The sequence below is a fragment of the Triticum aestivum genome, chromosome 4B (assembly GCF_018294505.1).
Source record: "Triticum aestivum cultivar Chinese Spring chromosome 4B, IWGSC CS RefSeq v2.1, whole genome shotgun sequence".
NCBI classification, from domain to species: domain Eukaryota; kingdom Viridiplantae; phylum Streptophyta; class Magnoliopsida; order Poales; family Poaceae; genus Triticum; species Triticum aestivum.
Window position 1 is genome coordinate 140,416,472 of NC_057804.1, and position 72,089 is coordinate 140,488,560.

The window sequence follows — 72,089 nt, forward strand, 5'->3', positions numbered from 1 at the left end:
CGGCGCAGATTCTCAAAGGTTTCCTGGAGATCTTCCAACAGCGTTCCACGCTTTTCCGTCTTCACTACCACATCATCTACGTAGACGTGGGCGTTTCTGCCGAGTTGCTTGAGGAGACACTTCTGCATGCAACGCTGAAAGGTGGCACCGGCATTCCTCAAGCCGAACGTCATAGTCAGGTAGCAGAAGGCTCAAAACGGTGTGATGAAGGCAGTCTTCAGTCTGTCTGCCGGGTTCAGCTTGATCTGGTGATATCCTGAATATGCATCTAAGAAGCTCAACAGCTCGCATCCGGCTGTGGAGTCTATCACCTGATCAATTCTTGGCAAAGCAAATGGGTCTTTGGGGCAAGCTTTGTTGAGGCTTGTGTAGTCGATACACATCCGCCACTGCTTGTTCTTCTTCAACACTAGGACCGGGTTTGCCAACCATTCTGGGAAGAACACCTCCATAATGAAGCCGGCCGCTAGGAGCCGGGCTATCTCTTCCCCAACAACTCTTCTCTTTTCTTCTGACAGGCGGCGCAAGGGCTGCCTGACGGGTTTCACATCAGATCGGACATGTAGCTTGTGCTCGGCGAATTCCGTCGGTACACCTGGCATGTCTTTAGGGGACCATGCGAAGATGTCTCGATTCTCACGGAGGAAATCGACGAGCTCGCCTTCCTATTTGCTGTCTAGGTTTGCACCTATGACAGCGTGCCTCTCCGGGTGCTCCGGGTCCAAAGGTATCCTCTTTGTTTCTTTAGCCGGCTTGACCGAACCCTCAGCTCCCGACTCCTTGGGGTCGGGCGGCATCTCTGGCTGCTTGCTGGCCATCGCCACAACCCGATCAAGGAGCCGCCTCTCAGCTGCGATCACCAGGGACTCGGCCAGCCGACTACTCTCGGCCGCGCAGGCGGACGACTTCCTGTAGTCACCGGCCACGGTCAGAATCCCCTTTGAACTCGGCATCTTCATCTTGAGGTAGGCGTAGTGGGGGACCGCCATGAACTTGGCCAAAGCAGGCCGGCCAAGCAATGCTTGGTATGGGCTTTCAAGGTCCACCACTTCAAACCAAACTGGCTCTCGGCCAAAATGATCTTTGTCTCCGAAGAGGACGTCTACCAGGATCTTGCTGATTGGTGAGCAAGAAAGGCCAGGTACGATGCCGTGGATTACAGTTCGGCTGCTCTGAAGCTGTCTTTGCTTGATTCCTAATTTCTCCATGGTATCCTTGTATAGGATGTTGATGCTACTGCCTCCGTCTATCAACACTCGCGAGAAGTGAGTGGCCCGCCTATCTGTGGCCAAGGTGGCGCTTAAAACCAAGGCGTAGGAGCCCGGATTCGGCATCACCTCTGGGTGATCATCTCTGCTCCAACTGATAGGCTTCTCGGACCAATGCATAAACTCCGGAGTATCTGATGCTACTGCATTAACTTCTTGCTGCTGCAGCCGTCTGCTGCGTCGATCATCGGCCACACTGGTGAACACTACATAGGCTCCGTGCTATTCCGGGTACTCATCTTGTACGGCGCCGACTGGCCTGGCAGCTGGCTGCTGGGGCGGTGGTGGAGGCGGCGGCCCAGCAGGCGGAGGAGGAAGGAGGCCGTCTCCTTGGTGATTCTGGTGAGCCAGTGGCATTTCCAGGTGGTATGGTTCGACGGCTTCGTGCCGCTGTGGAACTTGCAGGGACCATCCAGAGCCTGCTCGTAAGAGAAGGCTGCAACCAGTTGGACTTGCCGCCTTTCTGTCGCTTAGTCGGAGGCTGTCCCTCAGGCTGTTGGTCTTCGACTGTCGCGACCTGCCGACTGCTGGAAGTCGGCTGTGGGGCCTGGCTCTTGTGATCATTCTGCTGCTATCGCCGACTGGTGTCTCCAGCCAGAGTTCTGGGAGCTCGAGGGGCCACTTTGCCCGTCGCACTAACTTGAATATCTGTCTTCATGGAGGAGTCGGCCGTTGCATACTTGTCTGCTATGACCAGCAACTCGTCGAGGGTCTCTGGCTCGTCGCAGAGGAGCCTGTGCTTGAGGAGGGTGCCTTCTCTGCATCCGGCGGTGAAGTACTCGATAGCCTGCACCTCATGCACGCCCTCGCAGGAATTCCGAAGCTCACCCCATCGTGTGAGGTAGTCGCGAGTTGACTCGTCTTGGCCTTGCACGCACAAGGAAAGCTGGCGCGGCTTGGGTGGTCGCTTGTACGTGCTTGTGAAGTTGCGGATGAAGGCCTCGGTGAAGTCGACCCAACTGTTGATGCTGCGGGGCTTCAAACTGTTCAACCATGTCCGGGCCGTGCCCTGGAGCATGAGTGGAACGTACTTCACGGCAACACGCTTGTTGCCGTTTGCTATGTTGACGGTTGTGGAGTAGTCAACTAGCCAATCTTCCGGCTTCACGGAGATGGTGTACTTGGGCGTGTCTCAGGGGAGCGTGAATCCTTTGGGGAAGGGCTCGTCTCGGATGCGGGGTCCGAAACAGGGCGGGCCCAGCTCGTCTTCTTCTTCCAGCGCTAGGGAGCTGTGGAGTCGGTCGATCTGGTGGCGGGCATCGTTCTCTCCGACTCCCTCTCGACGGCCAAGGCGGTTGCCGAGAGTCGGATGCTCAACAGGTGGCGGGGAGACTCGTCTTTCTCTTCATGGTGGGGGAGGCAGGTAGTCGCCCTGCCGTTCTACTGCTCTCGGGCGGCCGTCTTGGTCGCGCTCGATGGGGACGCGAGTCCGACTGTGGCTGACAGCCGGATCCTTCTCTTTTCTTCCACGGACACCGCTAGTCGGTGTCTGAGACGTTGCGCCTTGATCTCGGCAGGGAGGTAAGTCGTCGTTTTGTCGATGCGGCGCCTCCGTGCGGCAGCCGGCTTCGTTCTGTGCGGCAGCTGCTTTGAGGAGTCGCTGGACTCGCTCGGTCATCAGGCGGCGCTCTTCGCCTTCGAAGTTGTCTAGTTCATCCGTCGCCGCCTGGGCGGCGCGGATGTTCTCCGTAGGTGTGGCATACACGGGGCGATCGGCCCCGAATAGGTTGGCGATGGCCGCGCTGCATTGTCGGACCGTGCCTAGGCGGCTAGGCCCAGTCGGGGCTGGCGAGCCACCCACAGCGTGATCCATCTCACGCCGGTAGGCTTCTGACAAGCGTCTCATGCTTGCCAGCTTCTTCGCGCCTTCGATGAGCTGAAGGCGGCGTGCCTCCAGCGTCTCGGCGTCAGTGTCCTCCAGAATGGGCGCTGTCAGGTCTCGCAGAGCCGCGTCGAGTGGGTCGTGAGCTCCCTCACCGGAGTGCTCGCCATGACTGATAACGAGCACCTCCGTGACGGCGCTTCCGCCGCTCGCCTCGTGAGGGAGCGGCTCGTCGTAGATCACCACATTGGTGGGGAACGTGTCGAGCGACACGCTGTTGGAGTCGACCAGCATCGGGTTGGTGGAGCCTACGGACTCCAAGTCCACGGCGGGCTCGCCGGTGACGTGGAGATGGTCGAGGAGGCCCGCGAGGAGGCTTTCGGGGCTGCCCGTGCCTGCATCGGATGTGGGATCGTCGGAGATGCTAACCTCGCCAAGAAGATCGGCGAGGTAGCTCGCTGCGTAGGCGTCGTCGATGCCTTGCAGCGCGACGGGGCAAGCGCCATCGGGCGTGTCGAGCTGGCTATGCTCGCTGGGGAGGAAGAGGGTTCCCGTCCAGAGCAGGTCTCCGGACAACGGTGCACCTCGCCCCATGGTGGGCGCCAAATGTCGGGGGTTGGGTGTGACATATGCCAAAGGATGGCTTATCATGGTGGGAGCAAGTAGAACGTCGCCGGTGCTAGGAAACGGGATGAGGCGAAGACATGCACGCCGGCGGATCTTACCCAGCTTCGGGGCTCTCCGGGGAGATAACACACCTGCTGCTGCTCTGCGGGGTCTCCGCATGATCACTAAGGCAAAGTGAGTACAAGGTTGCTCCTCGAGCTGTATTCTGGAGGTAGGAGAAGCCAAGGCTAGCTCTCTCCTCCCTATATGATCTGATGTAATGCTTATGGATTCGAACCCTTTGCATGGGTGTCCCGGGGGGTTTATATAGGCCTACCCCCGGGGGTACAATGGTAATCCGGCTGGGCGCGGGTCCCAGCCGTCTGCCTCTCAGGCCGTTGTCTTCTACGCCGACTGCTGGGGCCCGCCGACGAGTCCGGCACTGTAGCCGTGCTTCTAATGACGCAGGCTTGGTCATGGGGTCGTGGCAACAGTGCCACCGTCCATCGGACGATCACTATCGCCATTCCCTGTCTTGTCTTGTTAATGGCGTGTGGGGCCCGTGGGAGGGGCCGGCCGACTCCAGGGGGCCCGACTCCCACGGGTCCGTCTTCGGGGCGCATCCGCCGTCCTCTGTACTCTCGCTGACGGGTGGGTCCCGCCGTCTCTGAGTCGTACAGGTGGGCCGTCATGGCCATAGTGCGCCGCCCACTATGGCTGAGGTCAGGGAAGGCATGGCAACAGTGCCGCGCCACGCCGGAGATCTCCAGTGATACGGCACACTGTTGCCATGCCGGCCCCTCGTAAGCAGGAGGTGACGGCCACGCCGTGGTTGTACCCGCCTCGCCTATCATGACGAGAGTGGAGTCGCGGCCCGACTCTCTATAGTCGGCTTCTCCGGAAGTCGCCGGCCATGTCGGCTTATCTTGGAGGCGCCGTCCGGGACTCGGCTTATCTTGGAGTCGCGTCTGGGACTCGGCTTGAGGGGCGCGGCCTGCCCCGATGTCTTGAAAGGCTCTGGGCCTCGGTTTAGCCTACCCGTGGCCCATTAGTCCGACATTTATCGCTCTATGATTGGTTCATTGTTATATGTCTGTGCTTCACGTCCCGATATCATGCTAAGTGTGTGCATGTGTGCACGATATAAAGCTACTCCTAAAGAATGTCATCTTAAGGCCGTGAAAAGGATAGTGAGATACTTAATCCATACACCAAATTTTGGCATTTGGTATCCTAAGAGGGCCTCTTTCGATCTTGTTGGCTATTCTGACTCGGACTATGCCGGAGACAAGGTTGATAGAAAGTCCACTTCGGGTACTTGTCAATTTCTTGGTAGATCTCTTGTGTCTTGGTCCTCCAAGAAACAAAACTCGGTGTCCTTATCCACCGCCGAAGCGGAATATATTGCTGCTGGTTCATGTTGTGCTCAATTACTTTGGATGACCCAAACTCTTAAAGATTATGGGATATATGTGAGACATGTTCCATTTCTTTGTGACAATGAAAGTGCTATCAAAATTGGTCATAATCCTGTGCAACATTCTCGAACTAAGCATCTTGAAGTTCGTCATCATTTCATTCGAGATCATGTTGCTAAGGGTGACATTGATCTTAAGCATGTTCGCACCGAAAAGCAATTATCAGATATATTCACTAAACCTCTTGATGAGAAAGTGTTTTGCAGGTTAAGAGGAGAATTGAACATCATTGATGCTTCAAACTTGGAGTAGAAACCCCATTGGATACATGCAAGACATGAACTTATGACTACTCCTTGATATTTCTCTTATGATGAAAATCTTATGTCTTGGATATATTTGCATCTTGCATGTTATCTAACCCATGTAGGTACTTGGTTGAATCTAATTCCTTGAGATTGTAATATACTCACATCTTGAGCAATCTCTACATCACCAAGTCTCTACACTATGGTGGTTGAAGACAAGGAAGCATGGAACCACTCAAACATATCCTTTGACAAATACTATGTTGAGCTTCATGACTGTCATTTTTGGATACACAAGTGCTCTTCCTTGCAAAAACTAACTGATGTAGGTAGATGGACACAAATTCCAAGTTGTGCTCCAAATTCTTGATGAGCTACATCAACCTTGAGCAACCCACACAAGTTCAACTACATGGACAACACCACCAACCAATGTATGTTATTCCATCTTAGAGAAGCTTTACTCCAAGTCATGAGCTAAAGCAACTCGACAAGATGTGAATACATCAAGATGCTTAAACGAAAAATGGCAACCCCATTTTGAGCTTAAACGATGAGTATGTCCTATGATCAAGTGATCTCACTTGACTCCTAAGTCAATATACTCTAACATAGGTGACTTTGTCGCCGGCCATCTCTAGATGAAGTTCTCTTGTGTTCTTTTCTGTGTTTGTGCATTTGTCTCATGCACATCTAGATTTCTTTCTGTTTGCTCTGCATTTTCTGCATCAAATTCCTTGCATATCTTTCAGTAAATTCATTGCAAATCTTTGTGAGATCTTACTAGTCTAGTGAGCTGAGGTGACATGTGTTTTCTCTGCGATGAACTCAGTTTCACCGATTTGTTGTCTTCGGTCCAACCGAATACTTTTGGTACAACCGAAGCATACCACTCGGTGCCACCGATTTCACATCAGGAAAAACAGTTTGCCACATATTCTATGTTTCTTCTTTCCCAGCTCCACGCAATGAATCTTGTCCTTTACAAGCATCACATTTTTATCATTGCTTTATGTTGTGTCTCAAGGACCAAACCCATTTGACGGATTCCAGAAAGCCCTTCTTCGAAATTGATGTCAAAGGGGGATAGAGAGATCACATCAAAGATTATCACTTAGAGAGAGAGATCAGACCAAAGAAAGAGTATATCACCTTCTTAAGGGGGAGAGAGATCTTCAAGGGGAGAGAGAGATCTCTAGAGGGAGAGAATACTTAAGTAGAAAGTATTTCTCAAGGATCCCAGATGCTTGGTGTTCAATAGGAGAGATGCCCACATATCTTCTTGAGGGGAGAGACATGTTCATTTGATCTTTTGTGCTTATTTGCATTAGCTTGCATTAGCTCTGTTCATCATTTATATCTTTCAGCTCTGATTTTTCAGCTCTGATTTTCTATTCCCTATCTTCTCCCAGTATCCCTTGCTAGATTCAGGGGGAGCAAGACATCTAAGGGAAAGAAATCATTTAAATTCATTGCATATCTTTACTCTTGGGGACATGTCTAATCCAATGTGGTACTTAGTACTCACTCTCTACATGTCACCCCAGTCTTGGTATTCTTGTGGTTTCTCCGGTTTGCTCTAGCTAGTAGATGTATCTGTGTTATCTAACCTTGTTTGCGCAGGTTCATTCTATCCTAAGCCAACTCAAGACTACAAGGTAAGTATATGCATCACAATCATGTGTATGAGGAATTCTTGCTGATGTACATACTGTTTGCAAGAAGGACTCATGAGCATGAAGGTATTTTCTTTAATATTCTTTGCTCTGATGCATATGACCAAGATACATGTAACACATTGCCTACTCTATCATGGTTATGCTCTCACATGCTTTTATATCCTATATTCACATGATTGCATACATGTAGGGGGGGCCTATGCTTGTTACATGTCTTTCCAAAGTTTTACTTGCTATTCTTTATATCTTGATCTAAAGCTTTGATATATGTTGTCATCAATTACCAAAAAGGGGGAGATTGAAAGCACAAGTGCTCCCTAGGTGGTTTTGGTAATTAATGTCAACATATCTCTTGTTGGACTAACACTTTTATCTAGTATGTTTCAGATAAGTTCAACAATGGAGTGGCATGGACTAAAGGATGTGGGAACTCCTTCAAGATGCTAAGGACAAAGGATTGGCTCAAGCTTCAAGCTCAAGACTCTTCATTTTACATTTTAGTGATCCAAGATCACATTGAGTCTATAGGAAAAGCCAATACTATCAAGGAGGGATGAGGTGTTGCTTAATGAGCCTCTTGCTTAAAGTGCTTAGTGATATGCTCCAAAACCCTCAACTACTTTCCCACTTCCACAAATGACCTAAACCTAAAGCCAAAATCGGTCACACCGATTCTTTCTATCCGGCGCCACCAATTTCAGATGTCTTAGCCACTGCCACAAACCCTAAGCAAATCGGTCTCACCGATAGGGATCTCGGTCTCACCGAGATGGGATTGTAATCTCTCTGTGTATGTCCATTACCAAAATCAATCCCACCGAGTTTGAGTAATCGGTACTACCGAGATTACAAATCAAACTTCCTGGTTGACTCATTACCAAAATCGGTCTCACTGAGTTTGTGTAATCGGTCCAACCGAGTTTGCCTGACCAACTCTCTGGAAAGCTTATTACCAAAATCGGTCTCACCGAGTTTGTGTAATTGGTCTTACCGAGATTACGTTATGCCCTAACCCTAACCATATCGGTCTCACTGACTTGCATTTCGGTCCCACCGAAAATCCTAACGGTCACATTATTTGCTAAATCGGTTTGACCGAGTTTAACGATTCGGTCCCACCGAGTTTGGTAGATTGTGTGTAACAGTTAGATTTTGTGTGGAGGCTATATATACCCCTCCACCTCCTCTTCATTCATGGAGAGAGCCATCAGACTGAGCCTACACTTCCAACATACATTTTCTGAGAGAGAACTACCTACTCATGTGTTGAGGCCAAGATATTCCATTCCTACCATATGAATCTTGATCTCTAGCCTTCCCCAAGTTGATTTCCACTCAAATCTTCTTTGCACCAGATCCAAATCCTATGAGAGAGAGTTGAGTGTTGGGGAGACTATCATTTGAACCACAAGAGCAAGGAGTTCATCATCAACGCACCATTTGTTACTTCTTGGAGAGTGGTGTCTCCTAGATTGGCTAGGTGTCACTTGGGATCCTTCGACAAGATTGTGGAGTTGAACCAAGGAGTTTGTAAGGGCAAGGAGATCGCCTACTTCGTGAAGATCTACCGCTAGTGAGGCAAGTCCTTCGTGGGCGACGGCCATGGTGGGATAGACAAGGTTGCTTCTTCGAGGACCCTTCGTGGGTGGAGCCCTCCATGGACTCGCGCAACCATTACCCTTCGTGGGTTGAAGTCTCCATCAACGTGGATGTACAATAGCACCACCTATCGGAACCACGCCAAAAACATCCGTGTCTCCAATTGCGTTTGAATCCTCCAAACCCTTCCCTTTACATTCTTGCAAGTTGCATGCTTTACTTTCCGCTGCCCATATACTCTTGCATGCTTGCTTGATATGTATTGTGAATGTTAAACTTGTGCCTAAACTCCACTTAAACTTAAGGAAACTTAAAAACTGCAACTTTGGTACTTAGTGTCTAATCACCCCCCCTCTAGACACCTCTTCTCAAGGTCCTACATGGGCGGGGGCGATTTCAGCCACGCGCATGTGTGCTTAGGCGGCCATTGTGTATGAATGTTTTTCGGAGGCGGGTGCGCGGCGTCTAGATGAAGCTACAAACCTACCCCGGTTTAGACCTTTGGATGTCGGGCAGGTAGGTTTCACGGGTCGGAGTTATTAGAAAAGTAATTTCCTTGTACTACCAAACTTTGGTCTCACACGGTTTCGGGCGAGTAGAGGCTCTTTTGGCGCTTCATTCGAAATTTTGAAACACAAGCATTCATGTTTAGAGTACTCTTGAACTATGAGGATTGACCTAAATAGACAATGTTATATTTGACCTTGTATGTTTGAAAACCTCATTAAATTATCCACTTCTATTCGAAATTTTGACACTTGAAAATCCTATAACTACGATTATTTTGGAATGGAGGGGCTAAATTTGAATCTATTTTGTACACGACTACATATGCTATTATGTACAAAATCAGAGCAAAGATTGGTGCCCCCATAATTTAGGTATGATTTACAAATGCCATGATATCAAATTCAAATAATTGAATGGACTTCATGTTGAATTCGATTTTTTTAAACCACCTTAAGTTGAATTCAAATATATGCTAGTTCATAGGTAGCTATTTATAATGTTCATTGTGTAACTTCCGTATGTATAATGTGCTTTTACACACACAACATGAACTATACTCACGTTTATATTCGATTGCTAAAGCGATGAATTGTGTGGAGTTCAAAATACTAACTATGTGGATCAATTGTGTCGAATAATAACATAGACATGCTCAAATTCAATAGAATCTAGATGTCTGATGGATCAATGACCGTTCCTTACGTGAATTGCAAATATCATGATCCCATCCTAATATTTGGATACAATTTATATCTTTAATCAATGTGTACAACAGTCTTTTACGTGTAGTTTCACCCTCCATCGGTGGTCTCTCACACATGCTCACACGCTCTCTCCCAAGGTGTCTTTCTCGCACACATGCTCTAGATATAACCCTCCCTCCCTCTCGTAACCATTTACAACTGTTTTCACTAACCTTTATCACAAGCACTCTTCCTCTCGCAAGCATACACACGCGCAATCCCCATCGACCCTTTCTATATACATGGACCTGCCTACGTGTCTCATGTACGCACATTATCTTTAGGCCTGTCTCTCATGCATTGTCTCACACCTCTCTTCCTAATCGACGAGTATGATTCTAGCAGAGCATTCTGTAGGATGCCCCATAAAGTTAGGTTGGATGAATAGTAATATCAGAATTAAAGGGGTTACCTTAGTCCAAGAACCTAGGGTTACAAATCCTAGCCGGCTTTGTCAGTGGACACAGAGTCCTTCACAATTCTTCTATGTTTGTCTTGTACGACTAGTCATCCATGAGTCTTCCTAAATGCGTCACGGGCTGAGCAATGTGGCGCAGGACGGAACCGAACGAAGGGCCTCACCTAGACCCACCGGACCTCACGCGGTGACACACCCTCTGCCCCCACGTCTCGTTATCTTCTCACACCCACACATACCAACACAAACACCACACACACAAAAAATTCCCTTGGTGCCTCTATCACCTCCCCCCTTGCATATACACACTCAAGGGAAGGGAATCTCTCATCGTGACGTCATATTCATCTCTCTCTCTCTCTAGACCACTCTCATTTCTCGTGCTATCTCTCCCCCCCCCCCCCCCCCCCGCCGGCCCCTCTATCCATGCCTCTCTCGAATACGTAATACAGACACATACCTCTCTAGGCCCCGCCAAATGCATCAACTACATATTCACACATGTTACATCACGTACCCCATTGATCTAAAAAGCCCTCTCTTCACGTTTATTTCGCGTACAACATTCCTTTTGAATAAAGTGTGAACAAAAAAATTATTTTAGAATTTCTACATATATACAACATTACAAAGTTATATGGAGGAGTACGAACGCTAATTTGCATTTCATGGTGCCCACAATGATATTTATTCCGCACTGTGAATTTGTATATTTTTATACTATATACAAAGTTAGTCATAATAAAGAGAAACGAAGAGCATCTCTCTCTCCATCACATACCCCCCGTACGCCCCTTTCACGTATGCACACAAATTATCTCCAGGTCCTCTAAAAGTAAGCCCCCAGCACATTCACGCATGTTTCATCTTTCTCTCACGATATATACAATGACGATCATTGTATTTGAAGCAAAATCAGGATACGTACATTGGACTTCAGAATCCACTCATTACGGTCACCGTTTACGTTTAGTGGTTATTATACAGTCACGGGCTCACCGTACAACTCTGTATTTTCTCAAGACATGACTAGTTGACCAGTTAAACGCTCCACGTGGCACCTCTAGTGTTGCGTCACATTATCTCACTACCATCGTGCCCACCTGTCGGCTTGTATCTACTCTACATCTACACTCTTATAAAATACATACACATACACTCTTATAAAAAAACAGAGTTGGTGATGATGGTGTGCCTTCCATCCTGCAATATAGGCCGTCCGATTTATATCTGACGGATAGGAAATAAACTATGGCAATTTTTCAAAAAGGTACCCACATAGCTCTCCACATTTTAAAATAAGGCCTTCCCTCGTGCATCCTTTTCTCTCATAATATAAACTAGTCATACAAATGCATCTTGATATTACGTGCAACGCACGGGAATCTTGGTAGTAAGAATGAAAACAAATGACAAAAATATATTTGGACGGTGGTTCGAAGTCATGAACGTGGGCACATCGGATAAGGTGGCCTTGTATTGGTATGCTGAGCCATCTGTTTTAACACACAAGAGCTGGTGTGGTGATTATACACACACGCACGCATGCACACGAAATGCACGCACGCAACACTCACAGGGACACATGCAGCCACGCACGCACGCAACACTCACACGCACACACGCAACCACGCATGCACGCAACACTCACACGCACACACGCACGCATGCATGCACACACCAGTACACCACACGACTAACACACACTCTCACGCTCAAGTGCTCAACCTACACATGCATGCACACACACCAGGCCCTGACAGACACATACACAACCAAGTGATTCCCGTGCACGGGTTGGAGTCTTGTCGCGCCTGCATAAATTTGTGTTTATCTGACCTTTTCCCTATGTGAACTGACAGGTGGGACCAACAATGAACATGGTCGATTTAACTAGTCAACATGGCACCATGCAGACTATTTGGCCGGTCAACAGAGTGCAATCCGATGCTGAACCATGAGCAAGTGACCATATAATCACCGCAAAACGTATATAGTGACCGTAATCAGCTTATTCTGAAGTTCGGTGACCGTATTATGCTTTTGTCCCTATAGGCCCTCCAAAACTACATCTCTACACGTTCTCGCATGTTACATCTAACAACTATGCAACACAGCACTACTACTACACTCTAACACAATAAATCATATGTGTTTTTAGTTTTACTAGATCTCATATTGTTACTTAATTATTCAGTTTGCATACATTAAAATTGCCTATGAAATGTATGGCCAATATCATCTACCACGCGGGAAAAATCCCGCCCTTTCCTGTTTAATCGGGGTTGTATCGATGGATCGTGCGAAACAGCAAAACTATAGTACTATATAGTACAAGTGACAGTTCACTGGGCCGTCGTGTCGTGTACTCCTCCGTTGTAAGAGTGGAGTGCTCGCTTCCATAAATCTTCTAGTCCCTTTAACCGACATGTGGGACATAAAGCTACCGCGTCCACGTGCCATACCGGATTACAGTGCAGAGCAGCCGGGGTGAAGCACCCCGGTCATGGCGCCGGCGTAGTAATGAACAATGAGGCGTCAAATCACAAAGCTGCACCTTTCCCGCAGTTAAGTTGGAGGAACGAAGTAATAATGCTAAAAAAGCAGTTGGAAGGATGAAGCAACCATCATTTCACTCGTTGCTGAATCCGCTTCTCCCTCATCTTCTTCAACTTAACAATGTGTTGCTTCTACCGTTGTTCTGCCTCATGTGGGACGCGGATCGGCTTGGCAAAGCACTGACACGTGGGACTACATGTTAGCAAACCGCCAGGACAACGTCCTCTAAATAAGAAACCTCCCCCGCCATCCGCGCGGCAAAATCACCTCCTTTTTACTAATCTTGATTCTATAACTTTTTAGATCAATATAATTGAGATTTGTATAGATAGCACATAGGAGCAAAACCAACTGGTACGGTTAAGGCATCCACAATGTGTATCCAAATGTGAAAATAGCTTTTGGCATCATGGGAACCATTGTGGATGGTGTTGCCAAAGCCAAAAAGATGGAACCGAAGCTCCCTGATTGATTGAAGGAATAGAAAAATGCAACATCTCTCCTCTTTCTCCCATGCTTGGACACATGTAGTACAGTATAGAGCATAGAGTCTACTCCCCTATCCCTTCTATCACAAATCACAAAGCAGTGAGGCGTCAAATCACAAAAGAATGGACGAAGAAACCATCATTTCACTCTTCGCTGACTCCGCTTCTCTATCGTCTTCTTCGAGAAACCATCTCACCGCACTAAGCTGGACGGACGACGCTATTGTGTACTAGTAGTACTAGTACATTTACGCGTCCTTTGGTTCAATGGACTTCCTGGATGCAAATAAGGTGGTTGTCTCGGCTTGCAGGCGGCACTTCCGAACGACTTACCGTGGTCTTCCTCAAGGCCTCAATGGTGTTCTCCGTCGAACACAGTTCGCCAAACCACAACGTTTGAGATATCATCGACGTCACCGCAATGGGGAAGGAAGTCAAATATAGTTACTACCTCCATTTTTTTTTGTACACAAGGCCAGTATATCAAAATTACAATTTGCAAAAGGCCACTAACACTGATCGAGGCAAAATTGATGGGGTTTGCCTCGTACTAGCAACCAAGGACATTAATATCCCCTGCATGCATGCGAAAGTGAGAAGGTTGGTTTGCATGGCGCTGCATTAATAAAGCGATGAGGAGTGAGATGGTTAGCTCTTTGGTCTTTGGAGAAAAAAATACGCTTTAATTGACACGTGAAATGAGGATTTTATCGATTAAATCCCGCGAAGGAAAACCCCGCCTTTCTTTTTTAACACTAGTACTCCTAGTACGTACGTACTTATCATGTTTGGGTCTAGGCCTTGCATTGCCATACTTCACCACACATTTTTGCCAAGCTTGCCTAAAGTTTTCAAAATGAGAAGGAGGTACACTTGCGCACGGCTGTCGCGGTCGCACTGCACCCTCACACGGCCGCTTCTGCATGCCGCGGTCGCACCGCACCCTCACACAGTCGCTCCTGCACACCGCAAACCCAATCAAGGGAAAGAACCCTCACTGACACGTGCTGTCGCATGTGAACAAATCAAACTCAGCCATCCTGCCGCTGACACATAATTTTCGTTCATAGAGTATGTTTATCCAACCGCATGTTGGGGAGTATCCGTACGGCCCGTGCGGCGGTATGTTGGGGAAGAAGAAGAGGTGAGGAAGAAGGGTTAGGAGACGTAGGATATTCATCCAACTGCCTGAAATGGTAGACTGACCCAAGTCAGGTGACTTGCATAACAAATATATGTTTTTACACAGCGAAAGATCCATAAAAACAACAACATAAAGAAAAACTATCACTGCTCGTGGAACGAGACGGCCTTGTCGTCTTTGGCTGCTGGCGCGAACCAGCCGTAGCTGCTGATGTGTGTCTCCGCACCGTGGTTGTCCTCAGCCTCCAGCTACTCGTTCACGCGGAGTATGCGGGCGCTCTGCACGGACGAGAGCATAGCCCGGTTCAAGTCAAGGACGTCCGGTTCCGCCTGCAGGAGGGCCTCGATGGCAGTGGCATCCGCACTCTCCACATCGAGTCGAGCCTCCGCCGCCTGGTTCAAGTCCAGGACGTCCGATTCTGCCTGCAGGAGGGCATCGATGAGAGCGGCATCCGCGCGCTCTGCATCTAGTCGAGCCTCTGCCACCCGGTTCAAGTCCAGGACGTCCGGTTCCGCCTGCAGGAGGGCCTCGATGGCAGCGGCATCCACGCGCTCTGCCTCAAGTTGAGCCTCCACTGCCAGGTTCACATCCACAACATCCGGTTCCGCCTGCAGGAGAGCCTCAATGGCAGCGGCAAGCGCGCGCTCTGCGTCGAGTTGAGCCTCTGCCTCCCGGTCCTCCTTTAGTATCGCCATGTTGAACCGCTGGTCCGCCTACACCATGGGGGACTCGGACGCTGGCACAAAGTCAACGTCCATCGTCTCATACCCATCGGGGGCCTTCTGCGCTGCGACCTGTGCCATGAACATTGGATCGGCTTCCTCCTCGTCGTAGCTTGGCTCTAGAGAAGTCGGGGATTGGCCCGCCGCAAAGCAAGCTTGGGAACGGAGGTCTGTGGCACCGACCGCCGCTGTGATTTCTGCGCAGCGCTCCAGCGTTAGCATCTTGTAGTAAGTGATCTTGCGGCGCACCATGGCTTTCTAGCGAACTAGGGGGCGCTTGATGCGGGCTAGGGGATCGAAAGGTGGGGGAATGGGCTGGAGATTAGGTGTGGTTTTAGGGCAGTGGCTGGTGTAGGCCGAGCAGTGAAGGTTCTGGTGTGAATAATGGTTCCGGTGATGACCGGTCAAACAGTTTTGAGTGTATATCGCTCTTGTCGCGTTCGCGTTGCAGCCCCGCACACTGGACCCTCCACGTCGCTCACCGAATGCAACGCGCTTCGTCTTGCGTTTTCGCTTGCTTGTGGGACCGCAGTTGAGAGCAAACTAACGTCCCTCCACCTCCCCCGCCCACGTCATTTATTATACTACCACTCCCTCCATTTTATGCGGAGTAAATAAAAACAGAGGGAGTATACTACGGACGAGGATCCCCTGATGTGGTCGAACCCATTGAGGAACTAACATGCGGGGCCTAGCAAGCATGGGGTCCGCCAGTAAGTGACCAAAAGGGAGGGTAAGGCAGGGATACCTACGTCAGAGGATCCACTTCCACTACTACTCCCTCCTTCCAATTACTATACAGGACCTAATGCATTTTTCAAGGCTAACTTTGACCAAATGTTAGAGTAATAATATATGACATGCAACTTACACAAAGCATATAGTCAAATTCATATGTGAAGGAGTTTCCAATGATATGATTTTCACATTATACATCTCATGTACTAAAAATCTTGTCAATAGTCAAATGCGGTTTTGAAAACGCATTAGAGCATGGTTAATAATATAGCCAGTCGATGGCTATGAGGGACTGTCATGTCATCTATAGCCATCATCTATTATATGCACTCATACAGTAGTCTGGGCTATAAGGTTGGCTATTTCCCACAAAAAATATAAGGTTGGCCATTGTAGTAGTACTTTGTTCCATCTCCTCTCTATCTCTTTCTTCATATTTATTGTATTTAACTAGGAATGCGTATATAGCTAGGCTCTTGCATGAGAGCTCACTCCCCTTACTTTTTCACATCTCTCTCCTCCACATAGGCCCTATATAAATGGAAGGAGGGAGTACTACTATGAGCACTGCATACTCTAGTATAGATGTTGTTAGTACTCCACGTGTACTATTGGACAGGGAGCCTAAAAAAGTTACTATTGGACTGGCTATACGTGGTGAAATCCTAGTAGGAAGAGCATGCACGAGAACTAGCACATTCACGTGGTTGCAAACAAATTGGAAACCATCTCGAGTACAAATCTAGGAGTACGTACGAATCTAACAATATTGATTGGGCGTTGTTGAATGTTGATACTTTTTTTTTATCAAAGTAGAGATACTTTGACTACACATAAAACTTATATGTAAACTAGAAAGGATAGGAGGGAGTATATTGTACGTTCAAAAATGAAACAAACATTGAATACCCTTTATATATGATTTGCGGATGCTATGATCACCGGTTCAAAATTTTGAATCTGCCTTAGGTATCACGTGCCCCCACTCGTTCTCTCTCGATTTCATCTCGGGGTCCAGAGATCAATTGAAAGAGGACTAGGGTGGGTACATGCGAATGATACTTGGCGGAATGTTCAAATGAGGCATGCGGGAGGATGGACTCGACCGGAGGGCGACATGATCGATGGAGAAGAGGGTTGGAGAGGAATGAGAAATAAGCAAACGCCACATGATTATACTTGAACGGCTCAAATAAACAATAAGCTGTCTCGCTTGGCCTACATAGTGAAAGGCCTAATGCGCAAGGCGGAGCATTGGCGCTCAATATGGTCGGGAAAACAGGGAAATCGACATCTGGGGCACACCCGTCGGGATGGCGTAGCGCAGACTAGTCCAATGGAGGAGCTGGCCCACGACCTCCTCGCCACCAATAACCGTTCATGTGGGTCGTTGGGGCCAACAACGTGGCGCATCTCCAGCACCGCCTCTGGACACGGCGACCGCGGTGAGCGACAAGCTCATCGTTGCTAGACACGGCCGATTTCAGTGTGCCGAGGGTGGCGGTAGTGTTGTGGCACGACCAAGAGTATGTTTGGTTTGTGCCCAAGGTTGCCCCATCAAAGCATTGGGTAGCCAAAATTTTGGTTGAGGTACTGGTTGCCAATGATTTGGCCGACATTGGCAACAAAAATAAACTAGAGTTGGCTAGAGTTCATTGGCATGCCAAAAAAATGGCAACCATCCAAACAAAGACCAATCTTTGGGTCATGACCAAAATTTTGGTAATGTGCACTTTGGCCACAATCCAAACACACCCCAGCACCCGGCTCGTCGAGGATGCACGGGGCGCCGGGACGCGTCCGCGGAGTGGTGTAGAGCGGCCAACTGCATCCTCAGGACCTGAGACCATGCCGGGTCGTCTTGCTTTTTCAATGACATGCGGGGATCACATGTGAGCAAAGGGCATCTCCAACGTTGCCACGATCGCAGCTGACTACCCTGGCACACCAAAACCCTCGTCCCTCACGCCGTCGCGTGGTGCGTTCCTAGCCGGCGCCAGCTGCCCACATTCATGTCGTCCGTTCGTATGCCGTCGTTAAGAGGCTCAGTGCCCGAGGAACCAACTCCGGTGACTTAATGACGCACCCGGACGCTTGGCCTCACCGCAATGCGCTACTTAAAGCGGAAATGCGGGAGAGCTTGTCTTCGGGGATGAAGCTCTACGTCGCCACCCTCGCTCAAGTCGCCTCTCGTGACACAATAGCGGTGTAGCCGAACGCGGACGCGACCGCACAAGTGGTGGCCACGCTGGCAGCCGACGATGGGAGCACCGTCAGCCAAGCGTCCTACTTGCCGCCGTCCAACGTCCAGCACCGCCGAGGCCGGGGACTCCTCCGAGGATGAGTAGGGCATGGGAGGCGGCAGGGCATGGTGTGCCAACTGACCGGTCCGTATCCCGTGTTCTACTCTTCCTCGCCGGAGACCGCACCTTCACTTCACGGGTCTTGAACCCCGCCCCCGTACATAGAGATCGCAGATGGAGGACGTCAGTCGCCGCCGTAGAATAGGATTAGGGTCGGGTTTCTTTTATTTTTCTGTCCTATAGAAGTTTGAAATGTAATGAAAACCTGCCGTGTTTGCATTAATCTCGGCCGGTGTATATGAACTTTCACAATAATATAGTATATTGTAGGAGTACTAGCAAGATGCCAGTGCGTTGCATGGAAGATCAAGATCTTGTGGGAGAAAAGGATGAATGAGGGAAATCCTTATCTGCAAATGTGGAGAGGAGTGCGGGTAAATTGTCATAGTTTCCTTCCTATCCGTTAGATAGATCGGACGACCTATATTGCAGGATGACAGGCACACCATCATCACCAACTCTGCTTTCTATTGAACCGAGAAAAGTCTAACCTGCAAAGTAAAATAAACACATAGGGTCTATACATATACAATTTATCTTAGGCACTCCAATAGTACGTCCACTACACATTCACGCATTTCACATCTTTCTACATCTACGGGAACCTACAAAAGGGTTAACGTAAATTGCCTCTCTCTCTCTCCTCCCCTGATTTTCATGGTGGTGGGCCCCTCCCTCCCCCCAATATACAATCAACAGCTCACACGTTTCACATTATGTTAATTACGTAACTGGTATTATGTAGGTGTAGCATTACTCGTCCTAAAAAACCAACTAAGCCAACCTCCCAGCATATCGCGCGGGAAAAGACACGGCCGCGCCGTTTTAGTCGGGATTACCGGATTACTAGTAGTAGTATCAATGGATCGCGCGAAGCAACAAGTTTTTTTTAGGGGGCGAAGCACCTAGTTTAAAAGGAAAAAGGCGGTACACTCACATCACTCCTGTCGCGGTCGCATTGCACCCCACACACGTTCGGTCCTGCACACGGCTCATGCAAACGGAACGCGGTACGGTTTGCCTCTTCACTGACACGTGGGACTACACTTGAAGAAACTGACCATGCGCCAAACTCCCCCCGCCCACCGCGCGAAAATCCTCCCCCCCCCCACCCAAAAATTCCCCCCAAATCTGATTCAACCACCCTTCGGTCAACTAGCCAATAATATTCCCCAAACACCCCTCCCCCCCGTGCCCCTCCACTCCATTCGCTCCGCCAAAGCCGCCCTCCCCGCCGCGCCGATACGTCGGCGCCGCGGTTCATCTAGGGGATGCACGACGATCCTCTCGCTCCCATAGTACGCTCTCGTAGACTGTCGTCCTCTAGCCGCACCGCCACCGCTGGCTACGTTCTTGTGGAGGCGCACGGCGGTCAGCGCCGCCACCGCTGGCGACATTTGTGGAGACGCACGGCGGTCAGCTTCTCCCATAGTATGCGCATTCTAGACTGAGGCCCCGTTCATGTCGGTGTAGCGCTGAATGTTAGCTGATAGACATTGTTAATCTCACTATTTGCCGAAGTAGTTTACAGTCAATATGCTCTGCTTAAGAAGCTTCCTTGCCCTATTCTGCACTCAATCTGCTTAGCTGAGATGGCATGCCAAAGCCGATTATTTGCTAAAATAGCCTACAATATATTTATTGTGACGTAGATTGCCATGGTCTAGTAGCCAATCTGTTAGGTGAAATAGCTCTACACCGTTTTATACTCGATCTTTGTTGCTGTGATGGCCTTCAATAGTTCGATGGCTACGTGCTCGGCCTCACTTACTGCTGAAACAGGTTCCCATAATTTAGCACTCAAATCTGTTTGCTGAATTAGCTTTACATATATTTCGTTACTTAGATCTGCTCGTCCAAATATCTTGCCATAGCTTTAGGCATCGACCTAGGTATTTTTTTCTGGACTTCATAAAAAGCATATATGTTTTTCCTGTAATATCTAGTAGAAGAACTAATTTGTATGTCAAACAGATGGACAGGACTTGGATAACATCTGCTCGAAGATTCTCCGCTGCATATGTTGAGGGGATTGAAAACTTCATGAACTTTATCAGAGCTGAGTAAGGTGGTCCGAAATCAGATGTGCTCTGCCCGTGTAGCAGTTGTATGAATTCAGTTACAAGATCCTAGTCAACTGTGCAAAATCATCTACACTTGTATGGGATGTCGGCCACATATACTAGGTGGGTTCATCATGGTGAAACTATGAACGTCAATGTTATTAACTACGTGGAAGCAGCAGATCACCATCTTGATCTGCCTGATGCTCAGGTGGAAGAGGAGGAGGTGGTGGTGGCGGAGCCAGTGAGTTTGACCAATATTGAAACAATGCTACGAAATGCTCGTGCATTCCGTGAACTTTCACCTATAGAAGAAAAACGGTGGGCCCGCATGTTGGAACAGTGCAATGTGGCTGTCACCCCAGGAAATAAGCTGTCAGTATTCTCAGCTATGGTCACCTTTCTGCAGGTGAAGACATCTGAGCGGATGACCAACAAATCATTCGATGCGATGTTGGCTGCTTTCCGCAAATCTTTCCCAGATGCGTCTGAGCTTCCACACACCTATAGTAAAATGAGGAATTTCCTTCGTGCAGTTGGAATTGGATATGATATGATCCATGTTTGTAAGAATAATTGTGTTCTATTCCAGAAGGATTATGCCAACTTAAGTGAACGCCTGAAATGCAAATCATCAAGATGGAAAGATAGTGATGCTGTGAAGACGATTCCTCATAATGTTCTGAGACATTTTCCAATTATACTAAGAATGCAGAGGTTGTTTCATGATGCTGAAACAAGAGAGGATGTACTGTGGCATTCTAGGAACCAGGAGTACAGAGATCAGAATGTAATGAGCCATCCATCTCATGGTAGTGAGTGGAAAAGCTTCAATCATAAACACAAAAAGTTTGTTGCTGACCCGAGAAACATTAGACTTGGCTTAGCTTTATATGGATTTAACCCATTTGGCCACCAGAGCGCCACATACAGTATGTGGCCAGTGCTTGTTATCCCTTACAACATGCCTCCAAATGTCTGCAGCAAAGAATCAAACTACATGATGGCCTTGCTCATCCCAGGTCCAAAAAGTCCTGGAAAGGATTTTGATTTGTTCATGGAGCCTCTTGCGGAGGAATTTCAACATCTATGGAGGTGTTTTCTCACTCGAGACCTATATAGCAGCCCACCAGCTGATTTCTTTCTGCATGCTGTTATAATTTGGTGCATCCATGATTATCCAGCTTTGGGCACTATGTCAGGGCGAACGACACATGGTTACAACGCATGTGTTCGTTGTGACAGGAATCCATTGTCATACGCAATACTTAGCAAGATCTGTTACATTCTACACCGCCGTTTCCTTGCCAAGGACAAGCCGCATCCTAGAAAATACCGAAGACATGTGTTCAATGCAAAGCATGAAAAATGTGATGCGCCAAAGAGGATTACCGCCGATGAGTTGCAAGTGGAATTCGAGAAGGCCAGGCATATTACACCAGGAAACCATCCTGGTAATGGTAGCGGGAAAAGGAAGCGTGGCAGGGAAGAAGAGAGATTATTGTTCACCCGCGGGTCCACTTTGTGGGACTTGGAGTATTGGAAAGATTTGGATCTGTGGCATAATCTTGATGTGATGCACATCGAGAAAAATATATGTGACAACATTATCGTCAAACTTCTTAATATTGAAGGCAAGACGAAAGATACCTTAAAATCTAGGATTGATTTGACACACCTGGGTATCAGACAGGATTTGTAGGTGCAAGATGAAGGTAAACCACGGGATATGGCACCAGCTGTGTACGTCTTGGACAAGGTAAAAATAAAAGAATTCTGTGAGGTCCTGTCACGTGTGAGATTCCCACACGGATTTGCTTCCAACCCTGAAAGGAGAGTCAGTGCAGATGGAAACAAGGTACAAGGGTTGAAAACTCATGACTGCCACATCCTACTTCAAAGGGTTTTACCTGTTATCCTTAGAGGATTGGGCCGCCCTGACTTATACAGAGCAGTTGTAGAGTTGGGACAATTCTTCAGGGAACTCTGTAGTAGAAATATCAGGATAGATGCTTTGGAGCGTCTTAGAGACAAGATACCAACTATCCTATGCGACCTTGAGAAGATATATTCTCCAGCCTTCTTTGATGTGATGGTGCATTTGGCTGTTCATCTACCTGATGAGGCACTACTTAGAGGTCCAGTACAGTATGGCTGGATGTACCCTATTGAAAGGCGGCTAGGCACTTTCAAGGGCTATGTTAGGAACAGAGCTAGACCCAAGGGTTCCATTGCAGAGGCCTACATTGCTACAGAAACATTGACATTCTGCTCAAAATACATTGAAACAGCTTATTAGCTTAGCAAAGAGGTGGGTGAAGACAATCCCGGTCTCAATGTTTTTGATTATTCTATTCGAGTTACAGGGAAGAGTCGACAAGAGGACAAACCTAAAGATTTGGACAAAATGGTTTGGTATGTGTTGAATAACTGTCCTGAGATACTACCTTATATCAAGTAAGTGCTAAGTACTGCAGCTTATACATCGTAATCTACTAAACTTGCAACACATTCTTATATATTTAGATGTTTGACGCGATCACTATGTTGTGCAGCATCTACAAAAAGGAGTTACTGCCGCAAAATCCAAGAAACATTGACAAATTGGTTATGGCAGGATTTGCGAAATGGTTCAAGAGCCATGTAAGATTTTGAATTGCACTATCATTTTTTTTAATATATTGAGTACATAAGATGATCAACTTGTCTATTTTCTAACCATAGGTTAAGAAGATGTGGGAGGATGGGCAGGCAGTTGATGATGCCCTTTACTCACTAGCAATGGGTCCTGATACTCAGGTAAGACATTATGAATCTTGCGTTGTTGGAGATGTGTGCTACAACACCCTTGCACGAGACGAAGGCAGGAAGACACAAAACAGTGCCATCATGAGCACGGATACGTATGACAAAGAGACAACTGAAATGTATGCTAACATAACAGACATTGTTCAGTTGCAGTATATCTCCAGTTTCGAGGATCATCGATGTGTGGTTCTCTTGTGCTGTCGTTGGTATAACCTGTTTTCCAGGATCGCAAAACCCAGAGCTGATGATTATTTCAAATCCATCAATGTCAAGGCGGCATACCAGACCAACGAGCCTTTTATTTTGGAAATCAAGCAACACAGATATTTTTCTTGGAAGACACATGTGCATGTAGCGATGGCTGGAGAGTATTGCAAATGTTTGAGCAGAGGAATTCGTTCAATGAAGTTGCACAACAAGATGATGCTTACACTGCGCCTGATGTACAAGATAACACAGATGTTCCTAATATCTTTGAGAACCATCACGTCAATGACGCCGGTGAAAAGATTGCCCATTGTGCTATGGACATACAAGAGTTGATCAAGAAGAAGCCAACGTTCGAGGACGTTGAGGACGAAGAAGAAGATGACACCATGGGGAATTACGATTCAGACTGATACACATGGCGAAGATGTTGATGCTGCTGCTGCGGATGATGATTTCATTGCTTTTGTCGTATTTGCCTATCAGAAGACATTTTTTATCTACTATGTGAAATTGTGTTTGCTATGACAACTAAAACCTGATGAACATGTTGTTTAGTATTTTGCTGTGAGAACATCACTTGTTATGTATGCTGATTTGTGTTTGGTGATTGTATGACGACTAAAACATGATGACATTGTTGTTTAGTTGTACTCATATTTGGCTGTGAAACTTGAATTTGATGACATAGTTTGCTGTTGGAATGCAATTTGCTCGACGTCTTCGAATGAGAACAAAGTTGACCCGACAGGGCGTCTGCTATTTATGTATTTATGAGCAAAAGGGGATACCCCCTGATTTCCGTTAATAGAAATCATTAGATGTTCACAACTACGCCCAGCCTGCTACACGGGTTTCATTCATTACTAGTTTCAGCAAAGTGCTCATGTCATAGCCACTGAATACATCACCAGTGCTACATACACTGCAAATAAAGAGACAATCATCCTACAGAGAACATCGATTTTGCCCATTATCTTCACAAGCTCTTTCATCTCCTCATTGCTGTCAAGGCCGTTCAGCAGCTGTTTCTTGGCCATGATCAGAGGAACTGCATCTTTAACCTTCTGCTCTGCATCTTCCTCTTCTGTCGTTCCTTCAGTTACTTGGCCAACACCCAAATCTGCTGGTCCTGGGATTCCTCGGCTAACCAAATAATCAGCATAGTTGCATTCCCCCACATCAGTAACTTCCCAGAAATACAAATCACACGAATCTTCCCTTTTCTGCATGAATCAAATTGGAAGATCATCAACCAAACTGTTAAAAAAATCAGCAACTGAAAGCAGCAGAACAACACTTAAACATATTATTATCCCATGATTTGGGCATTTGTAGAAGACTCGGCCAGGGTTGAGGATTGTGGTTGAGACGCAACCGATGACTCTGCGTGATTTGCAGCAGTGGCACCACACCAACAGCAGCGGGTTGCGACGAGCAATCGGCTGCGGTGCGCGTGCCGGCGGGGGTGTGATGAGACCCACAGGCGATGGTACGGGTGGCGACTTGGCACATATCTGGTTGTTGCCTGCTGAAGAGCAGGTGGACGAGCAGCCAGCAGACATGGTTGCTGCGGCCAGAGCTTCTGATGCTAGGCAGAGTAAGTAGAGAAGAGGAGAAGCGAATGTTGGATATGTCAGTTTCATTACTTGCAGAGTAGCATAACACCATATATAGTCATAGTCTAGGTTTGGATTCGAACCAGCTACAAAAGCACGTCTCTCTTTTTTCTAAAAGTTGGCGACATCTCTTTACTGGTACACTAGCTTGTTCTGTATGCCTTCCCAAGTCTTTGATTTTCTTTCCCTTTTTTTTGCGAGGAAGGAAGGAGGACAAAATTGAGAGTTCTTAGGACTCGAACCCAAGACCTCTCGGTTTAAAACCAAGGGTGCTAGTCACTTATGTGGTGAACGTTCCCTAGGATGAGGACGGCAGACGAACGCATTTTCCTCACAGTTTTAGTTGCGACACAAGATAGAATGGTCGCAGTTTCAGGAATGTTATCAGGCCAACGAGCCCAGTTTTTCTTTTCTTCCTATATATAAAAAAGTATGCTACTTGGTGTCGGCTTAGTCAACAAACGATTGTGCCAACCTTGACCGTTGGATTGACATTCAATGTCTGTCGTGTTTCTTTAGTCTCTTCTTCCTCGAGCTGCCAAAGCCAAACCAGCGCCGGCGGGACCGCTTGCTCCCGCCTCCCACGGCTGGCTGTGCTGCCGCGCACGCATCATGGCCACATCGTACCCTAAAACTCTGCGCACCTTCCCCAGCTCCTGTTCGTTCCCGTCCGAGGCCTCACCATCGTCCTCTGCCTTGGTTCGCTCGCCACAGTGCCGCCCTCTGGTGTTGTCAACATGGTCAACAACCAAGAGGAATAAGGAGATGACTGTACATGGTGAAGATGACAGTAGGGACCCAGTAGTGCCTGCAGTAATTTTGTTTTTTCGGGACGAAGAAGGGTATCAACTGGGTTGTGCAGGACACGTGGACCGTCTAGCCCAGGCTTTTATTTCATATGTTTAGCACATGACCAGCCCAGTTTGTTTTTTTCCTTTCTGAAAATGGCTAGCCAGCTATTTTGTTTTTTTGCAGAATAACCAATGCAGGCCTACTTGCTTTTCTACGCCCTGCTGGGCCGGAAATCTTTCAAGACGAGGAGGGATGCATTTTGCCCAGAAAATGGGCTATAAGTAATAAGAAATGGGCTATAAGTAATAATAAATGGGCTGTAAAATGAAAAAATACAACAAATAGGCAATTAGTTCCAAAATACTGTTTTCTTTCAGATTTTGGTATTTTAAATTTCATTGTTTTTGTGCGGGTAAAATTTCATTGAATTTAAATTAAGGTATATTTAGATTTAAAATTAATTTGAATCTGGCTAGAAATTTCGGGCTGTATGCTGTTTGGGATAGATTTGGAGGCTGACTTGTGGGTCTACTAGGTTGACATGTACTTTGGGTTTGTCAACTTAGACCACAAATGATTCTAGCAGCAGTGACCGTTGGATGTTAATCCAACGGCCGTACTGCTTCTTCAATATCTGATCTTCTTGCTCTAGCCACCCAAACCAGCGCTGGTGGGACTGCCTGCTCCCGCCTCCCGTGGCCGGCTGTGCTGCCGCACATGCCACACTGCCCCACCCTACTTCATTGCTGCCAGGCCATTCCTGTACTCACCCACACCTCTTGTTATTTTCCGGTGATGGCAGCCGAACCAGTAAACCCTCGTACTCCCCACCGCGTGGGCAACCATTGTCGAGTCTTCCCTGGCTCCGTGTCGTTCCCTTCCTAGGCCTCGCCGTCATCCACCGCCATGGTGCTCTCGGTGCGGCCTGGTCAACATGGTCAACGAACGACATCCATCGGACGTGGACTGTACGTGGAGAGGCTGACAACTGGGTCCACGGCCGCACACAAGGAAATGGCTCCTTATTACACGCAAAATAATGATTCCTCCACCTGACAGCTGGGACCCACTGGAAGGGCCTCTGTATTTCGCGGAAAAAACGTTCCCCCGCTGACAGGTCGGACCCACCAACTATATCTTCGCACGCAAGGAAGTGCCTCCTTATTACGCAGAAAAAAATGAATACCCTTCCCCTCAAAAAAATGAATACCCCCGTGCTAGCTGGGACCCGCCATAGTGGGAGGATGACTTGTGGGTCAACTAAGTTGACGGGGGCGGAGGGCTTTGTCAACTTAGTCAATATGAACGATTCTAGCTCCAGTGACCGTATGATGTCCATCCAAGGGCCATAATGCTTCTTCAACCTCTGGTCTTCTTGCTCCAGCAGCCCAAACCAGCACCGGTTGTGCCGCGTGCTCCTGCCTCCCATGGCCGGCTGTGATGCCGCGAAGGCCTCACCGCCCCCTACTACTCCCACCGCTGGCCAGACCATCCCTCTACTCACCCACACCCCCTGTTATTCTGCGGCGATGACAGCCTCACACCGGAGCCGAACAAGTGAACCCTTGTACTCCTCTCCGCCCGGGCTTTCATTGCCGCGTCTTCCCCGGCTCCGCGTTGTCCCCTTCCTAGGCCTCGCCGTCGTCCACCGCCCTGGTGCTCTCGGTGCGGCATGGTAAACATTGTCAAGGAACGGCTTCCATCGGAAGAGTACTGTACGTGGTGAGACTGACAGCTGGGTCCATGGCGGCCGCAAGGAAGTGCGTCCTTATTACGCGCAAAATAATTATTCCTCCACCTGACAGCAGGGACCCATTGGACGGGCCACCGTATTTCACGAAAAAAACGTTTCCCCCTGACTGCTAGGACCCACCAGCTACATCTTCGCACGCCAAGCAGTGCGTCCAGGCAAAAATATGATTTGCCCCCCTGACTGCTGGGACCCACCAGCTACATCTTCGCACGCAAGGAAGTTCTTGATAGTCGGGACCCACCTGGTCGAAGTGTACGTAGCGTTGTCATTCTAGTCGCGAACGTGTATGTACATACTGGTCAATGTAGAGGCGCGAACGAGTCTTAGTAGAGGCGAGCACGTGTCGTAGTAGAGGCGTGCACGTAGCATGTACACGTATGTACAATGGCCAGGGTGCAAGAAAGTAAATACGGCCACGGACGTACATACAAGAGGGGTCTCGAACTCCTACTCGCGCATACGTATGGCCAGGGCTCGTGTACATGGCTGGGTCGGAGCGGAGAAACTGCGTCAACGTCGTGTTCATGTTGAGGCAACGGAATGCGCATGTTCATCGGGAGGCAACAGAATGCGTCGTGTTCATCGGGAGGCAACAAAACGTGTGGGAGCCAACCGGCTTGGACGGAACAGGCGATGGAAACGAGGCCTGGTGTACCGCAGAACGGAGGAAACAACCTTGTGTTCGACCGGCCACATTCGAAATGGGATCCTGTTCATCGGGAGGGGTCTGGCATACCGCAAAACAAAGGAGACAGGCTTGTGTTGGACCTCCTACGGTCGAAACGGGGTCCTTTTGATCGGGAGGGGTGTGGCGTATTGCAAAACAGAGGAAACGGACTTGTGTTGGAGCGCTACGATCGAAATGGGGGTCCTGTTCATCGGGAGGGGTGTGGCGTACTGCAAAACGGGACTCCACGGGATACTGTTCATCTCCACCGTCGACCTCCTCCAGCCTCCACGGGCTACTGTTCATCCACCGTCGACCTCCTCCAGCCTCCACCTGCGACTGTTCATCCACGAGCTCCTGTTCATCCAGCCTCCACCGCATGCTACTCCACCGGCTATTGTTCAACCACCCCTCTCCACGGGCTCATGTTCAACCACCCCTCCACGGGCTAATGTTCATCCACCCCTCCACCATCTACTGTTCATCCAGCCCTCCATGGGTTCGTCCTGGTCATCCAGCCCTCCACGGGGGCCTGTTCATCTAGCCCCAACCGGCTCGATCGATCGGGGTCATGTTCATCCAGAGGCAACGCCACGGGGTCCTGTTCATCTACCCCCACCGCTCACATTTCATCCACCCCCCCTGCAAGGCTCACTGCTCATCCAAACCCCCCCTGCAACGCTCACTGTTCATCCAGAGGCAGCATCAATCGGCTTCAGTTAGCAGCAGTAGCGAAGGAATCGCTCGATCGCTCGGGTTCAGTAACGTGTAGCCTACAGTGCAATCACTCGGGTTCAGTTAGGCGACGCCTCGCTCGGGTTTAGTTAGAGCCCAACATCTCGCACACACGTGCGTACGTGTACGAGATAAACGCGCATCGCTCGACCCCGACCACCCACCATAACCGGGAACTCCCCGAAATTTTTCCCCGCCCTCGCCTTTACCACGGTTTTTTCCGTCATGGATGGCCCAAAGAATGTCATCCAGCTGCATCTCTGGCCCGCCCAGGAAGAAAAGCCCATTTTCTATCATGATTTTTTGTCATAGAAGTAGGATCCCACCACATCTATGATGATACCAGGTTTTGTCACAATTATTGTCATAGAAGTGTCATAAGTATGACAGGAAAAAAATTCGTTCAGCCCAAAATGTCACAGATGTGTCTTTTTTTTGTAGTGAATGGACGTTCAGACTTATATCCTGATCTTATATAACTAGAAATGGATACTTGAGATATGTGATGGATATGTGGCTCCGAGATTGGTTTCTCGCAGAGAGTCGAGGAAGGATCTCTGGGCGTTGTTGTTACAACATGCTTGTTAATTAAAATGCTATTCTTTACTCTTCTACATGCTGCAAGATGCTTGGAGCTGCTTGAGGATGCTAGTCTTCATTAGGCTAGGCCTTGCCCTCTATTCTGGCATTCTGCAGTTCAGTCCACAGATACAACCCTTCCATTTGATACCAATGCATACTTATTATAGATCTGATGCTTGCGAGTACTTTGGATGAGTACTCACATTTTCTTTGCTACCTCTTTCCCCCCTTCTTTCTTCTTTTCGGTTGATGCAACCAGATGGTGGATCCTTGCCGCTAGATGCCACCGCCGATGGATACTACTACATGGAGACCACCAACGACCAGGAGTAGTTTAGGAGGTCCCAGGAAGGAGGCCTTGCCTCTTCGATCGTGTTGCTTTTGTGCTAGCCTTCTTAAGGCATCCTTGTTAACTTATGTCTTTACTCAGATATTGTTGCTTCCGCTGACTCTTGTGTATCGAGCTATGTATTCAAGCCCTCGAGGCCCCTGGCTCGTAATATAAAGCTTGTATCCTTTTATTTGTGTTTAGAGTTGTGTTGTGATATCTTCCCGTGAGTCCCCGATCTTTATCATACACATTTGCGTGTATGATTAGTATACGATTGAATCGGGGGTATCACACTTATTTTAGTTCGATCCATAGTTATCTTTTGCTATAGATGAATCTAAGTTTGGTTCGATCCTTTCTTTTCGGGAGTTTGCTTAGTGATCTATCTTTGTAATTGTGTGCGAGATATATAATAAAGTTTAGTTTGAGTTTTTGCTTTCTTTAGTTTCATGTTGTAATAAAAAGAAAGGAAATAAATCAAGAAGAGCATATGCTAATCTTATGGTAGGTGATGACACCACATAAGGAAAAGTATAAGTAGAAAATTTTACTAGAGATTGACAAACATAGCATTGGTCAATGATGTAACTCATGAAAGAATTAATAAGGGAAGAGAAGATTCACATATAAATACACTATCCTAGAAATCATTTGTGATTGTGAGCCCCCATCAAAATATTATATGCCAAAATTGTTGACGCTGGACAAGGAAGACAACTTAATGATTTATGTTTGTTCATATGCACATAGAATTCATATTGTCATAGATCCTTTAACATGTGGTGCTTTCCCCCTATCTTTGCTAGCCAAAAATTCCGCACTAAGTAGAGATACTACTTGTGCATCCAAAAACCCTTAAACCCAAATCTTATTTTCAAGAGTCCACCGTACCGACCTAGGGATTGAGCAAGATCCCTCAAGTAAGTTATCATTGGTGCAATAAGGCAATAAAAATTGCCTCTAAAAGTGTGAGATCATTTAGTGTAAGAGAAAACTGAGCATTGTACGAACTTATGATGGTGAAGAATAAAAGCGACAAACTGCATAATAAAGGTTGCCATCACAAGGGGCAATACAACATGACGTTCTTTTGCACTAAGGGGTTGAGAATACAAACAAATAAGCACATGGCAACCTCTGCCTCCCTCTGCGAAGGGCCTATCTTTTAATTTTATGTATTTACTATTATGTAAAAGGTCAAAGTTTTCTCTCTGTTCCTTTGTATTTTCCTCGCAAGCATCAAGTGGTGAGGAAAGATCTAGGCACATATGTGCAGTTGAATATGGGTAGCATGAGTTATTATTGTTGACATCACCCTTGAGGTGAATATGTTGGGAGGCGAAACTATAATCCCCTATCTTTCTATGTGTCCAGTTGAAACGCTTTTCTCATGTGTATGCGGTGAGTGTTAGCAATCATAGAAGACTATATGATGGTTGAGTATGCGCACTTGCCTAAAGGCTCCGATATGTGACCCTTCCTGAAAAGATGATGAATTTTAGTTGCAAAGTTGACTGAAAACATAGCTTGTTGGTTTCTAATAGAGTTTATGCTTTATACTTCAATTATGTGATGAATTGCTACTTATTCATGAGAAGTCTATGATAAAAATTCTATGATAAAAGTCTTATGTTTAAGTTTTTTGTTGTTATAATAATCTACATGATGCTTCTATGTCCGTATTTTGTTTTTATCGACACCACTCTCTCTAAGCATGTGGACATGTTTCTCGATTTTGGTTTTTGCTTGAGGACAAGCGAGGTGTAAGCTTGGGGGAGTTGATACGTCCATTTTGCATCATGTTTTCCTACTATTATTTATGATGTTTTTATGCATAATAATGCTTTATGATGTAATTCTAATGCCTTTTGTATCATAATATGCAAGGTACACACAAAGAGGGAGAATTCCGGTAGCTGGAAATATGGACCTGGAAAAGCTACGTCAGGCCACCTATTCTGCACAACTCCAAATAAGCTAAAACTTTACATGGAATTTTTATGTAATAAATGAGGAATATTGGAGCCAATAAGTACCAGAGGGGCCCACAAGGTGGGCACAACCCACCTGGGCACGCCAGGGAGCCCAAGCGTGCCCTGGTGGGTTGTGCTCACCCAGGCCCACCTCTGGTGCCCATCTTCTAGTATATAAGTCATTTTGACCTAGAAAAAATAAGGAGAAGACTTTCAGGACAGAGCGCCTATCGGATTTCGGGTTCCGGCAGACCCTTGAGGTTCGAACACTGGGGTGCATGCGGAGATCACACCTCCAGCCTACCCATGTTTCACCACCTCGCAAGGATCTAAACTACTCGAAGAACAACACAAGGGACACAAGATTTATACTGGTTCAGGCCACCATTGTGGTGTAATACCCTACTCCAGTTTGTGGTGTGTGGATTGCCTCTAGGGCCGAGGGACAGTACAAGGGAAGAACAGCCTCGCGAGGGTCTGTTCTTGGTTGGTGCGATGAACTGCTAGGGGAGTTCAGTCGCCTCTCTCTCTCCCTGTGTCTTGGGTGCGGATCTGATCAGATCCAGATGCCCTACCCTGTGGGTGGCTAGTCCTATTTATAGGCGAAGGCCCCGGGCCTCTTCCCAAATATTGAGCGGGAAGGGCGCCAACAATTGGCCATTTTGAAGGGGAACATCTAGTACACTTATCCTGACTAAAGTTGGTCCTCGCCTGCCAAAAGACCCTAACGATGACCCTGGCTTGGGCTCCATGATGACCCCCGTTCTGCCATCCTGCTGGTCTTGGTCTTGTTGCACTGAAATGGTTGCCTTTGCTTGATACCCTTGCCTGCGCTTGCCCCTTTGCACCAAAGGGGAAACAAGGACTCTGCGCAGGCCGGCGCCCGCCTGGCGCCCGCCTGGCATTGGTCGTCATGGCTTGCGTCACGGGCACCTCGTGAGGTACCCCGCCTTGATCTCTTCGCCTCCTCGCGAGCCAGCCTGACGAGGCTGCACCTGAGGAAGCCTCCTATCGTCCGCCCCGTGAGGCTTGGCCCCTCGCGAGGGTCTTGAGCATGTGTTTACGAAGATGGGCCATACTGGGCCACTCCTTGAGCCACGCTGCAGGCCGCAGGTAGGCAAGTCTAGGTACCCCCATTCCCAGAACACTGATAGTAGCCCCCGGGCCTAAGGCACGCTTGGACTTGGCTTAGCAGAGAAGCGAAGAGGCAAGTGCAAAGCACCGCAGGCCCCAATAGCCTGCGGCCTTGGGCGCCGCGTGGCGGTTGATTGGACGTGGGCATCCTGGCTCCCCCACGACGCCTCGGCAACTGCACAAGCTAATAAGGGAGTGGTACCTATCCAGGCTTACCTTCTTCGCCTTCTCCTTCACCGCCCAGATCTCCTTTCTTGCTCCTGTCCTTCTTGCTTCCGAAATCCCCAGATCGCCTCCAACTCTGCATCTTATCAAGGCATGGCGCCTCGCCAGACCCCAGCCGGAGCATGGTACTCGCCCGCCTTGGATCCTCTGAATGTGTCGGAGAAGAATCTTGCTCGGACTCGCCAGATGATGGCGACGCAAGGCCACGACAGGGCGGCCGTGCTCAAGGTCGACACCGCCCTTCCTGAGGGCAGAGGAAGCACCTTCTACCCGCTCTTCGTGAGCGCCATTGCCGCCGGTCTGGTGCCCCCTTTTTCCGAGTTCTTCCTTTCTGTTCTTCACCATTACAATCTACAAACCCTGCACCTCCATCCCAACTCCGTTCTTCTCCTGGCGATTTTCGCCTACTACTGCGAGGCTCATGTCGGGGTGAGGCCTTCGGTGGCCTTGTTGCGCCATTACTTCTAACTCCGGGTCTCCACGGCCCCATCACCGCATGCGCAAGCTTTATCGCGCACGGCAGCTCTAACGCCATCTCGAAGCCCGGGAAGAGAATTGAGGGCTTCAGGAGCAAGTGGGTCATGGTGGATGCTGGGCGCACCCACTCCCGGCTGATTCTGCCCACGGGGCAGCCCATGTCCGTTGATGCTTGGTCCCGTGGGGAGCTCACTGATCCCCGCGCGAGGCCGATGCTGGAGAAGATGGACGCGGACCTGTGGCCGGACAACATGGCGATGACGAAACTGACTGGGGTGTCGCTCCTGAGGGAGTTCCTGGAGCATCGGGTGGCTCCGCTCCGGGAACACTCGCTTCCGATGCGGAAGCTTGGGGGGTCGATGCCGCCCTTCGCTCGAACCCCGAAGTCATGGCCGACGAGGATCTGGCCGCGGTCCTTCAATTCTTGGTTGGGGGAAACGTGGCGAGGTTGGAGGATGCTCCCGTGCCCTTGTTCCTTCGGGATGATTGGGAGCAGGTGGTGAACTCCATGTCCGCTTTCGACGAGGGCGGGCCTGTGCCCGCGGAGGTTCCTGAGGCCTCGGCGGCCCTGGCGATGGTGAATGTATCCTCCAGTGACTCCAGCAGAGAGGAGGAAGAATAGGAGGAGGGGGACGAGGAGCCTGATTCGGAGGCGACCGACGGGGAGTCGAGAACGACCCTTCCTCGGCGTAGGTCCCGCACTCTTCGCCTCATGCCGGATGACGACGAGGACGGCGATGAGAGGGGTGGTGAGAGCTCGCCCATGATCCCGAAGAAGGACAGGACGTGGCTGGTTCCCCGCGGGTCCGCTCCGACTCCGAGGCGATCCGCAGACACGCCTCCTGCTCCCGGACCTCTTGAAGTTGACCCCAGCATCCGGCTTTTGGGCTTCAATTTTGGCCGGAGGTTGCTTGAGCCCGCGAGCGATGACGAGTAAGTGCTCGATTCTCGTTTTGCTTGCTGCTTTGTTGTTGGGGCTTGACGTCCATATTCCTTGGCTAGGCCGGTGCCTGCGGCGAAGAAGCTGAAGGGGGCTCATGAGGCTTCGTCCGAGGCAGCACCCCCATCCGTGGGAGAAGGGGGAGACAAGACGCGGGCCTCTCCTGCCCGGTCATCCTCGCGAGGCCTGGCGGGGCCAGCTGGAGCGAGCTCAGCCCCCATGGCCCAAGCGACTCCTGCAGTGTCTTTGCCTGACGCCGCCGCCGCAGTCGTCGGGCGCAGAAGGTCCTGACTGATGGCACTGTGATTACGCTGCCGTCTTCGCCTCCTACTCCGCCAACCACTGTCTCTCCAGCTCCTCCTACTGTTCTGGATCTTGCCGCTGCTGAGCTGGACCAGCTGCGGAAAGATCTTCTGGGCGCCGACCCCCGCTTGGTGGCCGGGCGCCTGGAGTTGGTCTCTGGCTGGCTCCGCTCTGATGCTTCAGTTCGAGCGGCGCTAGCCCAGGCCGCGATAGCCTGCAATGAGGAGAAGCAGGCCATCCTTGAGGCGAAGGCCGCTCGCGACGCAGCCTTGGGTGAGGTTGCTGATGTCCAGGGCTGCTACAAGGTGCTGGAGTGCGAACTGCAAGGCCTGCGCGACCAGCTTGTCAAGGAGGCCCGTGTCCGCCAGGAGAAGGAGGAAGACCTGAAGGCTCGCGAGGCTGCCACCAAGGACCAGGATGCCGAGCTTGACGAACGCCAAGGCCGCTTGGGTGCACTGGAGCAGGCGCTGGAGGCAAAGAAGATCGAGCTGGACGGCAAGGCGCGGGTCCTAGCCGAGGACCGCGTGGCCTTCGTGAAGATGGAGGTGAAGGCCCGCACCATGCTGAAGTCGCTGTATGACAGTGGTGTAGAAAGCCCGCTGGCCGGCGCCGAGGAGGGCCCCGCCAAGCTGCTTCCCTTCCTAGTCCACGCCCTGGAAGATGTCGCCCTCGGCCTTGGCCCCACGGCTGAGGCTGAGGTGCACGTCCTTTCTTCTACGGAGCTAACGCGCGTCTTCACCCACGTCTACCTCCGCGACCCTAGCATTGACCTCGACAGTCTTTTGGAGCCTGTGAGCGGCGAGCTTGCCGCCGTCGCTGCTGAGGCCGTGAAGGGTCACGCGGAGGCTCTGCTAGTGAAGTTCTGGGCCTACAGCACCAAGCCGAAGCGAGGCGCTGCTGGTCTTGAGGCTCCACGAGGCGAAGCTGCCCAGCGTAGCACCGTCACCAGCGATGGCGCCGCCAAAAAGTGACCCCTTTGCGGCTCCCGCCTTGCTTTTAAGCCCTGCAACATGCATTCTGCCTCGTGGAGGCGTTTAAACTTGTGTTTGGCGTTGTCAAAGTACTCTATGGACTGTAATATTTGCTTTTGAATTTCTTGAGATTTGCGTTTTTCCTTCCTACTTGCTTGTGTTCTACGTCGGCAGAGCCCGGCCCCGCGCATACCTCAGCCGCCGTTAGCCCCGACCGGAAACCAGGACGGGACCAAGGAGTGAGGGGCTACGTGACAAGTTAGGCTCCTGAGTCGCGATGCTCAGGAGTTCCCCTTGACGCACGAACAGCAAGTAGGGAGGTGAGATGCATGGCTGAATTTACCATTCTACATCGACAGAGCCCGGCCCCGTGCATACGTCAACCGCCGTTAGCCTTTCGGAACTAAGGGGTGAGGGGCTACGTGACCAGTTAGGCTCCTGAGTCGCGATGCTTAGGAGTCCCCCTTGACGTTCAAACGGCCTTCGTACCTTGGCTCCACTCGGGGAGAGGCATGCGACGAACCAGGCCCAAGGGTCCTGGCTGGGTGGCATGCGCCTGGGCGTGACCCGGGTGCAGCCCCCATGCCCAGCCCCCTCGCGCGGCACTCCCGAGGGGAGGCGTTACGATGAGGCCGGAAATTGAGCTCTGGGCTCCCTGAGGTTGATGCAGCCGGGGGCCACCCTCAGTTGTTTATCACCAGCGTGGAGCATAGTGCTTCCATATGTGTAAGAGCATAGCCGCTCCTCGGCAGTGTTGTCAGCCAGCGCGGAGCATGGTGCTTCCACTGGTGCGTGGGAGGGGGCTCCCCTCCGGGAGAAGCCCCCGGGGCGTATACAGCCCTGCCCTGACATGTGGCTGGCACGGTAGGGCCTGGCGAGGTGTATCTAGGCACCCGTGAGCCAGCGCGGGACTCACGGGGCCCTACCTCAAGGCGGGTTGTGCCTAGCTCTGGGCCTTTACTTGTGATGTGTCCCTCCAGACTTGGTTAGATGTCAGTGCTCTACGTCCTCGGGTCCCGGCCCTCGAGCGGGGCTAAACCGTTGCTGGTATGCCAGGTCGTGATGTCGTGGATGAGGCCAAAGGGTGAGGGCTGGAGAGCCAGTAAGAGCCCATGAGTCGCGATGCTCAGATACCCCCCCTTTAACGTGCAAGCAGCCGACATGAAGAAAGAAGGGTGCCATAGGCAAGCATCAAACAACAATCACGATGGCTCAAACGCACGACCCGAATAAACGCGAGAGGGATACATGCCACCGGGTCTGGCCCGGGTAGCTTGGGGATAATGCAGCCCAAGAGGCGCCCCCGATAAAGTAAGATGAAAACATGAACTAAAGGGGATACACGCCGCAGGGACGGACCCACGCGGCCTGGGAATGATGCAGCCCTGGGGGGGCGCTCCCAGCTGAAAATGAAACTCGAAGGATGTCACCTGATGATGCTGAAGATGGAGGGATGCTGAAGTATAGGACGGCGTGCGCTGCGGGAGACGATCTTCACGAGCCCCTAGGCCCAGGGGCCTCGGGAGGCTCTGGAGGTGCTGGCGGCTCCTCGCGGACCATCTCCATCTCCGCCGGGACTGCGGAATGCCTAACCACCTGAGCCTCCAAGATGCTCTTCATGAGGCGCTGACGGACAGCAGCCGCGTTCGGCAGGCCGTAAGGCATGCGAGCATAGCTGTGAGGTGGGCCTTCGCAGCGCCCCACGCGTGAGGGCGAGAGGCGCTCCTGAGAGGTGGCTCGGTTGAGTCCTGGTATGTCGATGCAGACGCGTAGCCCACCATCCTCGCCTGGATGGGGAGCTACGGCGGGCAAGCGGCGGCTGCCACTCTTGACTCTTGACTCCTGCAACTCCTGAATGATCTCATTGATGAATTCCTGAGGGTTTGGCCCTCCTTGCCTTGCTTCCTCGTGAGGGAAACGTGCGTTGAAGCACGCCTCCAAGTGGTGCCCGAGCGCCACCCTCGTAATCTTAGCAAAGTCGACGGCCCTCCCGAAGAGAGCCCCCGAGCCCTGCTCGAGGAGGGCACCGGGCGCGCCTTCCCATGAGACAGAAGGAGGTGCTCCCTGAACAGGCGTGGACCCTGAGAGGCCCGCCTCCCGAGGGGTCGGACCAGGCGATGTCTTCTTCTTCTTAGGAGCAGCCTCGGGAGGCCTCCCGTTCTTGTGATCTGGGTCTTCAATTGATGCGGCTTGGAAGGCACGTTCCAGGGAACACACGGCATCTCTCTCTTCACAGGGCACCGTGATGACCCCACCGCTCCCTGGCATCTTGAGGACATTGTAGCCGTGATGGGTCATGGCCATGAACTTGGCCAGGGCTGGGTACCCGAGGATGGCATTGTACGGCAGACGGATGTGAGCAACATCGAAGTCAATGAGCTCGGTGCGGTAGTTGTCGCGCATCCCGAAGGTAACAGGACGGCGGACCTGCCCTATCGGAACCTTGGAACCATCGGTGACTCCTGAGAAAGGCTTGGTTGACTGTAGCTGATTGTACGACACTTGGAGATTGTCGAATGTTTCGACGGATAGGACATTGAGCCCTGCTCCGCCATCGATGAGGGTCCTGGTGACTTGCACGTTGCTGATGATTGGGGAACAAAGCATCGGGAGGACTCCTGCTGTAGCCGCGCACTTGAGCTGATCCGCTGAGCTAAACGTGATAGCGCACGATGACCACCTAAGAGGGCGTGTGGCCTCAAGCTTGGGGAGGACTGCATTCACTTCGCGGGCAAGCTGCTTGAAGAAGCGCTGGGAGGCCGGGGCTTGTGCGCCGCCCAAGATGCAAGCAATTGCGCGCGGCTCCTGGAAGCCCCCAGCCCAATCGTCCTGGTGATGATCTTCATTCCTCCTTGGCTGTGGTGGTAGAGGAGGGTGGCCCGCATTGCCTTGCGGGCGATCCTCGCGAGGCTGATCTCTCCAACCCCCCTCGCGAGGTGGGTCCCTCCAACCTCCCTCACGAGGCTGGTCATGCCAGCGGTCCTCGCGAGGTCGGTCACGCCACCCTTGGCGAGGGCCACGGTCTTCCCATCATCCTCCACCTCTTCCTCCTCCTCGGCCATAGCCCCTGTCGCTGCGCTCGAGGCGTCGGCCGGCACGCACGTCTCGGACGGCTCTGAGCTCTTGGCATTCGTTGTTGTTGTGGGTGTGGAGGTCGTGGTACACGCAGTACCGGCTGCCCTTGGACGACTCAGGCTGATCCCTGCCTCGCTTGGTGCATGGCTCTGCTGCAAGCACGACAGCCCCCTTGCGCTTCACGTCCTTGGTCTTGGGCTTCTTCTCTTCTGGTTCAGTAGCTGGCAGCTCGAGGAGGGACAGGCGCCCTTCCTCAGCCCTTGCGCACTTGGTCGCCAGATTGAACAGCTCCAGGGAGGTGCACAAGTCTTCATGGATCGTGAGCTCCTGCTTCATCTTGATGTCACGCACGCCGTCGGAGAAGGTTGAGCTGATGGCCTCCTTGGACACCTTGGGGATCTTAAGGCGAGCGCTGTTAAAGCGCTGGATGAACTTCTGCAGGGTCTCCCCCGGCTGCTGCTTGATGCGGCGCAAGTCGCTCATGGCCGGGGGCCGGTCACGGGTGCCTTGGAAGTTGGTGATGAATCGGGTGCACATCTCGTCCCAGGAGGATATCATGCCAGGAGCCAGGTGCGGGCGCCGTCCTTGAGCGCCATGGGGAACCAGTTCGCCATGACCTTCTCGTCTCCATTGGCGGCTTTGATGCCCAGCTCGTAGAGCTGGAGAAACTCAGCAGGGTCAGCCGTGCCATCGTAGCGCGGGGGTAGGTCTGGCTTGAATTTGCCCGGCCAGGCCACGCTGCACAGCTCGGCGGAGAAGGCACGGCAGCCTGCAGTGGCCGCGGGAGCCTTTTGGTGATGGAGAGCTTGATCTTGCGGGTCTCCGTGCGCTGCGGCGAGGTACAGCGTGGGGTCTTGATGCGCCGGAGCTGGTGCGCGCTCGTGCCGAGCCGGTGCGGGGAGCACACGGGCGGCTTCCTGGGGATGAGGGATCTCTTGGCAGCTCTTCTCTTGCTGTGCTGGCGCCGGACAGAGTGGGTTCCGCCCAGGGGCCATTCGCCTTGGAGCCAAGGTGCCTTCTTGAGTGGGAGGCGGCTGAGGCGCCCCCAGAGCTTCGTCGCCTGCGCAGGGCGGGGCGCGGTGCAACAAGAGGGACGGTGCAGGGGAGCCCCCAGCGGCGCTGACAAGCTCGGTGGTGCGGGCGAGCCACTCGTCGTAGAGGTCGTCGATGGGATGGTAGTGCAGGAGCTCCCACACCAGGAGCAGAGCGGCGTGTGCGTCCGTAGGAGCGCGACGGGCATGGGACGAGGAGCCGGCCGGAGTCAGCGACGGAGTGGCGGTGTGGCCTTCTCGCCGTTCTGATGGGTGCAGGGACGATGCCTGTTGTTCGTTCCCCGCCGGGCCGGTGGCGGCGTTGACGGCAGGCGACGGGGAACGACCGGGGCGCCCGCCGACAGGGGCCGTCCGGGCGACGCGAGTGGAGAGAGCGGCCCGGCGCTCTGCGCGGGTGCGACGTGCATCTGACATGGATGGGATGGGTGGTGAAAACACGAGGCGCCGGAAGGCAGATTCCGGCACACCCCTACCTGGCGCGCCAAATGTCGGGTTTCGGGTTCTGGCAGACCCTTGAGGTTCGAACACTGGGGTGCACGCGGAGATCACACCTCCAGCCTACCCATGTTTCACCGCCTCGCAAGGATCTAAACTACTCGAAGAACAACACAAGGGACACAAGATTTATACTTGTTCAGGCCACCATTGTGGTGTAATACCCTACTCCAGTTTGTGGTGTGTGGATTGCCTCTAGGGCTGATGAGGACAGTATAAGGGAAGAACAACCTTGTGAGGGTCTGTTCTTGGTTGGTGCGATGAACTGCTAGGGGAGTTCAGTCGCCTCTCTCTCTGTGTGTGTCTTGGGTGCGGATCCGATCAGGTCCAGATGCCCTACCCTGTGGGTGGCTAGTCCTATTTGTAGGCGAAGGCCCCGGGCCTCTTCCCAAATATTGAGCGGGAAGGGCGGCAACAATTGGCCATTTTGAAGGGGAACATCTAGTACACTTATCCTGACTAAAGTTGGTCCTCGCCTGCCAAAAGACCCTGACGATGACGCTGGCTTGGGCTCCATGATGACCTCCATTCTGCCGACCTGCTGGTCTTGATCTTGTTGCACCGAAATGGTTGCCTTTGGTTGATACCCTTGCCTGCGCTTGCCCCCTTTGCACCAAAGGGAAAATAAGGACTCTGCGCAGGCCGGCGCCTGCCTGGCGCCCGCCTGGCCTTGGTCGTCATGGCTTGCATCACGGGCACCTCGTGAGGTACCCCGCCTTGATCTCTCCGCCTCCTCGCGAGCCAGCCTGACGAGGCTGCGCCTGAGGAAGCCTCCTGTCGTCCGCCCCGCGAGGCTTGGCCCCTCGCAAGGGTCTTGAGCATGTGTTGACGAAGATGGGCCGTACTGGGCCACTCCTTGAGCCATGCTGCAGGCCGCAGGCAGGCAAGTCTGGGTACCCCTGTTCCCAGAACTCCGACAGTGCCGCCGTCTCGAGGCGGAACTTAGGCAGGAGCACTTTTACCCTTCGGCGGAGCGATTCCGCCGGGGGAACTTCCCTCCCGGAGGGGGAAATCATCAGCATCATCATCACCAACAACTCTCTTATCTTGGGGAGGGCAATATCCATCAACATCTTCAACAGCACCATCTCCTCTCAAACCCTAGTTCATCTCTAGTGTTCAATCTTTGTACTGGAACTATAGATTGGTGCTTGTGGGTGAGTAGTAGTGTTGATTACATCTTGTAGTTGATTACTAAATGGTTTATTTGGTGGAATATTATATGTTCAGATCCATTATGCTATTTAATACCCCTCTGATCTTGAGCATGATTATCATTTGTGAGTATTTACTTTTTTTCTTGAGGTCACGGGAGAAATTATGTTGCAAGTAATCATGTGAACTTGATATGTGTTCGATATTTTGATAGTATGTATGTTGTGATTCCCTTAGTGGCCGGTGTCATGTGAACATCGACTACATGACACTTCACCATATTTGGGCCTAAGGGAATGCATTGTGTAGTAGTTATTAGATGATGGGTTGCGAGAGTGACAGAAGCTTAAACCCTAGTTTGTGCGCTATTCCGTAAGGGACTGGTTGGATCCAAAAGTATAATGCTATGGTTAGAATTTATTCTTAATACTTTTCTCATAGTTGCGGATGCTTGTGAGGGGGTTAATCATAAGTAGGAGGTTTGTTCAAGTAAGAACAGCACCTAAGCACCGATCCACCCACATATCAAATTATCAAAGTAGCGAACACAAATCGAGCCAACATGATGAAAGTGACTAGATGAAATTCCCGTGTACCCTCAAGAACGCTTTGCTTACTATAAGAGACCATTTTGGCCTATCCTTTGCCTCAAAAGGATTGGGATACCTTGCTGCACATTTGCTACTATTATCGTTACTTGCTCGTTACAAATTATCTTGCTATCAAACTACTCTGTTACTTATAATTTCAGCACTTGCAGACATTATCTTACTGGAAACCACTTGTCATTTCATTCTTCTCCTTGTTGGGTTTGACACTCTTACTTATCGAAAAGAGCTACAATTTATCCCCTATACTTGTGGGTCATCAGATACTAGGGATCAAACCCTAACAAAACTAACTCGATTACATGATAAATCTCATCCAACCCATGACCTTCCAACAATCCTATGATGGAATTACTCACACATGGAGGTGAGCATCATGAAAATGGTGATGGAGGATGGTTGATGATGACGATGGCGTCGATTTCCCCTCTCCGGAGCCCCGAATGGACTCCAGATCTGCCGTCCCGATGAAGAACAAGAGGTGGCGGCGGCACCGTATCGTAAAACGCGATGAATCCTTCTCTCTGATTTTTTTCTCCCCGAACATGAATATATGGAGTTGGAGTTGAGGTCGATGGAGGTCCAGGGGACCCACAAGGCAGGGGCGCACCCTCCACCCTTGTGGACAATAGGTGGGTCCCCCTCTATTGATTCTTTCGCCAATATTTTTTATATATTCCAAAAATATTCTCCATGGATTTTTAGGTCATTTCGAGAACTTTTATTTCTGTTCAAAAATAACACCAAGGCAATTCTACTCAAAACAACGTCAGTCCGGGTTAGTTCCATTCAAATCATGCAAATTAGAGTCCAAAACAAGGTAAAAGGAGTTTGGAAAAGTAGATACGATGGAGACGTATCATTATACTATTGCAATATTTTCTTCTATTTATTAGTGTATGTTTCATCAACTAGTGCCACTATAATGTAATCACGTTTTTCATTATCTGTGCAAATAGGGTTATTCAGTTGCATTTGGGCAGAACTACACAAATGTGCGGATGGAACCAGCATATATGCAGAGTGCGAGGTGCCAAGTAAAAATTACCGACACCAACCATGCTCCATCTAAGCATTGGCATCCACCACCGGTGGGACGGGTGGCGCTCTTTGTGGACGAATCTTTCTTGGCAGCAAATCCTCTAATCAAATACTAGTAGCTTATATTGGCACTTTTCTAGGGAGTACTCTTTTCTGAAAGAAGCACCAATCGATTTTTCTTTATTTGTAGACAGTGTCATAACTTGTTTTTGGTCCAGAGATATTTTAGGGTGATTGACGTAGTACTCCGAGACTGATTGTAAGCATGATTTTCATTCGCCGTCACACTGATTGTAAGCATGAGAAGATGGAAGATTAGGTTAGTGAGAAGCTTACCTTAAACCCTACCACCGCCGTTGAAATGAGGTGAGCGGCGAGGGAACCATGGAGAATGGTGGGGAAGCAATTTCGTGCAATCCGGCCTCCTCTTGTGGTGGGAGAATGAATACTCCTGTGGCTCCGACTGGAACTGCGCCCTCACAAACGGCACACCGTACTCGATCGATTCGTTATCCTCTGAATGCTCAACCTTCGACCCGTACGCCCACCGCCTCCGCCTAACTTTTGCCTCGGGTGAATCTGTCTGCTCCATCACCCAGAGTAGATACTTGGTGAACTCGAAGGACTGTGGTGTGACTGCCGTCGGGGAGTACATCGTCGCCCTCATCGCCGTCGTCTTGCTCTTTCGCATACATTGCCACATGGCCCTCACCATCCTCGAAATCTCCCACTCGTTGTCAAACCAAGTAAGATCTCCTTCAACCTGGCTAACTTCACCTGGTCGCCGCTGGCGATCTGCCCGATTCGCTGTTGCATCCTTTCCATAGATGTCCTTTTGAGAGGCTGGGTGCTAGCTTTGGAAGGTGGGAGGAGAGACGGTAGTCTTGCAATGGAGAAGAGGGAGAGGCGAGACGGTGGTTTTGCAATGGAGAAGATGGAGAGGAGAGGGGGTGGTTTTGCAATGGAGAAGGGGGAGAGGCGAGACAGTGGTTTTGGAATGGAGATGATGGAGAGGATAGGGGGTGGTTTTGCAATGGAGAAGAGGGAGAGGACCATGCCATAGCGATTTAGAATTGGACGAGATAGGGTCGGCGTGCTGTGACTGGTTCAAAATCAAAATCAATTTACACTTCAATTAAGAAAGCGACCCCACATTAACTAGTTTCCCTTGTATTCTTGGTCATATTTGACCATGATTTTCACAAAAAAAATATATGGTATACATTGCAAAAATAATATAATTTGGAAGTACATTCAGATACGAACCAAACAATACAATTTTTGATGACATGCATTCACATTTTGCTTGTCAAATACAGTACGTGGTCAAACTTTGAGCCAAAATACGCAAAACAAAAAAATACTTCAAAGACCAACACCGCTCCTCTCCTCTTAAACCACTTCCGCTCCTGTCATGTTCCAATCCAACACCAGCGGCGCTCCTCTCCACTTCCATTTCAAAACCACCGTCGCTCCTCTGCTCTGCCAATCAAAAACCAGTACCGCTCCTCTCCTCTTCCATTACAAAACCACCGCCGCTCCTCTCCCTTTCTAATCCAAAACCAGCACCTCTCCTCTCCTCTTCCATTCAAAAAACACTGCCGGCGAGTGAAGGTGCTGTGGAGAAGTAGATCGATGGAGGAGTACAACCGATATGTGTGGCTTGCAGGCAGCGAACTTGTGAAGCTAGCTAGGATGTTGGAGATACAATCTTGGTTTGACAACCCGGAGAAATTAGCGGTGACGGCAAAAGCAATGGGAAAATATCTGGAAAAGAGCGAAAAGGAGGCAATACACAGGGAGGGAGTCGTGCGGGATTACATAGAGCTGCTCCTCTGGGCCATGGAGCAAACAGATTCACCGGATCTGACCGTGAGACTACGGTGGTGGGTGTATCGATCCAAGATGGAGCATCCACCCGAGATTGAAGGATTGAGCATCTACATGGTGCCGTTTGTGCGGGTGCCGTGGCAGAGCGAGCCGGTGGAGTCTTCGTCGACTCGACCCAACAGCAAGAGGAGAAAAACAGTTGTCGCGATGATGCTTCCCCGCCATCCCATCCCTCGCCGTTCACCTCGTCCCACGGGGCGGTTGTCTGCCACCGAGGAATAGGAGGGGACTCCCCCCCCAAATAGTCTGAGGAGGAGCTTCGGGTTGTCAGTAAATGCAGGTTGTGAATTGTGTTTTGTGTTTCAGATTTGAGAGTACTTTCAGATATGAATGTCTTTTAAATTTCAGATTTGCAGTACTGAGCATATGAAGTATTTTATGAATTCTAGAGATCTATTTTTAGCACTTTAAAAAATGTAGTTTCATATAAAAATGCAGACAGTGTGATTTTCAGAGAAGATACTGCATGTTTCAGTTTCAGATAGGAAACTGCAAGTTTTAGTTTCAGATAAGAAACTGCAAGTTTCAGTTTCACGTAAGAAACTGCAAGTTTTCGAGGATGAGCATTTATATTAACATGCCCTTTTCAAACAGGGATAACATCATGTTGGCAGTTTTATTCATGGTCAAAAATGGAACTACCGGCAAGTTAACATCATGTTGATCAACATTCATGCATAGCACATCTTCATATGATAAGCAGTCAAAAAGATATGTTATTTTCAAAATGCCCACACAATGTTGAGTGTGTTGGAGGTGGTGCGCGTAGATGACAATGGGCACGCACATGTCAGAGGCAGAGGCAAAAATTTGTGGATATTTCCACAACATCAGGTGGAATCAAACCCGGGCGGAGCAGCGGTTAGGGAGGGAAACTTGGCCACTGGGCTACTCCAGTACTTTTGCTCAAAATTAGGCACAACGTCTACCACTACTGTAGCACGTCTTCCCTGGCTCCGGTGTGTGTGTGTGTGAGGATTTGATGGTAAAAAAGGTCGCCAATGTCACTTGATATTTATGAGAATATTAATATTGAACTCTTAAAGTTAATGTGACCCCGTTGCAACGCACGGGCGTTCTTCTAGTTTATTATCAGTGGACCAACAAGTATCAGCTAGGTTGTGGGCTGCCTTGTCTAGGATTTATTTTTAAACATGTGCATCCCACGACATGTTGGTTTGTATATTTTTTAAGGCCGTCATGTATCGACCGGCCTATGGCCCTGCCATCCTAAGTTTTATTTTTTCTTAAACATCTACAACCCAACTTATGTATTTTTTTAAAGAAAACGCAAAGGTTTGTTCTCTTTTGATATATCAGAATAGGAACAGGCCAACTTATGTTTCCCATCTAACTATATTTTTATTATTTTATATGTTATTATATATTATTTTATTATCATTATATATTTAACAGATACTTACATATATAAGAAAAAATATCCCATGTATTATGAACTTATAAAAATAAATGTTGAACAATAAAATCCCGGTTTTTTTTACTTAAGGTCAACGAAAATAAAGGTGATTGTGTACAAAAGCTTGGTAAGATTTACGGACCAATGTAAATACAACAGTTATTATTTAAATATATTTATAACAAAATGCTCAACCCTTGTTTATTTTTTGATAACACTGTTGCGCCAACCCGACATTATAATTAGAACCAGCCCAGCAAAATCGTGTATTTCGAGAAAGTGCAAATGGGTTGTAGTTATTTAGAAAAAATGGGTCGTACTACATTATTTGTTCACCTAGGCCAGCAAATTCGTGTATTTCTAGAAAGTGCAAATGGGTTGTAGTTTTTTATATAAAAAATGGGTCACATGAGCGCTTTATTATTTGTTCACCCAGGCCAGCAAATTTGTGTATTTCTAGAAAGTGCATGGGTCGCATGGACGCTACATTATTTGTTCACCCGGCGCAGCGAAAGGACTTAAATTCTAAAAAATGGGATGAATGTGATAGCCTAGATTTTGCCTTTTCTCTTGTTTCGGACTTTCAGTTGCATTTGCTTTGGATTTGGAGTTTTGACTCAATTCAAATGGGCTTGAACACTTGGGCCTACAGTTGATTTTCACCCAAGTGACCCATTCACCTCTAACTCACCTTTCCTTATCTAAAAAAACTCCAACAAAAGCCCAATGAATATTCTTCATAAAATAAAAATATTCATTTTCCTCCGTGAAAATCACTTCAGAGAAGTATGCTCCAAAGCAACCCCTAGATTTCTTGTTCAAAAAATCTTGAATAAATTCACAAATATTCTTTGGACCCTAGGGCACCTTCCTGAGCAAAATATTGCATAACTTTTTGTAATATTTTTTCTATAGAAAATCATTTCTGTTCTGGACAGAATGATCACTTTGCACAGCAAGTATATTTTGCTTGATCTTTTGGGGCTGACCTTTTTTGAGCTTGATTACCTTCCTAAGAGATCACTAAATCCCAAAGACAGCCCTTAACTCTCACTAGGTTTTTCTCAGTAAAGCTCACAAGTTTCTTTCCAGAAACTTGCCAGGAAGATAGCCACTCTCACAGTGCACCTCTGATCCAGCCAAGCGTGCAAAACAACTAAAACCACTAAGGACTCACTGCCAAACATAGTGTTTGGGCTTAGCACAGCCTGATGCCATAGTTCACGCGGTGACCATGTTCGTCCAAGGGGGTTGGCATGCGGCCAACACGCTCTACATGGCGCCACCTCCTCTGTTTCGCGTGGCTCGCTACCCAAGCTGCAGCACCTTGCCAAACCACGCCACCATCTTTGTTTGAACCCCCATAACTGCACCCTGGCGCATGCCGACGCCGAAGCTCGCCGCAGCCAGCACGGGCCTGGCGCGGCCAAGGCAACAGTGCGCTCGTGCCCCTGTGCTCGTCGCATACCGCGCTCCTGTGCTCGTCGCAGCTCGCCTATAGCGCCCGAGTGATCTCCGGCGTCTTCCCCCGTCTCACTGATGCCATTCATCACTGGCCGAAGCTCCAGAGAACTCCAGCGAGCTCTTGATCCCCGCCTCGGCCTCGACTATAAATAGAGCTCCCCCGAGCTCGTTCCTCTCCTCACACTCACTCAGCACATTCCCACAAACCCGTAGGAAGCCGCAGCCTAGCTGGGCAAGCCTCTGGTCGCCGTCCCCGCCCCGAGCTCACCGGCTATCCCCATCCTCTGCCCCCTCCCTCTCTAAAGCCGCTCGAGCTCAACTGACCACTCCGGCATGTTTGTGGTGATCCACGGGTGCCTGCTGGCGCTGTTGGAGCTGCTGGACTGGCCCTGCTTCGCCGGAACCACCATGTTTGACGAGCTCTGCCCGCTGCTGCCGCTGGAGAGCTCCCTTCCAACCCCGTCCGGCCACCCTAGCACCACCACGGGTACGGGAAGGTGCACCTCAACCTCCTCTTCAATCCTATCCCTCTAGATCTCGTCGCCGGGCACTCCTCGCCGGAGAAAGCATCGTCGTCGTGCCGCCTGCCTCTATTTCTCTCTCTCCCCCACCGACCTGATAGCTGGGGCCCGCTGTCAGCCACTCAAGCCGACCCCGAAGTGATATGAGTGGTGGCACCCTGGTGGTTTATACCTTTGACGTCACCCCCCTTGGTTTTTCTTTTCAATTCAAATTTAGTTCAAATTTGACCAGAACTTTGACTAGCTGTAACTTTTATTCTACAAGTCCAAATGAGTTGATTCTTTTTGCATTCTGTTCTTACTAGAAAATCCTAGCAGCACACCCAGGATGGGATTTTTCCTTGCTGCCTAGAATTTCTGGTAATTTTCAGAAGTGTTCTTGATATTTTCTTTTTGTCATTTGATTTATTTTCAGAAGGTGAAGCTTGTCTTGAAGGCATCCAGGAGGAGTGCGAAGCTCCTCTGCACTAAGGCAAGCCACAACAACATTGTCATTGTGTCTTTTCAATATCCATGATTTTATACTTGAATATATATGATATTCATTGCATATAGTATTAAAAATAAATGATGCTTGTGTTATTTAGTTTGTCATGATCAAAATGCTTAGTTAACAGAAATGAATGCTTGAACTAGTGAGATATAGCTTGAGTAGCTGATCTAAGTAAGGTTGCAATGACTATGATAATATGATCATGAGTATTATTTTTACTATATACAAAATGAGTTTTATTTGATAAATGCCAACTAAAGTGGTGAGTAGAAATAACCAGTAAGAAAGACCAGAAATGTTGAAAGTTGAGTTTGTGCAAGTAGAACTTCGAATAAGGTTGATATGTTATTGTTAAGTGATATATGATGCAAGATACATGGTTGCATAAGCATGGCATGTTGTGACTCGAGCATTTTCATTTTCAAGTTAAACCTGGTAATAATTGAACTTGAACTTAAAGTTGGTCGGGTCATGGTGCCACTGAATCGGGCTGACAAGTGCAATTTGCCTTAGTATGGGGAGGCTATTAGTCGTTCCGCTGTCATGCCTCTTGTCAGTGCCTCCAACGAGGGAAGGTTATGCGCGTGCATTACCCTGGCCCGGTAAGCAGACATAACCTTGTGGACCTATTGTTGTTATGGTACCTTGTCCCCGTTTGGGACTGTTTATGTGCCATGATGGTGGTTGTTTTACCATTGGTAGGCTCGGTCACCCATGGCTAATCCCAGTGGGGAAGTGGTCGGAGTGGCCGTAAGAGTGTCATGGCAATGGGAGGGTTCTGTCGAAATGCCGTTGGCCCACCCAAATGGGAGTGTGAGGCCATGGGTTCCGTGGTGTGGGTAAAGTGCACTACCTCTGCAGAGTGTATTAATCTATCGATAGACGCGCCCGCAGATAAGGGCCCAGTTCGTAAGTAAGTCACACCATGGATCAACTTTCATAAATGCATCTTGCACACTAAGTTATTTGCATTGCACTAGTTGAATCGTGATGATGTCAGTGAGACTTACTGTTGTGATATTACTTGTGATCCGGGAGTGATCACTGTTTGGTTACAAGTTAACTTGTTGAACCAAGTGTGGTCTTGTTTGTGATCCATCGTGATTGCTATTTGGTTGCGAGGCAGCCTGTTGGTAAGAGAGTCCGAATGACTCAATGCACAAGTTTGGTCACTGCATGAGTAGCATGTTGATATTTGCATTGAACTTGATTAAATGTCATGATATTGTTTGTCATTATGTGTTGTGACCTTGCAAGTACATTCAATGTACTGACCTGGCGTGTTATGCCAGATTTCAGGAAAGTTTAACTGGATCGGAGTGTTGCCATGTCTAGACCTTGTCCACATCGGTGTCCCTGTTCTATGGAGTCCCTCTACGTCGTTGTTCCGCTGCCATGTAAATGTCGTGCTCGAGGCCCCTATATGTTCGCTAAATAATGTACATATTGTTCAGCCGCAGCGAGTGTGCCGCTTGGCCTCACTACTTGATGTAATGTAACAGTTTGCTTCCACTAGTTTCGATAAAGCGGTGATTTCTACACCAAGATGTTGTGTGTTGCCAGAAGACATGATCTCTGGGTTGACAATGCAAGGTAAACCCGTTGCTCTGAGCTGGGGTGCCATAACGCTTGGTATCAGAGCCTCGTTGACTGTAGGACACACTAGACCCCGACATGCAAAGTAAACATTAGTTAGTTGCCAATTGAGTGCCATTATTATTTGCATCTGGATGCTGCACTGCATTGCATGCATTAGACTTATTGTTATTTCTAACCGGTTAATGGTTGTGAGTGTAGATGGCTCCGGTGCTGTATCCATGTCAGTTGCAGCTGATGCCCGACACTTCTCCGCATCTCCTTCATAGCGTGTGGCGTCGAGTGTACCCTCACATTGATGACCCAGCATATCGGGTGTACCGGGAGCGCCTAGCCGACTCCGTGTATGAGTATCACGCCGTGGTTACTCTGTGCACCAGTTCGCCAGTGGGTTCTTACACTCGTACCTCTCAAAGCAGTTATGCATCCGCCGCCGCTCAGGCCGTCCAGTATGATGCGCTCAAGATTCTTGTTGAATTACGCTATTCTGAGGCTCGGATGCAGAACCACCCAAGTTTTCGTTTCTACCCATCTCTGCACGATGATGGTCGTGTTCACTTTCATTCCATTGATCCGGCGTCTGATAGTGACACTATCCACCTTTCTCGATATATCACTGCTAGTTATCTTCTGATTCACGAGTTGGCTCGAGAGCTGAATCGTGCTCATTCTGCTTTAGCCACCGCTAGATCCTACCCTACTCCACCTTCTATGGGATTTACTCCTTATATTGTGCCCAATTCTAGCTCGCCTATTTCTCCGGTTACTCCCACGAGTTGCTCGGGCACCTCGATGGTGAACCCACATAGTGCTCCTGCTGAGTGGGCGTGTCTTCTTGCTACCTCTGCAGCTCCCATGATCCCTTCTCACCACGCACCTGCCCCTGAGGGAGAGCCCTCGAGGCAGCATGGTCGTGTTACCTTTAACCCGGAGGTTTTTGTTGGATTCCTCAGTTCAGGATCTGGGTCTAACTCAAGAGAGGATCCGACAGCACCGACAGAGTCCTAGAGCCTATGAGTATCAACAGTGGTCATGTGATGTACGGATGTAGTTCTATGAGCCATGATGCATGTATGTGAGTAGTCGCACCCGTCATGATGTTTTCCTTTCATGTATGAGTCTATGTATAATTATGTTGGAACTTTTTATTCGATCGTTGTGTTTCTTGTTTCATTCATTTGCTTTTTTTTGGGTTTGTCGCTGGCTTTTCTTCCCATGATTGGATGTTTCTCATCACAGTTGCTCTCATTGGGAAAAATAAACAGTAGGATGACGCGGGGAGGCAGCAGCACGTAGGCTTGTGAGGATGTCCATGTTTGTCATTCAGCAAGACACGCATGACACTCCCCCGAGCCATATCCGCAACCACCGCCTCCACCGCCAAATCCACCCTCCACTGAACAAATTATGCGCATGTTTGACGAAAGAAGGAAAAATGATCTGATTGAGCTATTAAAAAGGGTGCAAGCTATGGTTGGGCAGAATGGAAATCAAAATGGTCACCACTCCAAGCTGTCAGATTTTCAAAGGACTAAGCCTCCTAGTTTCAGTCAAGTGGTTGACCGTTTGGAAGTAGATGATTGGTTGTGAACCATTGAGAAGAAACTTGAGATTGCTCGCACTGATGAAGATGACAATGTTCCGTTCTCTACCCACTATGTTGAAGGAGCCGCTGCTATATGGCGGGATAATGCTAAAGCTCTGTGGCCTGAGGGAGAAGAAATTACTTGGAGTAATTTCAAGGACCAATTTCTCAAATATCATATTCCAGCTGGTATCATGAAGGTCAAGCAACGCGAATTTCTTGGTCTCACTCAAGGCAATCTGTCAGTAAGCAAATATTTGCACAAGTTCAACCATCTGATTCGTTATTCCCTTTATGATGTGGCCACCGAAGAAAGAAAGATCGACGGGTTCCTTGGAGGATTATATCAACACCTCAGGAGTGCTCTCTGCATGCTCGACTTTCCAGAATTTCAGTCTCTGGTGAACAAGGCTCTCATTGCAGAAAGAGAGTACAAGCCTGTGCAAGACAACCGACCCGCAAATAATGACCACAAGCGTAAATTTGAGCCAAAGAAGGACAAATAGCCCATCCAGAAGGCCCCTACCTGGCAATAGGCTCAAGTGGAGTATAAACCAAATTGGTAGCAGAATGTGAACAATACCACTACGCAAGTCAAGAATGTCGTGATCAGTCTAGTGCACGAGGCATGTCAGCGTAACAACACCTGCTTTAATTGTGGCCTGACCAGACATTATGCTAGGCAGTGTCCCAAGAACACAAATGCCCTGTTCTGGCCGCAAGTCAATCACATGGGGCCATATCATACCCAGAAGCTTGTCCAACGGCAAGTTCATAACCTCTCTGCAGAAGAAGCCCTGGAAAACCCTGAAGTCGTCATTGGTATGTTTCTCGTTAATAACATACCTGCAATAATTTTATTTGACTCTAGGGCTTCCCACTCTTTTATTTCTCGAAGTTTCATTGCGCAAAACAAATTTTCTTGCTCGCTTTTGGGAAAAAGTATGTTGGTTCAATCCCCGGGATCTGTTATCAAAAGCCATTTGGTCTGCAAAAATTTGGAAATTGACATCAAGGGAGTCAGTTTTCCAACCACTTTGGTAGTAATCGAGTCTGCCAGGTTGGATGTTATTTTGGGAATGAACTGGTTGACTCAATATCAAGTATGCATAAATTGTGGGACCCGAGAAGTCACCTGACAAATCAGGAAGGCCGAGCCATAAAATTTATTGCCCGCAAAGGTATACCCAAAAGGGAGATGGTCTTCACTGCAGTAGCCGAAGAATTGAATCTGATTCCTGTGGTTAGTGAATTTCCCGATGTGTTCCCCGAAGAATTACCCGGAATGCCTCCAGACAGAGAGCTTGAGTTTGCAATTGATCTTGTACCTGGCACTGCACCATTGTACAAAAAGTATTATCGAATGCCTTCCTCCAAACTTGTGGAATTAAAGAAGCAGTTGGATGAGATGCTACAGAAGGGATATATCCGCCCAAGTTCGTCACCATGGGGATCACCTGCAATATTTGTAGACAAGAAAGACGGTGGTCTCAGAATGTGTGTGGACTATCGAACGATGTCACCATCAAGAACAAATACCCACTACCAAGGATTGATGATTTGTTCGATCAGCTCAGTGGTGCAAAGGTATTTTCCAAGATTGATTTAAGGACCATATATCATCAACTGAAGATCAAGAAGGAAGATATTCCTAAGTCCGCATTCACTACCCATTACGGTCTCTATGAATATACGGTGATGTCCTTCGGTCTCACAAATGCCCCCGCCTTTTTCATGCATATGATGATTAAGGTGTTCATGGAATTCTTGGATAAGTTTGTGGTGGTTTTCATCGATGATATTCTCATATACTCTAAAAGTGACGAAGAACACAAGGAACACCTCCGAGCAGTCTTACAAAGACTCCGTGACCATCAGTTGTATGCAAAATTTAGCAAGTGTGAGTTTTAGCTCAAACAAGTCAGATTTCTAGGGCATGTTCTATCAGCAGAAGGTATCGCAGTAGATCCCAGCAAAGTAAAAGATGTGCTTGATTCGGCAGCACCCACAATGGTATCCGAAGTTCGGAGTTTTCTTGTATTAGCTGGATACTACCGCCAGTTCATCAAAGGATTCTCCAAAATTGCCAAGCCAATGACAGAACTCCTCAAGAAAGACAAGAAGTTTGAATGGACTGAGGATTGCGAGTAGAGTTTTAACGAGCTAAAAACCAGATTGACATCAGCACGAGTATTGACTCTCCCACACATTTACCGCGCATCCAGAAAAGGTATTGGGTGCGTACTTATGCAAGGCGATAAGGTGGTAACTTACGCATCTCGCCAGCTACGACCTCATGAAGGAAATTATCCTACACATGATTTGGAACTGGCCGCTGTTGTGCACTCTCTAAAGATTTGGAGACATTATCTCATTGCGAAGAGGTGTCAAATATTTACGGACCACAAGAGTCTCAAATATATCTTTACCCGTCCAGACTTAAACCTTCGACAGCGAAGATGGCTCGAGTTGGTCAAGGACTATGATCTGGGAATAAATTACCATCCGGGAAAACCCAACGTGGTTGCTAATGCCCTTAGTCGCAAGCCTGCCAATTTAAACACCATGCTGGAGTCTTTGCCTCCTGAACTCCAGCAAGAGATCGCTCAGCCAAACTTGGTAATTGTAAATGCCGTTCTCGTGAATATTTTGGAAGTAACTCCTACTCTAGAAGAAGATATTCGCGTGGCGCAGGCTGACAACAAGAGTCTGCAAGTATATTTCCAACTTCTGCATGAAGGCAAGACTCAAGATTTCTCAAAGGACGCACTGGGTACACTTAGGTTCCAAGGAAGGATATGCGTACCTGAGCAAGCAGATTTGAGGAAGAAAATTTTGGTAGAAGCACATGAATCCTCATATTCGATACACCCAGGCAGCACCAAAATGTATGAAGATCTTCGACAGATATTTTGGTGGGATGGAATGAAAAAGGACATCGCATATTTTGTCGCGTGTTGTGACATCTGCAACAAAGTAAAGGAGGAACACCAGAAACCCGCCAGACTTCTCCAACCTCTACCCGTCTCACAATGGAAATGGGACGATGTCTGCATGTACTTTATCACCGGTCTACCCAGGAGTCACCGAGGCAATGATGCTATATGGTTCATAGTGGACGTGCTGACTAAAGTGGCTCACATTATTCCCATACGCACCACCTTTCGCACTGATCAACTTGCACAACTATATGTATCCCGGATTGTCAGTCTGCATGGAGTGCCAAGAACAATCACTGCGGACCGAGGTTCATTGTTTACCTCCGCCTTATGGTCCCGACTCCATCAAGGTTTGGGGACCGCTCTTAAATATAGCACCGCCTATCATCCACACACAGACGGTCAGACCGAGCAAGTAAATCAAATCCTTGAAGATATGCTTCGAGCATGTGTCTTAGCCCATGTACCCAAATGGGAAGATTGTCTGCCATATGCGGAATTCTCATACAACAATAGTTTTCAAACTAGTCTGAAAATGTCACCCTTTGAAGCTTTATACGATCATAAGTGCCACACTCCATTAAATTGGTCTCAAATCGGAGACAGTCGTAACTTCGATGCTGATCTAATAATGGAGGCAGAGAAACAAGTCAAGGAAATTCGAGATACACTACAACTGGCTAACTCATGACAGAAGAGTTATTATGATGCCAAACATCGACAAGTCAGTTTTGAACCAGGTGAACATGTGTATCTCCGAGTCACACCCATGAAGGGGGGTCAAAAGATTTCAGATCCGAGGCAAATTGGCACCAAGACATAGTGGTCCATTCCCGGTCATGACACGAGTTGGCACAGTTGCTTATTTGTTGGAATTGCCACCAGAATTGTCAGGAGTACACAACGTGTTCCATGTGTCACAACTGAGAAGGTGCATCTCACCACCTGAGAAGAGGACTGATATATCAGAGACTGAGCTTGCCAAAGATTTAACTTATGAGGAGAGACCGTTCAGAATCTTGGATGAGGTAGAAAGGGTGAGCGCAGCAAAGCGATCAAATTTTACAAGGTCCAGTGGGAGCATCACACAGAAGAAGAAGCAGCCTGGGAAAGAGAGGAATTTTTAAGAATAACCTACCCATAACTTTTTTTCCCAAGCAACCGAATCTCGAGGACGAGATTCATCTTAAGTGGGGGAGGTTTGTGACAGCCTGGATTTTGCCTTCTCTCTTTTTCCAGACTTTCAGTTGCATTTGCTTTGGGTTTGGAATTTTGAATCAATTCAAATGGACTTGAACACTTGGGCCTACCCTTGATTTTTCACCCAAGTGACCCATTCACCTTTAACTCACCTTTCCTTCTCTGAAAAACTCCAACAAAAGCCCAATGAATATTTTTCATAAAAGAAAAATATTCATTTTCCTCCTTGAAAATCACTTCAGAGAAGTATGCTCCAAAGCAACCCCTAGATTTCTTGATACAAAAATCTTGAATAAATTGAGAAATATTCTTTGAACCCTAAGGCACCTTCCTGAGCAAAAGTATTGCATAGCTTTTTGTAATATTTTTGCTATAGAAAATCATTTATGTTCTGGACAGAATGATCACTTTGCACAACAAGTATATTTTTGCTTGATCTTTCGGGGCTGATCTTTTCTGAGCTTGAATACCTTCCTAAGAGATCACTAAACCCCAAAGCATAGCCCTTAACTCCCACTAGATTTTTCTCGGTAAAGCTCACAAGTTTCTGTCCAGAAACTTGCCAGGAAGATAGCCACTCCCACAGTGCACCTGTGATCCAGCCAAGCATGCAAAACAACTAAAACCACTAAGGACTAACTGCCAGACATAGGGCGTGTTTGGTTGCTTGTGTCACACGTGCATGGCATCAGGGATGCAATTTTTAGCTTGTTTGGTAAACCGCATGGCCATCTGGGCCTGGCCCAACTAATGCAAAAAGTACCCTCTTAGCCAGGCTGAGAGCTATGCCAGATTCGGCCGTTCCTTGGATGCATGCACGAGCTGTGCAAAAAGCCTGCACCCACCAATGCATCACGCGTGCAGCTTCATGCGAGGGGTCGCGATGTCCATCGTGATAACTCCCGCTTTTGCTTTCGCCCATCCCTCCTCCTCCCATCTGCTCCGCTCGGCCTTAGATTCGCCGCCGCCGCGTCCTCCTCGCCGCGGCCGCCTCCTGCTCCTCCTTGCCACGGCCGCCTCCTGCTCCTCCTCGCCACCGCCATCCCATTTTGTTGGCTGCCCTCGATGGGAGATAACACACAGGAAGGAGCAGAGGTTGATCCGGTGGAGGATCATGAATCCTTGCCCGAGTCACCGGACCAGCGCCGTTGAGGCCGACCTAGGCACGCTTGAGGTCGAACGCCGGTGAGTTGATCCGCAACGACCGGAGGCTCGTCGCGTCTTGATCCCGAGACGGCGGGGAACGCTGGTCTGATGGGGATAAACGCCCTACATCTGGATCTCGTGGCGGCGGCGGTAGCAAGATTAAGGATTTCCGATCTGCTGTTTCCATTGTAGTTACATTGGAGTCACATGCAGGCCTTCAGCATGTGCTGATGGAGCAGACACTGAAGAGAAGAGGAGACAGAGAAAAAAGAAAGCATCTCAATGATTAATTTGCAGACAAGACAAGAGATAATCGCAAGATTATGTCCTGTACTCTGATGGATAGAGTGTGGTTGCTAGTTCTCTTGTTTCATGTACATTAATCTCTCGTAATCAAATCACTTGATATATGAACGAATTAAGTGCAACCTACCTGCCTACATGAGAATCAATCTAGTGTGAATTAGGATTTCAAGAAGGATCTGCCTGCCTTGCGAGGATTTATATATATGTAACACAGAAACATAGTTCTACCAGCTGTTCTTCTAAAACTGTTATTTTTCTGAAGTTCTGAAATTGTTCTGAAGATGTTTTGACATGCTTCTCTTCTTTGCTACAAATAGTATAACCAGTTTACCAAATAATATCTCACTCAACCCATGACACCTCATACAACCTACCAAACACATATCTCAACTTGGCCAGTCTCACAACACGCAAGCAACCAAACACACATTTCAGTTTACCATTGCATGAGCTCAGCCAGGCCACAGTTAGCCAGCATGCTAGATGCGATGCAGCCAAATGTGACCCAGGAAACCAAACACGCCCATAGTGTTTGAGCTTAGCTTAGCCTGATGCCATAGTTCATGCGGTGACCACGTTCCTCCAAGGGGGTTGGCATGCGTCCGGCACTCTGCGTGGCGCCAACTCCTCTATTTCGCGTGTGCTCGCTGCCCAAGCTGCAGGACCTTGTCAAACCATGCCACCATGTTCGTTTGAACCCCCATAACTGCACCCTGGCGCTCGCCGATGCCAGAGCTCGCCACAGCGAGCACGGGCATGATGCGGCCAAGGCAACAGTGCGCCTGTGCCCCTGTGCTCGTCGCGTACAGCGCTCCTGTGCTTGTCGCAGCTCTCCTACAGCCCCCGCGTGATCTCCGGCGTCTCCCCCCCTCTTGCTGTCGCCATTCGTCACCGGGCGAAGCTCTAGAGAACTCTGGCGAGCTCTCAATCCCCGCCCCGGCCTCGACTTTAAATAGAGCTCCCCCGAGCTCGCTCCTCTCCTCACACTCACTCAGCACATCCCCACACACCCGTAGGAAGCCGCAGCCCGGCCGGGCAGGCCTCTGGCCGCCATCCATGCCACGAGCTCGCCGGTGATCCCCGTCCTCTGCCCCCTCCCTCTCCAGAGTAGCTCGAGCTCAACTAACCACTCTGGCGTGTTCGTGGTGCGTGCTGGTGCTGTTGGAGCTGCCGGACTGGCCCTACTTCGCCGGAACCACCATCTCTGACGAGCTCCGCCCGCTGCCACCGCTGGAGAGCTCCGTTCTGACCTCGTCCAGCCACCCCTAGCCACGCTACGGGTACGAGCAGGTGTGCCTCAACCTCCTCCTCAATCCTATCCCTCTAGATCTCATCGTCGGGCTCTCCTCGCCAGAGAAAGCGCCGTTGCCGCGCCGCCCGCCTCTGTTTCTCTCTCTCCCCCTCCGACCTGACAGCTGGGCCCACTATCAGCCACTCAGGTCGCGCCCGAAGCGGTATGAGTGGTGGTGCCCTGGCGGTTTATGCCTTCGACGTCAACCCCTGGTTTTTCTTTTTAATTCAAATTTAGTTCAAATTTGACCAGAACTTTGACTAGCTGTAACTTTTATTCTACAAGTCCAAATGAGTTGATTCTTTTTGCATTCTGTTCTTACTGGAAAGTCCTACCAGCACACCTAAGATGGGAATTTTCCTTGTTGCCTAGAATTTCTGGTAATTTTCAGAAGTGTTCTTGATATTTTATTTTTGTCATTTGATTTATTTTCAGAAGGTGAAGCTTGTCTTGAAGGCATCCAGGAGGAGTGTGAAGCTCCTCTGCACTAAGGCAAGCCACAACAACATTTTCATGGTGTCTTTGCAATATCCATGATTTTCTACTTGAATTTATATGATATTCATTGCATATAGTATTAAAAATAAATGATGCTTGTGTTATTTAGTTTGTCATGATCAAAATGCTTAGTTAACATAAATGAATGCTTGAAGTAGTGATATATAGCTTGAGTAGTTGATCTAAGTAAGGTTGCCATGACTATGATAATATGATCATGAGTATATTTTTACTATATACAAAATGAGTTTTATTTGATAAATGCCAAGTAAAGTGATGAGTAGAAATAACAGCAAGAAAGGACCAGAAATGTTGAAAGTTGAGTTTGTGCAAGTAGAACTTTGAATAAGGTTGATCTGTTATTGTTAAGTGACATATGATGCAATATACATGGTTGCATAAGCATCGCATGTTGTGACTCGAGCATTTTTATTTTCAAGTTAAACCTGATAATAATTGAACTTGAATTGAAAGTTGGTCGGGTCATGGTGCCACTGGATCGGGCTGACAAGTGCAACCACATTTGCCTTATTAGGGGGAGTCCATTAGTCGTTCCATTGTCATGCCTCTTGTCGGTGCCTCCAATGAGGGAAAGTTATGGGCATGCATTACCCTGGCCCGGTAAGCAGACATAACCTTGTGGACCTATTGTTGTTATGGTACCTTGTCCCCGTTTGGGACTATTTATCTGCCACGACGGTGGTTGTTTTGCCTTTGGTAGGCTTGGTCACCCATGACTAATCCTAGTGGGGAAGTGGTCGGGGTGGCCGTAAGAGTGTCATGGCAATGGGAGGGTTCTGTCGGAATGACGTTGGTCCACCCGAATGGGAGTGCGAGGCCATGGGTTCCATGGTGTGGGATGGTGTGGGTAAAGTGCACTACCTCTACAGAGTGTATTAATCTATCGATAGCCGCGCCCGTGGATAAGGGCCTAGTTCGTAAGTAAGTCACACCATGGATCAACTTTCAGAAATGAATCTTGCACACTAAGTTATTTGCATTGCACTGGTTGAATCTTGATGATGTCAGTGAGACTGACTGTTGTGGTATTACTTGTGATCCGGGAGTGATTGTTGTTTGGTTACGAGGTAACTTGTTGAACCAAGTGTGGTTCTGTTCATGATCTATCGTGATCGTTGTTCAGTTGCGAGGCAACCTGTTGGTAAGAGAGTCCGAGTGACTCAATGCACAAGTTTGATCACTGCATGAATAGCATGTTGATATTTGTCATTATGGTTTTGTTTGCTGTGAGCTTGCAAGTACATTCAATGTACTGACCTGGCATGTTATGCCAGGTTTCAGGAAAGTCTAACTGGATTGGAGTGCTGCCGTGTCTAGACCGTGTCCACAACAGTGTCCCTGTGCTATGGAGTCCCGCTACGTTGTTGTTCCGCTGCCGTGTAGATGTCATGCTTGAGGCCCCTTTATGTTCACTAAATAATGTACATATTGTTCAGCCGCACCGAGTGTGCCGCTTGGCCTCACTACTTGATGTAATGTAACACTTTGCTTCCGCTAGTTTCAATAAAACAGTGATTTCTGTACCAAGATGTTGTGTGTTGCCAGAAGACATGATCTCTGGGTTGGCAATGCAAGGTAAACCGGTCGCTCTTAGCCGGGGTGCCACAATGAATATGTGCGACATTTCTGGAGGCTGGAATGTGGGCCAATAGGTCGAAGCCAATGCAAGGTGTTGTCAACTTAGTCAACAAATGATTCTAACATCAATAGTCGTTGGATTTACATCCAACAGCTGGCATTCATCTTCAATCTCTCGTCTTCTTCCTCCAGTGCCGCCAAGACCACCTGCTCCTGCCTCCGGCTGCTAGCAACTATGCTTAGCATGCTTCACTGTGAAGCGCTACCCCACCGCCGGCCAAGCCATCCCTCCACCCCTCCACACCTCCTGTTATTCTCCGCCAACTACAGAACTACGCCGCACCAGAACCAGTTAACCCTCGTACACCTCTCCGTCAGCGACTCCACCGCCATGTCTTACCATCACCGGCTCGTTGCCATCCGGGGCCTCGCCATCGTCCACCGCCTTGGTGCACTCGGTGTGGCATGGTAAAAATGGTTAACAAACGAGAGTCATCGCAAGAGGACTATATGTGGAGAGGCTGACAGTGGGGACGCACCAGGTCCATGGACGCACGCATGCAACCACCTCCTTATTACGCGAAAATTAAATTATTCCTCCCCCTGAAAGCTGGGACCCACCACGTATATCTTCGCAAGGAAGGAACTGCCCCTGACAGCTGGAACCCACAAACAACATATTTGCACACAAGGAAGTGCCTCCTTATTACGGGAAAAAATATATGATTCCGCCCCTGACTGCTGGGACCCGCCAGCTATATATTCGCACGCAAGGAAGTGCCTCCTTGTCCTCCCTGACAGTTGGGACCCACCCGGTTGAAGCATATGTAGCATTGTCTATGTACATAACGGTCGATCGATCTGTCTACCACAATGAACCGTGGGCGAGTAAGGAGCGGTAGCGGTTCAGGTAGTCCAGTCAAAACCGTGTACACGTACGTATAGCCAGATGCCAAAAAATATGGTCATGTACGTACATACGGGCGGGGTCTCGAACGCGTACTCGCGCATATGTACGGCCATGGCTCGTGTACATGGAGAGGCAGATGGCAGCAATAGCGTCATGTTCATCAGAAGCCAACTGGCTGGGTTGGAACAGAGAAACTTCGTTGTGTTCATCGGGAGGCAATGGAATGCGTCGTGTTCATCGGGAGGCAACGAAATACGTCGTGTTCATCGGGAGCCAACCGGCTTGGACGGAATAGCAGAAATGAGGTCTGGCGTACCACAGAACGAAGGAAACAAGCCTTCTATTCGACTGCGTACGGTCAAAACGGGGTCCTATTCATCGGGAATGATCTAGAGTACCGCAAAATAGAGGAAACAGACTTTTGTTCAAGTGCCTATGGTCGAAACGGGGTCCTGTTGATCGGGAGGGGTGTGGTGTACTGCAAAATGGAGGAAACAGACTTGTGTTGGAGTGCCTACCGTCAAAACGGGGTCCTCTTCATCCACCGTCTACTGCCTGGCTCCAGCCTCCATGGGCTAATGTTCATCCGCCGTCGACCTCCTCCAACCTCCACGGGCTACTGTTCATTCAGCCTCCACCGGCTACTGTTCATAGAGCCTCCATGGGGTCCTGTTCATCCACCCCCAATCGGAAGGGGTGCGGCAGCCTCCTCGGGGTCCTGTTCATCTAGCGGCAATGGCCTATTACTGCGGGGTCCTGTTCATCCAACCCCCACAGGGAACTATTCATCCATAGCCAGCCAACCGTCTCGACTCACCACGTCTTGACTCATTGTATGCCTGCGCCCGAAACTCCCGATTCTGGTAGCATCGTGCTTGTTGTTGATAGAATGCGGAGCATGCTCGAGCGATGTCGCGCTCTCCTTCTAGTGCGTCTAGGTTGTCTTGCCGATCCAACTCAGCCTCCTTCTCTTCGTACATGCGTACTCTGGGTGTGTCATGGATCGAATCACATGGGAGGACCGCTTCGGCACCGTACACCATAAATAACGGGGTGTATCTTGTTGACCTATTAGGAGTGGTGCGCAACCCCCATAGCACAGAGTCCAGGTCCTCTACCCAGTGGCAATCTGATTCTTTGAGGGAGTAGATTAAACGAGGTTTTATGCCGCTGATAATTAATTCATTTGCTTGTTCCACCTGCCCATTAGTTTGTGGGTGGTACACCGAAGCGTAGTTGAGCTTTATGCCCATCATAGCACACCAATCTTTAACCTCTTGGGCGACAAAATTAGACCCATTATCGGTGATTATGTTGCGGGGAACGCCATAATGGTGTATGACACTAGATATGAAGTCAACAACTGGTCCGGATTCTGCAGAGGTTACCGGCTTTGCTTCAATCCACTTAGTGAATTTATCCACCATGGCCAATAGGTACTTCTTTTTCTTCATCCCCCCTTTAAGTGGTCCGACCATGTCAAGCCCCCAGACGGCAAATGGCCAGGTTATGGATATAGTCCGAAGAGTTGTGGGAGGCATATGGCTTTTATTTGCAAATAGCTAGCACCCAACGCAATGTTGGACTAGGGTATGTGCGCCCGCATGAGCTATGGTCCAGAAGAACCCTGCTTGGAAGCCCTTGCTGACCAGGGCTCGACCTGCTGCGTGGTGGCCAACCATGCCGGCATGTATCTCGGTGAGAAGCTATTTCCCCTCCTCTTCGGAGATGCACCTCTGAAGGACCCCCGTAGTGCTCTTCTTATAGAGCTTTCCCTCGTGAACCTTGTACACTTTAGATCGCCGGATTATACGCCACGTCTTCGTCTAATCATCGGGGAGCTCCTATGGTAGGAGGTAGGAAAGCAATGGTTCGGTCCATGGGGTGATTATGGCCATGATCTCGTGGGCCAAATGTGTTTCTTCGAGTGTGGAGCCCCCAATGATGTAATCGTCTGGCTCGACTTCTGGGGGAACGATCTGGGCGGGCTCATTGATTGAGGTGTCGTTCTCCCCGCTCTGTGATAACCCACAAGTATAGGGGATTAGTTGTAGCCTCTTCCAATAAGTAAGAGTGTCGTACCCAACAAGGAGCTAAAGGTAGAACAAATATTCCCTCAAGTTCTATCAACCGCCGATACAACTCTACACACACTTAGCATTCGCTTTACCTAGAACAAGTATGAAACTATAAGTACTTTGTAGGTGTTGTAGGATAGGTTTGCAAGATAATAAAGAGCACGTAAATAAAAACTAGGGGATGTTTAGATGAAGAAACAATTACGTTAGTTTAACAAGTGTGGAAAAGTGGTGGTAGGAGTTGTTGAATTGTCCCTAAGCAATTGACTACGTTACTAGACCGATAGCATGTTTTATGTGGGAGAGGCCACTGCTAGCATGTCATCCCTTACTTGGAATTCTGTGCACTTATGATTGGAACTATTAGCAAGCATCCTCAACTACGAACCTTAATGAAGGTAAAACCCAACCATAGCATTAGGATATATTGGTCCCCCTTCAATCCCGTATGCATCAATTTCTATGCTAGCTTGAAGCTGCTATCACCCTTCCCTCCAATACATAGTCCTATCAACATACAACTAACCCTATGGTGTGATCCACACGCGCGCTCATATGATGGGCACCAAAGGACGGCAAAATAACCACAAGCACATTAAACCAATCATAACAATTCACCAATCACCGATAGGACAACATAAATCTACTCAGACATCATAGGATGGCAACACATCATTGGATAATAATATGAAGCATAAAGCACCATGTTCAAGAAGAGGGTACAACAGGTTGCGGGAGAGTGGACCGTTTAATATAGATGGGGGAAGGTGACGAAGATGTTGGGGAAGATGACAGAGGTGTTGGTATAGATCGTCGTCACACGATGATTGCCCCAGCGGCGTTCCGGCGCCATCGGGAGAGAGGGGGAGAGAACCCCCCTCCTTCTTATCCCTTAGCCTCCCCCTAGATGGGAGGAGGGTTTCCCCTCTGGTACTTGGCCTCCATGGCGGCGGAGGGGCGGGAGCCCCTCCGAGATTGGATCTCTCTCTCTGCTTCCTTCTGTTTCTGCACTCCCAGATTCTGGCCTTCCACCATTTCTTAAATTCCCGGAGATCCTTAACTCCGATTGGGATGATATTTTAACGCGATTTGTATCCGGATATAAGCTAACATACTTTCTCTACTTGGATCATATGCACTTATGATTGGAACTCTAGCAAGCATCCGCAACTACTAAAGATCATTAAGGTCGTGAAACCCAACAATAGCATTAAGTATCAAGTCCTATTTACTCCCATATGTCATACCTCACCTACTCGGGTTTATGTTTCGGTCACTCTCGCAACCCACCGTAAGCGAAGTGTACATGTGGCAGCTTCCTGTAGACACTGGGAATACTGGCTGCCTATTTGGTCAGCTATGCCGTCTGCTGGCGGACGGCAAAGACCTTTGAATCTTTGTCGTCTGCTGGAGGACGGCATAGATGGCCATGTGGTAGCTTCCTAGTGCTGGCCTAATTGAGCTCTATGTCATCCGCTGGCGGACGGCAAAGACCTTTGAATCTTTGTCGTCCGCTGGCGGACGGCAAAGAGCGCCGTTAATGCCCTAACGGCTCTGACGCCACCCCAGCGCTGTCTGTTGTATTTGCCGTCTGCTGGCCTCAGAAGGCGGATGGCACAATCGTTTGCCATCCGTTTCGTGGAAGCAGACGACAAAGAAGGCCTTTGCTGGCACCTGTTCAGATGGACAGTTTGCCGTCTGCTGGCGCACGACAAAGATGCTTGCCGTCCGGGATCTATGCCTTTGCCGTCTACCATGGCGGACGGCAAAGAAGCTGTTTCTAGTAGTGTACAACACCCTACAGCGGGGGGGCCTCACGTTTGCACGAGACGGAGGGCACCGTAGGACAGCACCATAAATAAAATATACAATCATACCAACCAAGATCACGATTAACCCATAGGACAAAATGGATCTACTCAAACATCATAGGATAACCATAGATCATTGGGAAATAATATATGGAATTGAGCACCATGTTTAAGTAGAGATTACAACAGGGCGAAAGAGGTGTTATACCGCTGCATAGAGGGGGAGAAAGTTGGTTTTGACGGTAGCAAGGTTATTGATGTAGATCGTTCTCACGATCCTAGCCCCAGCGGCACTCCGGCACCACCGGGAGAGAGGGAGAGAGAGACCCCCTCCTCCTTCGCCTTCTTCTTCCTTGGCCTCCCCCCTAGATGGGAGGAGGGTTCTCTCTCTGGTCCATGGCCTCCATGGCTGTGGAGGGGCAAGAGCCCCTCCAAAATTGGATCTGTCTCTCTGTCCTCTTCTGTTTTGCGCTCCCCAGATCTGGCCGAAAACCATTTCTTATATTACCTTGCCATACCACAGATGGCTTGAAGAACCTTTCTAGAAAGGTGTTTTTACGGACTGGGTCATGCTTGGCACCCATGCGGGCAAGGATATCCATGGCGTGGTTACTGTCTCTAGAGACATGATGGAATTCTAGACCCTTGAATCAGGCTGACATCCTGAGGACGGCGTTTCTATATGCCGGAATTTTTAGATCTTTGGCATCAAATTTGCCGTTGACTGATAACCCACAAGTATAGGGGATCAATTGTAGCCTCTTTTGATAAGTAAGAGTGTCGAACCCAACGAGGAGCTAAAGGTAGAACAAATATTCCGTCAAGTTCTATCGACCACCGATACAACTCTGTGCATGCTTGATGTTTGCTTTACCTAAAACAAGTATGAAACTATTCCACGAGAATAAAACTATGAGAGCTCTCTGAGAATAAAACTAAGAATAAATTGCAAGGTAATAAAAGTAGATATATTTTGTCAACAAGAAAGTCATTTGTCCCTAGGCAATCTAAAACAAGTACCGGTAACCATTCTTGTAATTTTATATGAGGGAGAGGCATGAGCTAACATACTTTATCTACTTGGATCATATGCACTTATGATTGGAACTCTAGCAAGCATCCGCAACTACTAAAGATCATTAAGGTCGTGAAACCCAACGATAGCATTTAGTATCAAGCCATCTTTACTCCCGTACGTTATACCTCACCTACTCGTGTTTAAGTTTATGTCACTCTCGCAACCCACCATAAGCGAACAATGAACATATTACAACACTCTACAGTGGGGTTGGGGGTCCTCATGTTCGCACGAGATGGAGGGCACCGTAGGACAGCACCATAAATAAAATATACAATCATACCAACCAAGATCACGATTAACCCATGGGACAAAACAGATCTACTCAAACATCATAGGATAACCATAAATCATCCGGAAATAATATATGGAGTTGAGCAGCATGTTTAAGTAGAGATTACAACGGGGGGAAAGAGGTGTTACACCACTGCATAGAGGGGGAGAAAGTTGGTGTTGACGGTAGCAAGGTTGTTGATGTAGATCGTTGTCACGATCCTAGCCCCGGCGGCACTCCGGCGCCACCGGGAGAGAGGGGGAGAGATCCCCCCTCCTCCTTCTTCTTCTTCCTTGGCCTCCCCCTAGATGGGAGGAGGGTTCCCTCTCTGGTCCATGGCCTCCATGGCTGTGGTGGGGTGAGAGCCCCTCCGAGATTGGATCTGCCTCTCTGTCCTCTTCTGTTTCATGCTCCCCAGATCTGGCCGAAAACCATTTCTTATATTACCCTGCCATACCACGGATGGCTTGAAGAGCCTTTCTAGAAAGGTGTTTTTAGGGACTGGGTCACGCTTGGCACCCATGCTGGCAAGGATATCCATGGCCTGGTTACTGTCTCTAGAGACATGATGGAATTCTAGACCCTCGAATCGGGCTGACATCCTGAGGACGACGTTTCTATATGCCGGCATTTTTAGATCTTTAGTGTCAAATTCGTCGTTGACTGATAACCCACAAGAATAGGGTATAAATAGTAGCCTCTTTCGATAAGTAAGAGTATCAAACCCAACGAGGGCTAAAGGTAGAACAAATATTCCCTCAAGTTCTATCGACCACCGATACAACTCTACGCACGCTTGATATTTGCTTTACCTAAAACAAGTATGAAACTATTCTGCAAGAATAAAACGACAAGTACTCTATGAGAATAAAACTAAGAATAAATTGCAAGGTAATAAAAGTAGATAGCTTTTGTCAACAAGAAAGTCATTTGTCCCTAGGCAATCGATAACAAGTACCTGTAATCATTCTTGTAATTTTATATGAGGGAGATGCATGAGCTAACATACTTTCTCTACTTCGATCATATGCACTTATGGTTGGAACTATAACAAGCATCCGCAACTACTAAAGATCATTAAGGTCGTGAAACCCAACCATGGCATTAAGTATCAAGTCCTCTTTACTCCCATACGTCATACCTCACCTACTCGGGTTTAAGTTTCTGTCACTCTCGCAACCCACCATAAGCGAACCATGAACATATTACAACACCCTACAGAGGGGGCCCCTCACGTTTGCACAAGACGGAGGGCACCGTAGGACAGCACCATAAATAAAATATACAATCAAACCAACCAGGATCACGATTAACCCATAGGACAAAACGGATCTACTGAAACATCATAAGATAACCATAGATCATTGGGAAATAATATATGGAGTTGAAAACCATGTTTAAGTAGAGAATAAAATGGGGGGAGAGAGGTGTTACACCGCTGCATAGAGGGTGCGGAAGTTGCTGTTGACGGTAGCAAGGTTGTTGATGTAGATCGTTGTTACGATCCTAGCCCCAGCGGCACTCCGGCGCCACCAGGAGAGAGGGGAGAGAGCCCCCTCCTTCTTATTCATCTTCCTTGGCCTCCCCCCTAGATGGGAGGAGGGTTCCCTCTCTGGTCCATGGCCCCCATGGTTGCGGAGGGGCGAGAGCCCCTCTGAGATTGGATATGTCTCTATGCCCTCTTCTGTTTCGCGCTCCCAGATCTTGCCGAAAACCATTCCTTATATTACCCTGCCATACCACGGATGGCTTGATGAGCCTTTTTAGAAAGGTGTTTTAGGGATAGGGTCACGCTTGGCACCCATGCGGGCAAGGATATCCATGGCCTGGTTACTGTCTCTAGAGACATGATGGAATTCTAGACCCTCGAATCGGGCTGACATCCTGAGGATGGCATTTCTATATGCCGGCATTTTTAGATCTTTGGCGTCAAATTCGTCATTGACTAATAACTCACAAGTATAGGGGATCAATTGTAGCCTCTTTCGATAAGTAAGAGTGTCGAACCCAACGAGGAGCTAAAGGTAGAACAAATATTCCCTCGAGTTCTATCGACCACCGATACAGCTCTACGCACACTTGATGTTTGCTTTACCTAAAACAAGTATGAAACTATTTTGCGAGAATAAAACTACAAGTACTCTGTGAGAATAAAACTAAGAATAAATTGCAAGGTAATAAAAGTAGATAGTTTTGTCAACATGAAAGTCATTTGTCCCTAGGTAATCGATAACAAGTACCGGTAATCATTCTTGTAATTTTATATGAGGGAGAGGCATGAGCTAACATACTTTCTCTACTTGGATCATATGCACTTATGATTGGAACTCTAGCAAGCATCCGCAACTACTAAAGATCATTAAGGTCGTGAAACCCAACCATAGAATTAAGTATCAAGTCCTCTTTACTCCCATACGTCATACCTCACCTACTCGGGTTTAAGTTTCTGTCACTGTCGCAACCCACCGTAAGCGAACCATGAACATATTACAACACCCTACAGCCCCTCACGTTTGCACGGGGTGGAGGGCACCGTAGGACAATACCATAAATAAAATATACAATCATACCAACCAAGATCATGATTAACCCATAGGACAAAACGGATCTACTCAAACATGATAGGATAACCATAGATCATTGGGAAATAATATATGGAGTAGAGCACCATGTTTAAGTAGAGATTACAATGGGGGGAAAGAGGTGTTACACCGCTACATAGAGGGGGAGAAAGTTGGTGTTGACGATAGCAAGGTTGTTGATGTAGATCGTTGTCACGATCCTAGCCCCGGCGACACTCCGACGCCACCGGGAGAGAGGGGGAGAGAGCCCCCCTCCTTCTTATTCTTCTTCCTTGGCCTCCCCCCTAGATGGGAGGAGGGTTTCCCCTCTGGTCCATGGCCTCCATGGCTGTGGAGGGACGAGATCCCCTCTGAGATTGGATCTGTCTCTCTGTCCTCTTCTATTTGACACTCCCAAGATCTGGCCGAAAACCATTTCTTATATTCCCAGAGATCCGTAACTCCGCTTGTGCTGATCTTTTTACCTGATTTTTTTTCCTGATATAAGCTTCCTTGCGCCCGAAGTAGAGATCCAACCAACGTACGAGGTGAGAGAAACCCACCACCATGTGCCAGGCTCAGGGGTCAGATCCAGGTGGGTTGTGCCCACCATGGGCTCCGTTTGCGGTGATTCCAACTCCTAAAAATTGCAAATATTCCAAAATATTTCTCCGTGGAGTTGCATCACATTTGGAATTTGTTTGATATGGATTTTCTGTGATACAAATATAGGCAACAAACTAGAACTGGCACTAGGCACTGGATAAGTAAGTTAGTCCAAATAAATCATATAAAAAATTGCCAAAAGTATGTAAAAGTTGAATAATATTGGCATGAAACAATAAAAAATTATAGATACAACGGAGACGTATCATTGACCTGGGAGATAGCGAGGTTTAAATCTCCTCGCACCTCAAGCTGCCGAACACCCATCAATGTTGCCATTCGGAGACCATGCAACAGTGCCTCGTATTCGGTTGCGTCATTAGAATCTGTGTACATGATCTATGGAACGTAGCGGATACTGTCGCCTGTGGGGGACATTAGGATCACCCCAACACCCAGTCCGGCTAGCATTTTAGAGCCGTCGAAGTACATCGTCCAGTGTTCATATGTATTGTATTCCCTGGGGAGTTCGGCTTTGGTCCATTCGGATAGAAAATCACTAACACCTGAGATTTAATAGCTCAGCATAGTTTGTATACGATCTCGAAGGGAAGGAGTTGTATGCCCATTTGGCAATGCGGCCCGTGGCATCCCTGTTATTGATTATGTCATTGAGGGGTACCTCGGATACCACTGTCACCGAACACTCCTAAAAGTAGTGTCGCAATTTTTGGGATGGCATGAAGACCGCATATGCTATCTTTTGGGAATGTGGGTATCCGGGTTTGCACGGTGTGAGGACCACCGACACATAGTAGACTGGCTTCTGAACCTGGTACTTGTGGCCCTTAGATTTATGTTCTACGATGAGCACTGTGCTCACCACTTGATTGGTGGCTGATATATACAATAGCATAGGTTTTCCATCACCTGGTGCGGCCAGGATAGGGTTGCTTGCCAGGAGTGTTTTAATTTCCTCCAGTGTCGTGGTTGCCTCGTTGGTCCATTCAAAGTTTTTTGTCTTTTTGAGGAGCCTGTAGAAAGGCAGTGCCTTTTCGCCAAGGCGGGAGATAAAGCGACTTAGAGCCGCTACGCAACCTGCCAGCTTTTGCATGTGTTTGAACTCTGTTGGTACTTCTAGCTGGGATAGAGCCTTGATCTTAGCCCGATTCGCCTCAATTCCTCTATGGGAGACAATAAATCTGAGCAGCTTTCTGGTGGGAACACCGAAGACGCATTTGTCCGAGTTGAGCCGTATATCATAAGCCCGTAGATTTTCGAAGGTCAGGCAAAGATCGTCCACGAGTTGATTGACTTTTTTGGTTTTAATGACCACGTCGTCCACGTATGCCTCAACCGTTTTGCCGATTTGGTTTTCCAAACATGTTTGAATCATGCGTTGGTATGTGGTTCCCATGTTTTTTAACCCGAAAGG